Source organism: Callospermophilus lateralis, chromosome 10 (assembly GCF_048772815.1).
Source record: "Callospermophilus lateralis isolate mCalLat2 chromosome 10, mCalLat2.hap1, whole genome shotgun sequence".
Classification (NCBI taxonomy): domain Eukaryota; kingdom Metazoa; phylum Chordata; class Mammalia; order Rodentia; family Sciuridae; genus Callospermophilus; species Callospermophilus lateralis.
In genome coordinates, this window is record NC_135314.1 from 1783670 (window position 1) to 1846724 (window position 63055).

Below are 63055 nucleotides of genomic sequence, written 5' to 3' on the forward strand. Positions count from 1 at the left end.
CAAGATGGTGCTGGGCAGGGGGGAGCACAGACGAGGAGTCCTGCAGCACCCTGGCTCCGCCGGCCGCCTGGGGCCACGCTGTTCCCCGACACGGCCATACCTGTGGGGCAGACCCAGGGCAGCAAGCCCTGGCACAGTGGCCTCTCCCACTGTGGGTGCCCTGGATGGGGAAGTGGGGGCTGCTGCCTGCAGGCTGCCCAGCACTGCCACGCAGGCCCCCGCGGCAGAGAGCCGCGTTCACTGCCCAGCCCTGACGGCTTCACTCTGTACCCCACAGGTGGCAGCCACGACGCCCCACCCCTCACCCACCCTCCCTGGTGCTCTCCAGCCCTGTTTCCCGGGACAGAGGCTCCCAGGCCCAGGTCCCTCTGCCACAGAGCAGATGACAGGTCACACAGCTGGGCACACCGCGGCTCCAAAGCAAGGTGGCTGAGCTGCGTGGACACGGTGGCGCGAATCCCAGGCCACCTCAGAGGCTCATGCCCCACTGCGGGCCACAGGGTGCCTGCCAAATAGTCCCCCCAACTTCTAGTTGTTTCTAAACGTTTTCTTGATGAGACATCTACACTTCAAAGAACAATGAATTCACACTTATTTGCTCAACCCTGAAGTAGCTTAAAATTCAAACGTGAATACAAAAAGGCAATAAAAAGTAAAACTGTAATTAGAGTCATAGGTGGAGGAAACACGGACCCTGAACATGAAACAGGGTCAGTAAGAAAACTGAGCAATCATTGAGCTCTAAGACTCCTGGCAGCAAAGGTGAAAAGAGAAAGTTCCCATTACAGGGAAAAAGAAGTATCCCACCGACTGGCCTCCAACACGAAACATCCCTCTGCTGTCCCTGGAAAAGACTGTTTAGATATCAGTGACTAGAAAAGCAAGGCACAGTAGTGACCTGAGTTGACAGGCCCCTGCCAACCCGGCACAGGTGGAGAGGCAGGAAGCAGGGTAGGGCCGGATTGTTTGGCTGCCCCTTGAGAATCTAGGCTGGGCCTTTCTCAGGTTCCCTCTGAGTCTGCCCCTCTGGATGGATGGGAATTCTGGCACAAGAGTTCTCTGACCCTCTGAGAACAAGTTGGTGTGAGCTGTGCACCCCACTGACCTGCCTAGAACACTCTGGCCTCCAGGACGGGGCTCTGCTGGAATGTGCCCAGGGCCCTAGTTCAACAGAGGCAACTGGCCGGGCAGTGGGGACCTGGGTGCCCTGGTACCCTCGAGAGCTGAACTGCACCCCGTCCCAGCCAGAACCCGCCCTCCCCTGTGGACCCACGTGTGCATCCTGCAGCCCACGTGAGATAGGCTGGCGGAGTGGAAGGAATGTGGAATGTCACCTCTGGTAGGTGGGGCTCGGTCCCAAGGGAGCAAGCCTGGCCGTGTGGTCACAGGAAGTCATTCACCCCAAACCTCAGTGTCCTTGCCATCAAGTGGAAGGCTCTGCAATGACAGGCACACACAGACGCTCTCTCCAGACGGATGCACTGTACGCGAGTGCCGTGACACCACCTCACTGGGGACACCAGAAGCACACGTGGTCTCCACCTGCTACAAAAGCCACTGAGGGCGGGCCTGCCTAGGGTGGGCGCTAGGGGGCAGAGCTGACGGGGTCCTTGGAGACGGGGGCACTGGGCAGGGACTTGAGGTACTCGAGGTGCCTCCGGGCGTCCTCCTGGTTGTGACGCACGTAGTACACAATGTACGTGATCACCATGGCAAACCAGCCAAACATGGTGACCAGCATGGCCACGTCGGTGGTCTTGTGGTGGGTGCTGCAGAAGCTGACGCCCGAGTCCAGCACCTGGATCAGAGGCTTCCCCACGAACTCCTCCTGCGCGGAGGTGTGGCAGGCGATCTCATCCACGGAGTCGGGGTCCAGCTTCAGCTCCCACAGGGCCTCCTGCAGAGCACACTCACAGTGCAGTGGGTTGTGAGACAGGCGGATCTTGGCGCTCAGCTTGCCCAGGGCATCCTTCGGAATCCTCCGGATGCCATTGTGGGACAGGTCCAGCAGCCGCAGGCCCCCGGCCAGGCCAGAGAAGGCCGTGGGGCCGATGGTCTCGATGGCATTGTGGGACAGGTCCAGCTCTCTCAGCTGCTGCAAGTGCTGGAAGGCTCCGTTGGGGATTCGCGAGATTTTGTTGGCATCCAGCTTCAGGAGCACGGCCTCCGTTGGGATGTCCCTGGGGATCTCCTGCAGGCCCCTGGCACTGCAGTGGACAGCCACAGCCCCTGCATGGTCAGGGCACTGGCAGGCTTGTGGGCAGGAGGCACCCAAGCGCAGGCAGAAGAGGAGGAAGAGGCAGGACCCATGGGAGGGGGCCAGCAGACACCAGGGGCTCCATCTGCTTCTAGGGCCCATCCTGCCACGGCCTGGGACAAGTAGCTCCTCTGCTTTTGGCCTGAGGACCCCTGCCCTTTCCACTGTGCAAGAATCACCACATGTACAAACTCTTCTTCCTCACCAGGGAGAGCAGTGGCACCACGGATTCTGAAAAAGAACATGAGAAATGGGCGAGAGAAGGGACAGCAATCAGCCCTGTCCACTAGGTCCAGCTGGGAATGGGCCACACCCTGAGGGAGAGGCTGGCCCAGAAAAAGGAGGCATCTGGGGCCCGCCACACCCCCTTAAACACACCTGGTCTATAATTTTCTTCTGAAGTCTTCCAGTACCACCCAGAGGGGCTTCTCAGGTCAAGGAGGTGGCTAGTGCTGACCACTGGCTGACAGCAGACCCCAGGGCCAAGTGGTCAGAGAACCCAGCGGGCATGCAGCCCTGGCCACCCACCCACTGCTGGGACCCGAGGTGGGGCAGACACCCTGGAATCCACACCGCCTTCGGGCTGGTCACCTCGAGTTGGGCGAGCTGGGCGGAGGGCTCCTTCCGGATCAGCAGCACCAGGTCAGGCCCGGTAGATGGCGGCGGGTGAGCGCGCCTGGCAGAGGGGACCAGCCGCCTGTCGCCGACACCTGCGGTGACACCTTAAAGACGGCGATCACAGGGCTCTCGCCAGCCCTGAAGGGGCGGCTGCCCGCTCCCGCGCAGGGGAGAGGAGAGGGGAAGCCGGCCGGGCCGCGCGGCGGGAGTGGCGGGCAGCGGCGGGCGGCGGGCGGCGGCGGGAGTGGCGGGCAGCGGCGGGACCCGGCGGGACGCAGGACGGGGGCCGTGCGGGGCGGCGGGGCTTTACCTGGGGGCCGCGGCCAGCCGCGCTGTCACGCCGCTGCGGCCGCTCGAGCCGACCAGGCGCCACGCCCCGCGCCGCGGCGACCCCACTCGGGTGCCCACGCCCGCCCGCGGCTGGCAGGGGAGGCGGGGCCTGCGGCGGGGCGGGGCGGGGCCTGATGGCAGGGGCGGGGCCGGGGAGGGCCGGGTGACGGAAGGGCGGGGCTGGGGCGGGGTCTGGCGATGAGGGCGGGGCCTGCGGGGCGCTGCGTGGTGGGCGGGTGGGGGCGGGGCCTGGGCTGTGGGCGTGGCTCTGGGCTGTCCGGGGCGGGGCTTCCGACAAAGCGGGCCAAGCCTCTGCCGGTGGGGCGTGGCCTGCCCGTAGGGCGGGGCCTCAGAGGTTAGGCCCCGCCCCTAAGCAGGTCCACTAGGCTGGGCTCTGGTGGGTCTCCCCCGGCCTGACCCTGCTCCCGCTGCATCCGGGCGAGCCTCCCGCAGTGTCCCTGTCCTGCGTGGAGATCGGAGGGTTAGATCTCTGCCCATTTAGGTCCCGCAGACCCCAGGGCCCGGCTGCCTTCCCAGGGCTTAGGAGGAGGGCCTGGAGGGTGGAGTCGGGGGCTAGCTCAGGGCCTGGGCCACCGGGGTTTTAAGGCAGCTTCGTTGGGGCGTCGGTGACATTCAGCGAACAGCGTATGTGATTCGGCATCTTCTGCACACCGTGAACCACCACCCCGCCACGCAGACAACCCTAAAGTTTCCGTCACCCCTCGGCTGTGCCCCGCCACCAGGCAAGCACCCATCTGCTTTCCCTGCAGAGGAGCCTGCGTGCGCACGACTCACCTCAGTGCCATCAGGTGGCCTGCACCTCTGCCTGGCTTTCCTCCCTCGGCGTAATTGTGATCTGTGCCGTCGGGCTTACCAATCCACATTCCTCCCAGGGCCACGGTCCTACCCCCTTGGCCAACCCTTGGGGTGTGTCTGCTTTGGGGCTCTTAGAGAAAAGTGCTGTGAGCGTTGAGTAGGCGTCTTTGGACAACTGCTTGTGTTTCTCTTGGGTGAAGCCTCGGAGTGAGTGGCCTGGTCATGTGTGCACTCAACTGCCAAAGCCACCTGTGGTTTGCAGTCCCACAACAGCGTCTGTCCCCATCCTCCCCAACACTTGGTAGAGACGGTCTATTTTCTGCACTCTAACAGGGACGTGGGGAATTATCCAGTTGTGGTTTTGATTTGTACCCCCCCATGGCTAGCGATGTGCTTGGTTAAATCTGTGTTTGCTTTTTGTCCATCTTCTTTAGGGAATTGGGCTGCTCAAGTTGTTGACCCGCTTTTCACTGGGCTGTTTGGTTCCTTACTGTTGAGTTATCAGAGTTCTTGACACCTTCTAGGATAAAGGCATTTTCAATATAGTTTCTAAACATTTTTCCTAAGTCTATGCGTCATATTTTCATAATTTTAAAAGTTTTCCAAAGAGCACACTTTTTAATTTTGAGTAAGTCCAATTTAGCAATGCTTTTTCTTTTGTGGATTATGTTTTCAGTGTCATACATGAGAAACCTTTGCCTAACCCAAAGTCACAGGATTGTTTAGTTCTAGGGCTTGGCATCTGGTCTGTTACCCATATCCAGTCAACTTGGAGACATGGCGAGAGGGTGACTTAAGTCTATTTTTGTGTGCATGACTAACCAGTGTTTTATGACTGTTTTCTGGATCTTGGCTTTTTTCCCCCGTCAGTTAAGACTTTCCTTTTTCAGTCTGTTGACATGATGAATATATTGATTGATTTTCAAGTGTTGAATCAGCTGTGTTCTTGGGGCAGATCCTACCTAGTCACGACGTACTATCACTTTTGTTTGTGGTTGAATTGTTTAATAAAATGACAGCAGTCCATTTTTCTTGAACAAATGTTTACAGTTCGTGTTATTTGAGGAATTGCCTGTTTCCTCTAGGTTGTTGAATTCACCAGCATAGAGTGAAGGAAGTGCCTCTATGATCTTTCTGTGTCTATAGGCAAGGGTGAAGCCACTTCTTCTTCCTGACCTTGGCAGGTGCCAGTGGCCAGGCTGCTGCTTCTTCCCCCTCCCCCTCTGCCCCCTCCTCCTCCCCTCCCTCTCTGTAAGTCAGGATAGGAAATTATGAATGTTGTTAATTTTTTCAAAGAACCAATTTTTAAGTCATTGATTTCTCCTTTGTTTTACTCTTTCATTGATCTCCATTCTGATCTGTGTTCTTTTTTTGCTTACATCAGTTTAACTCTCTCTTCTTTCTCTGTTTCGGAAGCTAGGCTCCAAGGCCACCCATTTGCAACACTTTTCTTTTCTACTGAAGGCACCTAGTGCTATGAGTCTCCCTCTGAGTGCTGCCTTGGCTGCTCCCAGGAATTTGGACATGTTGTATTTTTGTTATCAGTAAGTTCACAACACTCTGTAATCACCTTTTGATTCCTTTATCTGCCCCTGAGTTTAGAAGTGTTTACTTCCCACATCTTTGGGGACTTCCCACATCTTTCTGTTACTGATTATTAATTTAAATCCATTGTTGTCAAAGAACGTCGTCTGGATGTTTGGGGTCCTTTTGATGTGGTTGAGGCTCATCTTGAGGCCCAGAGGAGGCTGGGCGTGCCCTGGGTACTTGTTCCCAGGCACAGGATGAGGTCGAGGCTGCTGGTCGCCTGCTGTTACCGACTTCTTGTCACTGAGGTGCTGGCATCAGTCCCATCAGTCTTGGGTGCCTTTGAAAGGCTGCTGTCCTTCAGCTCTTGGTTGTTGACCCCGTTGTCATTGTGAAATGCTGCTCTAGGCCCTTTCTTCCCGGTGAAGCCTGCTTGGCTTGTGTTGATGCCACCCAGCCTCCTTCCCGGTCCCACCCCTGCGCTCTGACCTAAGGGTCTTGAGGCCTAGGTAGCTTCCCTCAGGGTTTCCATGGTGCCAAGGGACCTCCCTCAAAATACTTATGACTCCAAAGGGAAAGTGTCACTTCTCAGTGGGAAAACGCTATATCTATGTGACAAGGGTGGGGTTGCCAGTGACCAGGCAGGTTGACGCAGGGACCCTCCATGGAAGGCACTGCCAAGGGTGCAGCCTCGCCCTGTGGCACCCGGCCTGTGCCCCTCATTCCAGCCAAAGCAGGCATCATATGCACCCCAACCGTGGGACAGCGCACAGCGGCCTGGTCCTTCAAAAGCGAAGGGGCCACTGAAGGCAGGAGACCAAGTGGCCGTTTCAGACTGGGAAGGCTGTGGGGATACCACCTCAGGGCCATGCAGGTCCTGGAACTGAGGAAGGACGCTACTGGGAAATCGGCAGGACCGAGTGCAGCCCGCAGTCCGGCTGTAGCCCGGGCACCTTGCGCTCCGAGGGGCGAGTGCTCACTGGCCTGTCCCCTTACTGTTCTTTCCTGCTCTCTCACCTGACCCCTGTCCTGTGTCCCTTCCCCCTTTGTTTGGACAGGTCTTTGTTGGGTGTATAATCTGAATGTCCCCCCAGGTTCCACTCAGCCTGAGGGTGATCTAGTGGAGGGAGTGGAACCTTCCGGAGCCGGCCTAGTGCAGGTCTGGAGGTCTTTGGAGGAGTGTCTGTGTGGGGACCGAGGGACGCCCTCCGTTAGAGGGGCGCTGGCCCCCACGCTCCCTGCCACTGGTGCCTCCCGTGAAGCGAGGCCGAGGGCCCCTCACCAAGCCTGCGCCCCCTGGACTCTGAAGCTCCGATGCTGCGAGCCCAGGGAGCCATTTCTCTGTGGCCTGGGTGGCCTCGGGGACATGGTGCCCCGCGGAAGCTGATACACTGTTCTGCACCCTTCCACCTCCCCCTCTGCCTCCTGCACATGTGACCTCGGTGGCTGCTGTGCAATTCAGGGTGCAGCAGAGGCCTGCCAGTCCTCCCTCAAGTCTTGCCAGAGCACTGCTGCCTGTCACATCGCCACCCACCTGCTTGCTGTTGTCACATGCTTTACTTCCACATTGCGACAAGCCTGCAATACGTGGTTAGTACTTTTTTTTTTTTTAATAGTTTTTAGTTGTCCTTAGATCTTTATTTTATTTATTTCTATGTGGTGCTGAGGATCGAAGCCAGTGCCTCACACATGCCAGGCAAGTGCTCCACCACTGAGCCCCGGCCCCGGCCCCATTGTTATTACTTTTAAAGAGACTAAAAGCATCCAAGCTGTGAGGCTGACGTATCAGATTTTGGAGACGTGGGATGAGCCAATACCATGGAGTACTTTTAATATTTAAATTCAGCAAGTTAATGCAGTTACCTCCCAGCCCTGCAAGGCAGAGCCGGATGAATCCACAGACATCACGGCGCGTCGGAGGCGCCAGACACACACAGCACACTCCGTGTGGCCCCATCTGGGAAGTCCTAGGACCCCTGCCTGTGGAGGGCGGGTGGCAGGGAGCTAGAGTCTTGACCAGGGTGCTATTGGTCAACACCCGCTGCTCACACTCAGTTCCTGGCTGCAGAACCGTGGTGGTCAGGACAAACCATGGTGGGCTGGTGGGCGCGGTGGCTGGGGAGTTGGGCAGGGCAGGGGCACACTCTCGGGGAACCTTTCCCCCTGGGTCCTCCTCCTCCGTGGGATGACATCCAGGCCCCAAAGACCTGTGGAGGCCTGTGCTTTCAGAACAGCAGGAACCCTCTAATGAGATCCTGGCCACATGGTCTGGCCGCTGGAACCTCCCTCCTATGGTGAGTGGGCTCAGGGCTGACGGTCTGCCCACTATCTGCCCGGAATCCAGGCCTTGTGGTCTCGGGGACGAAACGCAGCACCAGTTAATTGCTGTCCTCATCAGCAGGCGCCGGCTGAATGCCTCTCCCCCGGGATCAGTGCAGGAGCCGGGCTGCGGCGTCCAGAAGGGCTGCGATGGAGTCGGACAGCTGAATCAGACTCCATGAGGCCAGCACTGCCCTCCCGCACTGGGAAGACCGCACAGTGGCCTTGCATGGCCCCTTCCCAGGCCGCGGCCCTGCTGCCCGTGGGCTCCCTGTAGTTGCCCCTCCCCGGCTGCCGGCTGCCGGCTCCTTCCTCTCAGGGCCTATGCAGCAAGCCCTCTGCCGCCCAGCCCCTCCGCGCCCCGCAGAGCTGCCAGCAGAAGAGGCCGACAGACCCCACCCCCGCCCTGGCTCCAGCTCCTGACCCCCACCCAGGGACCCAGGCTGCCCTGCTGGCCCAGACTCTCCCTGGTGTCAGCACAGTGGTCTCTGGAGTTGTCCCACCACCACTTTCTTTTGCTCCAGCCAGGCCAAGGGGCGGGCTGGGTCTTCCAGGGCTGATTCTGAGAAGGTTCGCTCCCAGCTCTCGGTGCTGGCTGGGCCCCTGCCTCAGCCTCTGGTCATTCTGCAGCTCTGACCCTCCCGAGTCACAGGCTCAGCCTCTGTCTCCGCCTCTTGGTTTTCAGATGCCTGCCCTGAAGGTTCCAAATGCCCCTGGGGAGACTCCAGCCACCCCCGCAGTCAGGGCCTGCGCTCCTCCTGGTCTTCTCCTTCTAGCACATTCCACGGACAGGACGGTGCCTAGCTTGGTTGCTGGGGCTGCAGCCGGGGCCCTTCCAGAGGGAGCCCTGGTTCCCTGTGGGCAGCCACCCGTCCCACTCAGTGCCCTGGCTGCCTCCCCAGGGCGGTGGCTGAGTGCTGGGCAGGGTCCAGGGATGGTGTCTCCTCCCGACAGAGGCCCCGCCTCCCCATTGTCTCCCTGCCTGGGGAGCAGGAGGCCACACCTGTGCACAAGCCCCGTGGAGGGCAGAGAGCCGAGAGGGCAGCCCTGGAGCAGACCTCGCACAGCAGTGGACGCCATCGGCCAGGGCCAAGGCGACCAAGAGGACGTGGGGCCATGGCTCCCCGTGTGTCCCATCTTCTAGCTCCGTGTGCTAGTGTGGTGCTGTGGCAGAGTGGCCCGCAGGGCGGGGGTGCCCCAGGACACCCTGAGACCCCTCGATGGGGTGACGCTGTCGATGGCGAGGACAGTGTCCTCAGGAGGCCTGTGGCAGGGTCTCCAGGGGAGGCAGAGCCAACACCCGGCACGGAGCGACTGTCCTGCTGCTCACACGCGCACCAACGTGTGCTCACACGTGTCGGCATCTCTTTAGAAGACACGTAACTCGTGTGTGACGTGTGATGACCCGGTGAGCGTGGGATAGCGCCTGCAGGCACACTCATACCCGCCACTCGCTCACACCTGTGGCTTGCTCACACCCATCTCTCGCTCACACCCACGGCTCGCTCACACTCACGGCTCGCTCACACTCACGGCTCGCTCACACCCATGGCTCGCTCACACCCGTGGTTCATTCACACCCGTGGTTCATTCACACCCGCGGCTCGCTCACACGGCTCGCCCACACCCGTGCGCTCAGCCGCCTGCTCTGCTGTGCCGTGCAGGTTCTGCCAGGCTCTGCCCCTCTCCTGGCTCTCAGCCTCAGGGCCGGTGGGACCCAGAGCTCAGCTCAGCCCCCCTTGCACCCCCACCAGTCTCCTGTCACCCACTTGTAGGCTCTGGGTCCTGCCGGGTGGCCTCCAGGAAGGAGGCAGTGTCCCTCCACCCGGGCCACGTCCTCTGGCTCCACGGCTGAGCCTGGGGTCTCCTGTCTGTCACACCCTCTTCCGGAGAACGCTGCCTGGGTCACAGGTCACCACGTCACACCCTGCCTGTGCCTTGCAGTTCAGAGTCTCGTCCGTGCTCCCGGGGTGGCCTGGGCCCCCAGGAGGACAGCTCTGCTGGCCCCCCATCCTGCCCTGCAGGGGGCAAGGGCCACCGGGAGCCCCTTTGGTGGTTTTCTGTTTCACCTTTGAAGGTTTTCTGTGGCCTTGCCCTAACCCTCGTGAGGACGCGTCTGGTTCCACCTATCGACCCTCCCCAGGGAGTGCCCCCCCCCCTGGGGTCGCGGAGGGCTGTCCTCGACAGGAACCCGGGGCAGGCGGGTCCTCCGGTTTCTTCCCTCTCAGCAGCGCTCTTCTCCGTACCTAGGGAGGCCACGGGGACCGCTGGCCTCCTGTCTCGGGTCGCTCAGGTCTTTCTGCTATGCACAGAGAAAACCTTGGGGTTTCCAAATCCACCTACAAGGAGACAGAAAGCACCACCGCGCCGGGCCCTCCCTCCCGCAAGGCAGCGCTGCCTGGGCCTCTGGCGCCTGGGCTCTGGGCTCTGCCCCCCGCCTCCCACTGAGCGCGTCCCCACTTCCCTGTGTCTCCTGTGCCCGGCTATTCGGCCTCCTGACTGCGTCCTCTCCAGCACTGTGGCAGCTTCTCCAGAGAGAGCCGCCCACTCTGCTCCCTCCAGGCCAGTTCCTTTTTCTGACTTTGATGCTTCTTTGGGTTCATCTTGGTTTTCTTCAAGACCTTATGGTTCCAGATCAACAGTGATTCAGTTAGAATTGGTTGGCTGTGTGTTCAACTGATTTTCCGTTAAAATCAGTAGCTTTAACCCAGCCATGTTTTCCTTCCCAGAGGTGAGACTCAAGAGGGCCCTGGGACCATCCCTTGATGTCCCTCTTGCCTCACCCTTCACCACACCAGGCGTGTTCCTCATCTTTGTGGCTTCACATGGCTGCTGGGGCTCCAGCCATCTGGTCTGCATTCAGTCAGCTTCCTCCTGCCCTCTCATCAGCCCTCCCCCAGATTCAGCTTGCTGCGAGTTCTGCCCTGGAGGAAACTGTCCCTGCTCTGACACTCTCACTTCCCTTGATGCCACACAGTACCCTGGGTGCTACTCACTGCCCACAAGAGGTTTGTCCACGTCTGCCTGTCTCCTGTTGGCTATCTGCTGTGATCTTCAAGTCCCAAGCCTTGTGCCGCCTCATCCCGGGAGCCGCCTTGATCACTACACTCAAATGCCCTTTCATCTCCCAGCGCTGACCCTGCTCTGACCCTGCTCTCAGCTGGCCGACTGCTGTGGGTGTGCTTCTCTGTTCCCCTTCCTGGATCCAGGGAGACACAGCATTCAGCTGCTCCTCGCTGAGAATGAGTGAATAATCAGACTCATGCCCGGCTGTCAAGGACACGCCGTCCTTAAGGAACACCACGTCCCCGTGCGGCTCTGCGGCAGCTCACCTGGGTGCCCAGGGCAGCCCAGCAGAGAAGGATGGGCTCCAGGCTTGGCTCCTCCAGCTGCTGCCAAGGGGCCCAAGCCCCTGCCCCAGCAGGACCAGCTTCCTCGTCCAGAGGGGCAAAACCAGGGGGGCTGCTGCACACAGTGGGGCAGAGCAATGCCTGAGGTGGGCTCAGTCCTGCGGCCCAACCCAGCGCCCCGCCCACAGTCTCCCGCCCAGCGCCCAGCCTGGTCCAGAGCTGCGTCTGCAGGAGCGCAGGGTTGCCAGGGTGGACAGGGCGGCGGGCGGGCAGTGGCCTCCAGCTGTGCGTTTAAAGCCATCGCCGGGTAGTGGAGTGGGCAGAGTGGGCGTCTCTTGTCACCACCCTCTGGCTGAACTCTGGGCACGGCCCCTGCCGGTCCCTGGATGCCTCCGCCAGCATGGATGTCTCTAGGCCCCGCGGACTGGAGGGGTGCCCGCCCCTGGCCAGCAGGAGCCAGAGCGCAGGGTGCCTGGCACCCAGCAATGGCAGGGCTCAGACCCAGCAGCCGTGGATGGGGCAGCGCGACGAGGGAGTGGGCTGAGCAGGCCCATCCCACTGGCACACGAGGACCCTGGGCAGGGGACCTGGGGACAAGCTTGGGACCAAGGCACAGGCCTGTCTCAGTGCTGCTCAGAGCCCTGGGCTGATGGAAGACAAGTCCCCAGGCCCGTGCTGCCCCTGACCCGGGAGGCAGGCCTAGTGGAGTGTGTCAGAGCCTGTGACGGGTGTGGCAGGCGGGGATCCGCCGCGGCTCTGGGAGTGGGGATGGGAGGACGTGGCTGGAAAGTTCCGCCCAGGTGGAAGACAGAGGCCTGGCCCAGGGTGTCTGGGCATCACCTGCGGGCATGTGGGGTGACCAGGCCAGACCTAGGCTCTGAAGCCAGGGCGGGCGCTGCCCAGAGACCCTGCATGGGTCAGCCCCTGCAGGGGCCTAGGCACCAGGCGAGGGGAAGCCGGTGGGAGGCGTGTGGGTGCTGACCCCAGCTGGGGGCTCAGGGAGACGCTGCACCGGGGTTTGGAAATGAAAGAGGGAGGAGAGTCAGCAGAGAAAGCGAGGTGTGGGCCCGAGGGGCCTGTGGGCATCTATGGAGGGGCCCATGGGAGACCTGTGGACAGCAGGAAGCGCTCTGTGAGCCAGGAGAGAGGTTCCCCAGTCACGGTCCCACCACGGGAGGTGTCAGTGACTTTATTGGGAAAGGCGCTGGAGCGCTGGCAGGCCGGCCCGCGGCTCCACAGGACTGAACCCCGGGTTCCACACCGTTCCCCTCCGAGGGCGCCTGACGGTTCCTTTTTCAGTGACCAAACCAGAGCCCCACGGCCCCCACCCTCCCACAGCTCCTTCCTGCCAGAGCTGGTCCTCGGCTCCCAGGGGGGTGGATGCAGTTCTGGGTCTTCTGTGCTTCTGCGGGCCCCGGGCTCCACGTGTCCACCTCCCGGAGGACTCCTGGCTTGTCGGCTCACACGCCGTCCCTGCCTCTGTCCAGGTGGGGGTCTGGGTCAGGCCCATCTCAGCATGAGAGGCCATCTGGGGGCTGGCTGGCTGCCCTCCCTGAGTCTTCACAGGCATTGGCCGGAGGAGGCTCAGGGACCCCACATCTTCAGGAAGCTCAGCTGGGCTGATGCCCCTGCAGGGTGGACGTGCCCTCGTGGTGATGTGGCCAGGGAGGGGCTGGTCCCTGGCTGAGGGTTGAGCTGCAGGGCCTGTGTCCCGGCTGCCGGCAGCCCAGGAGAGGCAACCATGGCCGACAGGGTGCAGGGGCTCCACCTCGCTGCTCTCGGGCCTGGGCCTCCAGCTCAGGCGCTCCCCTGGCTGCCTCTCGAAGTGGCCTGGGGGGTCGACTCCACTGGAGCCCTGCTCCCCACCCTGAGGTCCAGGGCTGCGTGTGCCTCAGACAGCAGGTGTTAGCCCACACAGGCCACCAAGAGACGGGCCATCCATGGACCAGCCCCACCTGCGGCCAGTCAGTAGTGAGCTCCGAACAGAGCGGCTGCCTTCTGGAGGAGGGTCTTGTGGTTCGCGTACAGCGGGATGCGCCTGTCCACCACCTGCCAGCGGATGGACACCCCGGGGTCGCGGGCGTGCAGGTACTGGAAAGACAGACACGCCGTCAGTCCCTCCCCAGCCGGCCAGGGGCACCAGCACCCCACACCCGGCTGCAGGGGACTCTCGACCACCGCGTGGCCGCTCGCTTTGCAAAGTGGGAGTGAGAACACCTGCCACAGGTGGGTGGCCCCTGCCAAGCCTGGGGACTCTGCGTGAGGGGTCACCACGCCGCCCACGAGCAGGAGTCTCATCCTGCCAGGAAAGCCCTGGCTCTGGTCAGGAATATGCAGGACTAAGCCATCAGGGGACAGTGGCCCCACAGAAGGGCTCTATGCCAGCCTCACCCCAGACACGACCCTCAAGCGTCACTGGGCTCCTGCCACCAAAAGACTCAGGTCCCAAGATGGGACTCTGTGGCCACCTGTCCAGCCCCTCAGCTCTGGCCATCTGCTGAGGCTCTCTGGCCTCCCTGGTGCCCCTTGGTTCCTTTCAGACAAGACTCTGACCCCCGTAGCCTCCACTCTGGCCCTGGGCCTGGGCAGACCCCTCCCTGGAAGCCCTGGGGGCACTCCGGAGCACACCCTGGCCCGGACCCCCCACACTGCAGGAGCCCAGCCTCGTACAGAATTCAGCCTCTTCAGCTCTACGTCATTGTGGTCCTGGAAGTGGACGCTGATGGCCACCGTCTCGATCCAGGCGTTGTCCGTGTTCCTCGGGTCGTCCACGTACCCTTTGTACACCTGGGGCCCAGCAGAGAAGCTGGGTGAGTGGACCCCAGACACCCCAGCCCACCACTGTGGGGCTCAGATCTAGGGAGGGGGCCTCCCGGGACAGGCGCTGGGCACCGCCATCCGCCCTGAGCAACCCCCGCCTGGCTGGCCTGCCCGTGCTGCCTACTCAGGCCGCCCACAGGGTTGCCCAGCACAGGTGTCCTCCTTGACCACATCTTGGGGTTCACTGTTCCCCAGCCCACTCCCGCCTCGAGCACTGAGCCCCAGACATCAGTCCCCTGCCTGAGCTGGGCCTCCAGAGGCCGGGGAACCAGGAAAACGCCCTGCTCAGAGAGAGGCCAGACCCCAGGACCGCAGGCCGCAGCGCCCACCCATGACACATGTCCAGAGCAGGCAGCCAGAGGTGGTCCCAGTGGTCAGGGCTGGGCCCTGGGCCGCCAGCGAGAGGGCGTGGGGTTCCGTTTGGGGTGGTGGAATGTTGTGGAACTAGATGACGGTGAGCCTCCCAGCACTGAGTGTGCCAAGTGCCAGGGCACTGCATAGTTAGTGTTCCAATTGTCACGTGAATGTCACTTCAGTGACAATAAATTCTTTTTAAATAGTAAGAAAAAAAAAAGAAAGAAAAAAGGAGGCAGGCCCCGCATCCCAGGCACTGTGTGCAAGGCCACGCGGAGCTGCCGGTGTCACCTGCCCAGGAGCACTGCTCTAGCAAGTGGCAGACAGACGCGAGTCCAGAAAACGCTCCTGGGTGCTGGAGAGGGTGAGGTCAGGGCAAATCCTCACGTAAAAGCAGGACCATCGCGGTCATGGGGAACCCGAGCCTTAGAGGCCACAGGGCTGCGTTTTCAGAAGTGTGCACACGTCGGCACACGGGGAGAGCCGGAGGGTGAAGGGGGACCAAGGCTTCTGAGGAATGGACACAGCGGCCTGCCATGGGATGGGGGTGGAGCCGCCTGTCACCCGGCAGGGCTGGGCAGGTCCCCAGTGTCCCGTGTGCCTCTTCTGCACCCTTGAGACCACACGAGCGCAGGGGCCAGCATGCACACAGGCGGCGGGCAGCAGGGCCAGCCTGACCTCCACCCCCTGCTGCAGCAGGTCCTCAACAGCCGGCCAGGACTCTCGCAGGAGAATCTGCTTCAGCTTCTGCGGCAGCTTCTCCCCTGGCTCCCGGGACCCCTGGGAGGGAGGGAGGCGAAGACTGGTCAGCAGGACATCCAAGCAGGATGCCAGGCCCTAGGGCCCATCTCCACTGGCCACCTGCCCAGTATGGGCAGCCGGCCAGCCCCCCAGGAGCCAAAGCAGCCAAGTGCCTGGCGGTCTGGAGTCAGCTGTCTCCGGGATGAAGTGACACTGCCCAGAACCACCGTCCACGTCAGCACCGGAGCCCTGGTAGCCTGAGCAGGGCCGCGCTGGGTGGGGCCGCAACCCTTGGGAGCAGGGACAGGCCTTGGGATCCTGTGCGTGGGCCTCTGGCTCCCCGTGAGGGCAGCTGAATGCCATGGCCTCCCACATCCTGGCCACCAGAGCAGGGGCAGGCCAGCCGGTCCTTGGTATTCGCTAGAGTTCCCCAGTCCACCTCCCCCTGGGAGTGTATGTCCCAGCCTGAAGACCCGGGCAGCACTACTGCCCAGGGCATGCGCCTGGACATGCCCCCTGCAAACAGCTGGTGGGCGGGGGATAAGATCAGGCTCAGAGAAACTCAATGATTTCTTGCTGAGGTGGATCACAGCCTCTCCAGGAAACGGGGCAGGGGGGTCCTGCGGGACAGGGCTGCATCCCAGACACCATGTGCCTTGGCCAGGGCCTGAGCAGCTCAGTCCTCCCGGCAGTCCTCCCTCTGAGCCCTGCAATAACGAGGGACTTGGTGGGAGGGCCGGTGGCTGGTCTGGAGAGAACTGGAGCACTTTGGAGCCACTTGGACAGGAAAGTCCTGGCCTCTGTTGGCCGTCCTCACAAGGCCTCTGGGGTGCCCTCCAGCCTTCAGCCCTACAACCAAGAACCGCCCCTGAGTTGGGAGGTCATGTCCCTCCTGCCCCTGCGCCACAGCGTCCTGTCTCTAGGGCTCAGCTCAGGTGCTAGATGGTGAGGGCTGATCTTGCCTGTGACAAGCCGTCTCCCCCATGCCTTGAGCACTGGAAGGGGCCCCAAGCCAGCAAGGGACCTGGGCCTGGGACACCGTGGCACTCAGAGTCCAGCTGTCCCTGCTGGGGACTGCGGGAGACTGGTGCTCCGTCAGTGGGAGGATGGACGTGGACCAGTGACAAGACAGAAAGGCCACCGAGCCACCGCTGCTGTGACCTGTCCAGCTTACCCCTGGCAAGGCCCAGAGCTCTGGGAGCGGACGCTTCACCACCAGCACCTCCAGCATCTTCTTTATGCTCTTCCTGCAGATGGCTCCGTCCTGGCTCCTCCGCCACCTGCAAGGGAGCTGGCTGGCACCCGTGGACGTGGGCGGCACCCACCCTCCTGCTGCGGGGGCAGCCTTCAGGGCTGGGGCAGCGTGTGGCCCCCTCCTGTCTTCTTTCCTAAGCACCAGGTCCCAGAGGAAGCCCTGAGCCTGTAGCTACTGAGGGAATGTCCTCCCCCAGCTCCGTGAGCAATGGAGAGAGCCCGCCTTCTGAGAGAGCCTCTCCTGCCCAGCTCCCCAGCTCCACCACAGTCTGCAAATTCTGCCGTGAGCCCAGCGCAGCCTGGGCCAGGGTCCTGGGGGTCCTCGAGGTCACGGCCAGCCTGCACCTGCCCTGGAAGGTGGCCCAGGACCGGGGTCACAAGCAGCGGGCGGTTACAGGAGTCTGAGGCCATGAGCCATGCAGGGCGTGTGCCCTTGCAGCTGAGTGGGGTGGTCCTTCCAAGGTGTGGGCATCAGCAGGAGCCGGTCATCGTTTTCAGTCTTTCCCCCAGCTTCCGTAACCTTTGCTCTTTGGTGGGGTCCCTGCCCGTGGTTTCTGCCTGCCTCCCGGGGGGCTCTCTAAACAGGGGACTCCCAGGGTGAGGGCAGCCTCTAGGGGAGGAGGGGTCAGCTTGGACTCTTCCCAAGGAGGGTGGTGGCCTGGACGTTCCTGCCCCATTTCAGGGTGTCCATGTTGAACCACGACCCCTGCCACACGCCCCCAGGGCCTGGTCCCAGGCGTCCTCCGGGCTCTGGAGCCCTCAGGGAGTGTCGTGGCAGCCCCTCCCATGGGCACGTGGTGACCACGTCCCTGAGGTGCCGACATCTGGCCAGGCCTGGTACTCACCGGGTGACCACGGGGTGCAGCGCATGGTTGGGTCCAAAGCAGCTGAGGCTCCCGCGTCCACGCAGCCCTGTGCGGCCCATGGGGTTCCTGGGGTGGAGGGGGGGCTCAGCCTGCCACCCCTGCTGGGAGAGTCAGCTGAGGCAGGGGGCAACTTGTGGGGTGGGGGGGCAGCTTACAGTGGGTGGGGCCAGCAGGGACCACGTGCCAGCTCCTGCCCCCACCTGCCTGGCCCAGAGAGATCCCACAGGGACCTCCAAGGGGTGAGGCAGGGACTTCCCATTCACAGGTGGCCACTTGGCAAGGGGGGATCTGACCACAGAGAGTGGGTCTCCACACTGGGAGCCCGTCTAGAGGGACAAAGGCCACGGACACGGCTGGTCCTATGCTCTGAGCACAGGGCACCGACCTGGGCAGCAGAGGGCACCAGGCACTTCCCCATCTGGCCAGGGTCCCTCTGCTCTCACACACCAGTTCCTGTCCAGGTAACTCCCCAGAAGGGCCACCTACCAGGAGGGACACATGCACCAGAGCCGCCAAGCCATGGCACAACCTCACATCTGCCACCCAGCCCTTGTCCTGCTCTCAAGCAGCCCACTGACCCCACCCCTGGCTAGCCTCCCCCCATACAGCCTGGCGCTGCAGCTGCTCACCTGGCTAAACTGCCCAGGGCCCAGCCCAGCCTCCTCTGAACAGCGTCACCAGGAGCTCCCAGCAGCCCCCCTGCACTAGCCCCACCTCCCCCGACCCAGCCCTCAGCCGAGGCCCTGAGCTCCCACCGCACCCCCTGCTGGCCCCCCACGTGGCACTGGTGGAGCCCAAGGGGCTCTCAGGCCATGAGGTGAGCCCTGGACAGGGCAGAGGTCAGGCCCTTCCCCTTCCTCCTCCCCGTCACCGGAGAGCAGCTGAACTCACGCACACTGCCCCCTGGGCACTGCCTCGCACGGCCCACAGCCGAGCGCCAGCCGGCATGGTTGGACCCTCTGGCACCACCAGCCCAAACCAGCCTCCTCTTCCTAAGTGGACGGCCTCAGGTGCTGCTCATGGCGAAAGCTGATGGACACAGGGGACCCCCCCACTGCACCAAAGGTTCGGTGGAAGAAATTCATTTTAAAACTTATTAGAAGAAAATGGGCAGGTGTATCTTTATGGTTGGTACAATTTGAATGTTTCCTTCCCTCCAAACACGTCAAGATTTAGTCCCACGTGGGATTTCAGGACTGGGACAAGGCAGGGCCGCTAGGAGGTGACGAGCACACAGCCCTCCTGGTGGTTGGTGGGTGAGGGCTGACCGGCTGTCTTGAGAGTGGCCTGGCCTCTCTTGCCCCCTGCCTCTGGCCACCGGGTGTCCTGCACTGCCCCAGGAAGAAGCCCCAACAGTGCGGGCCTTGACCTTGGGCCAGAACCCCAAGCCGAAATGAACCTCTTTTCTTTATAACCTCGCCTAGTCTGCTGTGTCCCATTACCACCGACGCAAACGGACTGGAACACAACGTCACGGAGAGGACATCCCTGGGAAGGTATATGAACTACACTCCACAGTGAACCGTGAACCGTGAACCGTGAGCCTGGGGTACGAGTCTCATGGCCCGTGCTCTCCACATGGCCCTGTGCACAGCTGCCCGTTCCTGCTACCTCTGATGGCCACCTACCTGCTCTCTCCTGTCACCTCCCCACAACAGCACCTGCTCCTTCCTGTGCCCACTTTGCCCTGTCTCTGTGGCCTTTCTCCAGAGTGGAACACTGGTGTGGAAGCCCTGGCCACATCTCTGTTTTGTGCCCTCCTGTCCCCTGCCACCTCCCCTGGCTCCCGGTGCAAAAATCTGCCCTGTTTCAGAATGTCCCCCACGGTCTTGCCCTGCCTCCTCCTGTCCAGGGCCCCTGCTCCCCTGCTGCCCACCTCCCAGAGACCCCATTCCTCCAGGTCTGCTCGTCCCTCGGGGTCTGCCCGCCCTCCTGCCAGCCCCTGGCCAGGGCAGAAAGAGCTCCCCCGCCCCGGCCTGGCACATGGTGTGCACAGGCTGCCGGGTACCCTCTGCTGGGCCCCCTCTGCTGCACAAGGGGGACGTGCCAACCTCGGACACTGGGAAAGGTCACCCTCCTCACGTGAGTCCTCAGCCACCACCCTGTGGCACAGGCTGTCATCTCACATGTGACATTTGTCATCCCCACTTTACCACCATAAATCCAAGTCCCCAAAGGTCACATCAGGGGCCCAGGGACAAGCCGAGCTGGGCCCTCCCCATGGAACTTCCCCGGGAGGGCACCAAGGAGGTCTCCAGACTGCAGCTCAGGAGCTCTGAACGTCCGGGACTGTCTCCACCAGACGCGGACCCAAGGGCAGTGGACCGAGGGCAGCGGGGCAGGGCACACTCACAGGGGGAGCCCGTCCCGCACTGCGTAGGCCCCGTGGAAGCTGCGGCGGTCCCTGGGTCCATCCAGGGTGTTGAAACTGATCCTGGACAGAGGCTCCGGGGCACTGGGAGCAAAACAAGGGCACACGTCCCCGTGAGAGGAGGGTGGGGGCAGAGGGCCTGGGCTCAGCCTCCACCTGTGCCCGCAGGGAACCAGGCCCTGGGTGGCAGGGGGGCCTCTGGCCACAGGCCATGCCCCATGCCAGGAGGTGCTGGGGAGGGAGCAGGGAGACCCTCCAGGCTGGCCCCAGGTGGATTCTTGGGGTCCTCTGTGGAGGTCCTCTAGGGAGGATGAGCAGGGGCCACTCACTCTCCCATGGGATCCACGAGGGCTGTGTCCTTCCTCTCGGCCGTGTAAAAGGGAGGGTCATAGATGGCAAACTCCACCTGCACAGCACAGGGAGACTCTCGGGGTTTCGCCTGAAAGAAGTGGGTCCCAGGCACCAGGGCAGGCCTGGGGGCTCCCACAGCAAGAAGCAGGGTGGGCCTGGGGCGCCCACAGCAAGGCCCAGGGTGGGCCTGGGGGCACCCACAGCAAGGCCTAGGGCAGGCCTGGGGCGCCCACAGCAAGAACCAGGGCGGGCCTGGAGTGCCCACAGCAAGGCCCAGGGTGGGCCTGGGGCACCCACAGCAAGGCCCAGGGCGGGCCTGGAGCGCCCACAGCAAGGCCCAGGGCGGGCCTGGGGCGCCCACAGCAAGGCCCAGGGCGGGCCTGGGGCGCCCACAGCAAGGCCCAGGGCGGGCCTGGGGCGCCCACAGCAAGGCCCAGGGCGGGCCTGGGGCGCCCACAGCAAGGCCCAGGGCGGGCCTGGGGCGCCCACAGCAAGGCCCAGGGCGGGCCTGGGGCGCCCACAGCAAGGCCCAGGGCGGGCCTGGGGCGCCCACAGCAAGGCCCAGGGCGGGCCTGGGGCGCCCACAGCAAGGCCCAGGGCGGGCCTGGGGCACCCACAGCAAGGCCGTGCCCAGGCAGGACCAATACCGCCCTGGCGTGCCCAGCAGGTGTGATGCGTGAGGCTGGGGAGGGTCCCAGGGGACAGCCTCACCGGGGACCCCAGCACTGGCGCTGACATGCCAGCCCAGGGGGGTCTCCCAGGGTGAGGCGTGGGCCCATCAGGACCCTGGGGTGAGAGGGACTCCTCACGGCAGCATGGGGAGCGGGTAGCCACCTGGAATGTTCCAGAGGGCCAGGGCCTGTGGGAGAGGGCAGGGGTGGCTCTCCAGTGCCAGGGTCACCTGTCTCTGTGCGTGTCTCTCTCATGCCTGACTCTGAGGAGGGGGAGCTGCTGCTCACTGGGGAGAGCGGGGTCTGGGGGAAGGGGAGGCGGGGGTCATGGGGACAGGACAGCTGGGGATGATGACAAGCTGCAGCAGCCTGGCCACCGGCTCTGTGAGGGACCGGAGCACCCGTCAGGCCCTCTGTGCCCCACCTGACCAACACGCCTCAGTCAGGGCCACCAGGTGTCCAGAGCCCTGGGAGGCCGCCTGCGGGGAGCCTGACGAACACAGCAGGTGGCAGAGCAGGACCACCTCCCCTTCCAGAGCCTGGCCCCTCCGGCCTTGGGCTCGCAGGACGGCACTCACCTTCCAGGGCACCTTCTCGTTGGGCACAGGGAAGCGTGTGACGGGGGAGTTGGGGTAGAGGAGGTGCCGGGCATTCACGTGATAGCCATCTCCTGCTTCCTCTGCCTGCCTCCTGCTGCCCAGCTCAGCATCCGGCTCGTCGGTGGCCTTCTGGGGTGCTGGGGACAGCACACAGGTCACAACAGAAAGCCCAGCTCAGGCTCAGACACCAGCGCCAGTGGGCTCCCCTCCTGGGCCCTGTGCTGGGAGGGCAGCCTGCTCATGACCATGTCCCAGCTGACACCTGCCTCCCCGCAGCTGCACAGAGCTCTCAGTGGTGCGCTGACCTCACAGCCCGCTACAAAGGCCTGTCCGGTCAGTGGTGACAAACTCGCTCTCTGAGGGCCAGCCACATCCAAGGAAAACCACCCACTCATGTCCATTTTGGGATCAGCTGCAAATTTAGGGAAATGATTTTGCTTTCTGTTACTTGGGCCATGGGACAGTCTGACATCCAGATAACTTGCCTGCTCTCACCCCAACTTTGTAGCCAGGTGTTAGGAGATGGTCAGAATCAGCTGACCAGGCTGCCCCGTCCAGTCATGAGGACAGGCTGGGCCTGGGTGCTTGTGTGGTGGACGGGCTCTGCTCCCATGGGGGCTGGCCTTGCAGGGCTCAGAGGCAGACCCCTGCAGCTGCCCCTCCTCCTGACCGATCCCAGATCCAGATGTACCCAGGCTGGCGGAGACCAGCTGTGAGCGTGGCCACACACTCACACTCACCCAGAGTGGGCACACCTGCTTCTGAGCCAAAGCCGCTGTCCTTCAGGGTCGTCACAATCCACTGCAAGGCTCTGGTCGTCTGGGCCACCTGGAAGGCATGCCCCAAGCAAGTCTGGTTGGCATCTGCTGCCACCAGCAGCACCCTCCTGCCCTCCACCCACCTTGGTGGTGAGGCTGGCAGCTGGCTCCTGGTCTCACTCCCCAGGCGACTCCAGCACCCGCCAAAGCCCCGTCCCCTCAGCAGACTGAGCCTCTTAGCACCTTGAGCAGTTTGCAAGTTAAAAGCCCAAGGAGGTGTGCCAGGGTCCTGCTCCCCAGGCAGCCGGCCAACCTCGGTGTGCCAGGGCCTGGAGTCCCCGCTGCCCCGGGGGGTGCCTGCTGACCCCAGCTCAGACCACGCTGCTTGGCCAAGAGAGACAGTGACCACGGGACTGGACACACAGAGGCAAGGGGACCCACCTGCAGCCCCCAGGGGACAAATCGGAACTGCGGGGGTGGGGAGGGGATACCATGAACAGAAGCAAGAAGCAGACCCAGCGCTGCCCCCCAGGAACTTCTGTAGAGACCGGGCACAGGGGTCGCTGTGCGCTGTCTGTGAAACAGCAGTGACAGCTCACCCAGATCAGGAGTGTAGGCAAGGCCAGGACCCCTGGGGAGGCCTGGGAGCCGGCAGCCTGGTCAGGGCTGGCCAAAGTTGGACACCCCAGCAGCATGCCCCTGGCTGGAGGGGGGCAGCAGCCTGAACCTGGAGCAGGGCTCCAACTGACTGGCTGGGCAGCTGTGGCTGCAGGTCTCTGTCAGCAGCTCCAGCCTGGGGCCTGGCCTGCGGATGTTGACCAGGTGGAGGCTAAAGGACAGGAGGTGTCGGGGGACAACGTGGGCCATGACCCTCTATGGTAAGGCAAGAACACACACAAAACTCTGGTGACATCCATGCCAGGCGCCAAGTGGCTGTGGACCCCAGAACCGCCCTGCTGAGTCCCCTGGATCTCAGACAGAAATGAGGGAGCCAGGCCTCCCCACACAGCCTCCCTGCTCATGCCCTGGGTTCCAGCACTGCCCAGGACATCCCCTGCACTGCCTGTCAGCAGGACCCTCCCTCACCCCACTCCACTCTCCCCACACCCCCAGGCCAGGACCTCTGCAGTCCCAGGGGAGCAAGCACCCATCTCGTGGTGGAAGTGCCCCCAAACACTCATGTCCCCGCAGAACCCAGAGTACCATTTTGTGTAGAAAAAAATCTTTGCAGATGCGATTAGTTAAGCACCTAACCCACTGTGGATCAGGGTGGACCCTGCGTCCAGTGACTGGTGTCCCTGTAAGAACAGGAGCCCGGCATCCACCAGGAATGAGGCCGTGTGAGGCAGGATGCGGGGACTGGAGCGAGGGGACACAAGCCAAGGGACGCCTGGACCACCAGAAGCCAGAAGAGGCAGGGAGGACCCCTCTGGAGTCTCCAGAGGGGATGGAGCCAAGCCGAAGCCGCCCAGTGTGGGTCATCTGTCACAGCAGCCCCAGGAAGCTCGCACCACTAGACAGGAGCAGGCCAGCCATCCCCCATGGCCCTGCTGCTCTTCCACCCACCCTCCTGGGCACACCCTCCAAGGCCAGGGCCCCACCCCAGCTAAGGGCACCTGTTCCTTCTCGATGCTGCTTTGCACCAGCCCGGTGGTCCCCACGGAAGCTCACGGCCATCTCTGCACAGCCCCAAGGCTCTCCCTCCCTCCCCAGCTCGGCCTCCGTGGGCTGGAAAGCAGCACGGTCTGTCTTCAGGTCCTCCCTCTCAGGGAGCCTGCCGCGGCCGGAGCAGGGGACAAGCAGTCTGCTCCTGGGACCAGGCGGGAGCTGGAGGCCTCCAGGGGAGCACCTCGCCCACAGGCAGGGCTCGCCGCAGAGCGTCCGGGTAGGAGGGGGCTCTTCTGGCTGAACGGCTTCCCTCCGCTCCCGATCTTCCCTACCTTGTTTCCAGTCTTGATGACCCACCTGTTCCTCCAGGGAGGCCAGTCTCTGCTCCATGGAGCTCGATCTCTTCACACGGTCCATGTCCAGCAGCTCCACCATGGCGTCCACCCTGAAGGAAGACGCAGCTGAGCCACAGCCAAGCGCGGGGCCCTGGGACATGGGGGAGACACGCTGCCACTTGCTGGGCCCCACCAGAGCCAGCAGCCCAGGCCCTCGCTGACCTGCTTGGCCATCGTCCTCTCCTGATTAGAGAGCACTTCTAACAGGTGTTTCTGCTCTAGATGAACTGCCAGAGCCCCGGAGGAGACGGCCTCTGCGGAGGCATGGCCAGGGCCACAGGGCCAGTCTGACAGCCAGCAGGGAGCTGGGCAGATGCAGGTGAGAGGGTGCACACACCTGAGCTGGACACCTGGATCTGCCCCCGGCTGCCCCCCACTCCGAGCCCTGGGTCATGAGCGACTGGGAACAGCTGGGTTGGTTTTGGGGGCCAGGTAGTGCTGAGTTAGGGGATTGTTTGGTTTTGTCCTAACTTTGCTAAAACACAGGCCCCTCTGCCTACCGTGGCCTCCGTGTTCATAGTTAGAATGACCGTGGCCAGCCTATCCCCAGAGCTCTGGCTGTGCCTGGGGTGGCTTCTCCTGCCTGTGGTGCCAGCAGCAAGCAATGTGTTTTCTTAACATTTATTTTTTAGGTGTAGATGGACACTACACAAGGCCTTTATTTTTATGTGGTGCTGAGGATCGGACCCAGGTCCCACCCGTGCTAGGGGAGCGCTCTACCGCTGAGCCACAGTCCCAGCCCCAGGCAATGTATTTTTGTAATAAAATGAGTAGCCATTTCAACCAGGGACCAGTGACACTGAGGGTGTGACCCACTGCCAGGCGTCTGGGAAGGGAGGAGGCTCTCTGCCTCTGGGGTGAGTCTGCTTTTGCCCACACAGTTGCTCTGCCTTAAGTGGGTGGCACCTTATCCCCTCCCCCTTCACTTAATGAGAAACCTGGGGCCAGCCAGGAGCACGGGCCTGGGCCTGCCCAGGTGAGATGGCCCTTTGGTGCCTGTGGATGGCAGCGGCTCCCCTGGCCGCCGGGCCTCCGTACTTGCTGCTGATGTCCTGGATCCTCTGCTCCGGCTGCTGCTGGAGCTGGCACTGCCGGTTCTGCAGGTAGTTCTCCTTCAGGTACATCTCCCAGGACAGGAGGGCTGCCTCCTCGTTCTTCTCCAGCTTGTTCTCTGTCGGGACAGGGCTGGGTCACACAGAGGGGACTTGAGCCCACCTGAGGCCCGGCCCTGGGGCCCTGGGTCTGTCACCCCCTCTGCCCCCACTGCCCCCATGGGAGCCCAGCAGTCTGAGGGGTCAGTGTGCCTGCTGAGTCTTCGGTCTTCTTAGGAACCAAAAAATTGGAGCTGCCACCCCCACCCCCAGGTCCAGGCTGTGCCCAGGGTGGCTGCCCATGTGCCCGGCAGGAGGGCACTCACTGAGCTGCTTGTGCCTCTTGGCTGGGATCTTCAGCACCACCCTCTTGACCAGGAGCTGCAGGTGGCTGAGGAGGATGAAGGGGGGCGGCGCAGGTGGCCGGCCGTGGTACTCCTCTATCAGGTCATGGCGCTGGAACTTCCAGATCTGGTCGGTGTGCTCCTGGACCTGCTGGAACGTGTAGCTGGCAGGGAGGTGAGGGGGAGGGCAGGTCAGTATGTCTGCAGGAGACAGACGCAGGTGTCCTGTGGGTACCGTGGACAGCAGAAGCAGCCAGCACACGGGGACAGCGTGGGACATGACAAGAGGTGGACCAGCCTCCTGAGAGCCCGGTGAGAAAGCAGACAAGCCACGTGGCTCTCAGATGCCAAAGCCTTCTTACATGGCAGAAGTGGGGACAGACACCAATTGCCATCGACCTCTGGGAGGGATGATCTGTTGATCTGACACCAGCTGGTGTCACCCCGAGCTGTGTGCAGACACCACCATCCAGGTGTCTTGGGCTGGCCTGGAGGGATGTCCCAGACAGACGGCTGCCCTTCCTGCCAGCCTGGCCTCCAGTCCTCAGTTCAAGAGGGGAGGACTCTCGATGTCAACACGGGGGGCCATCCCAGGACTCAGCCAATGAAAGGGGAGATGGGCACCTGTCGCACTAGCAGGGGAAGGACTTCCAGAGGCCACGAGTCCCCGGAGCATGCCTGCAGAGGTGGGCAGGGCGGGGTGCCCAAAGGGTTTTCTGAATTTCGGGGAGTGCCACTGGCGGGCCGAGCTCTCCTTGGCGGGGCTGCTCACTGTCAGGCCAGCAGCGGATCAGGGAGCCCCAGGCGCCCTGGGGTTCTGGGACCTGGCCCCGGCACCAGGGTTTTCATTCTTAGTATCTCCTGCTTTCCGACTCCTCTTAAGCCATCTCAGCATTCCCTGTGCTCCAGGTTTAAGACCCGCAGAAGCCTAATGGCCCCCACACCCTGGCCCAGCAGCTGCTACACTAACCAGAGATCTACGGTAGAGGGAGGTCCTGAGGCCCAAGATGAGGGCGTCCACCCAGGTGGGCAGGACAGGTCACCTGTTTTGTATCTTTTGTTTCACCAACAAAATAGCAAAGTTCTAATAAGACGGAATGTTTCAAAATACCAAGTATTTTTTTTAACTCCTAGACATTTTCAAAGAGAAGGAATAGCTACTGTATCAGCTTCCTATAGCTGCTGTAATAAGTCGCCACAAACTTGGTGTCTGGAAACAATCCCATAGAGCTCCTGGGCTTCTGGAGGGCAGAGCTTCCCTAGCCCACCCCAGGCGTCACAGGGCTGTTCCTCCTGCAGGCTCCGGGAAGGTCTGTCCCTTGCCGTTCCCATGGTCCAGAGGCCCCTGGACCTGCTATGTTGGGACCACCCAGGTGACCCGGGGTCATCTCCCATCTCAGGACCCTGGACGTCATCCCGTCTGCGAAGGCCCCTCGCCACCTCATGGCCACAGCTTCTTCAGGTTACATGGGGACATCCTGGGGTGGGGGTTATTTAAGCCCCTCCCTAGGGAGCTGCAGGTCACCTCTGCCCTGCTGGGTCCCGGGGATGCTACCCACAAAGAGCTGACACATGACTGTGGGTGACACACAAAACCACTGTGAAATGGGGAGACGTGTGGGGGTCAGCTTGACAGGTGGACAGGCAGGCCGCACAGGGCCTCAGCACACACCATCAGAGGGGTCAGCAGGGGCCACAGGAGCACGCCCAGGAGGTGAGGACACAGCAGGACACTCAGGGGACAAGGGGCAGTCCTGAGCAGCCAGTGGCCACCACATGTTCCCAGGTGGAGCTATGAACTTGAAGTGGCACGGTCAGCATGGTCAGCGCCCCAGGATGAGCAGGACACATGTGTGCTCTGGGTGCCCCAGGAGCAGCGACATGGACAGGTCAGCATTGCTGTGACCAGGGAGCTGTGGCCATGCGTGTGGCCCCACAGGCTAGGTGGGGCCCAGGAGGCCCTGGCACCGCGCCCGCCCTCGGCACTCACTTGAACATGGCGATGAGGAGGTTGAGCAGCAGGATGTTGGTGAAGAGCAGGTAGAGGCACAGCAGGAGGACCGTCAGCCACTCGGGGAAGGCCGGCGCCTGCCCCGCTGCGTCGCTCTCGGGGCACTTGGGCTTGTAGGGGTCCGTGCCGTTGGGGCTGCACTGGTCCATGTTGAAGTTCACGCCTGGCATTGGGAGGGGGTGGGAAAGCCAGGGACAACACAGAGTCACAGGTGTGGCTGGAAGGCACCCAGCAGCCAGGCACCGCCAAGGGCCCCAAGGCCCGGGCACCCGCACATCCCAGTGAGCGCAGCGCCAGCTCAGACCTGGACAAGTCCAATGAGCGCATCTATCCACATTCAAGCACCCTCCTCGGGGAGGACACGTGAATGCCAAGGTTAGCCCAGGGCCAGAGATGCCCCAGGTTGGCATGCGTCAGGATCCAGCCCCCCACCTGGCACTTCTGGGGCCACAGTCGTGGTGAGACATGGGTCCCAGCCCTGGGGGAATTCAATTTGGTTGAAAAGGATTTTAGAAGAAAAAAATTAACAACAGCATGATAAAATCAAATACACAGAAATAAATTTAACAGAAGGAGCGTAAGACTTGTACACTGAAACTGCAGACTGTTGTTGCAATAAACTAAAAATCTTAATACGTGAAAAGACATCCTGTGTAACAATCCAAATTCCAGATTTTTTTTTTAGAGAAATGGATGAGCTGGTACAAAAATTCATGTGGACCCCAGGGGTCCAGAGGCCAAAGCAACCTGTAAAAGGAGGAACAAAGTTGGGGTACTGGCCCCCGAGGTCAAACTTACTACAAAGCTACAGTAAGCAGGACAGTGAGGGGCTGCGGAGGGACTGGCATGCTGACCAACAGGGCAGAGCCGAGCATCCAGAAGTCAGCTCTGACCTTCAGTCGACAGGCTCTCAACAAGGATGCAGACAATTCAGAGAGAAAGGACAGTCCTGTGAGCAGGCAATCCCTGACCGCTGAACACCCACACGCTAAAGAACGGCACCACGCCACCCACCAAGGTCATTTAAATGGTCAAAGGACAGAAGAAGGAGCCAAAGCTATAGAAGTCTTAGAAGAAAAGCAGACATAAAAATCTCCATGGCCGTGTGTCAGGCAAGGGTTTCATAGACGGGACAACAAGCACAAATGGTTAAAAAAAAAAGATTGCTCAGTTGATCTTCATCCAAATCAAAGATCTGCATGCTTCAAAGAGAGTGTTTTCCTAAAGAAAGTGAAAGACGTGGTGACAGAATGCAAATCCTCTATGTGCTGAGGGTCTGGTGTCACAATTCTCTCTTCTCAACAAGAGAAAAACAATAAAGAACCGAGGAAAAGTGGGCGAAGGGCAGGACTAGCCATTCTCCAAGGAAGGGGGCTCGGCACCGAGCCCAAGGGAAAGCCAGTCAAGACCTCCTAAGCTGCCACGGCCACCCACTGTGACGATGATGAGCAAGGTCAGTCCTGGGTGCTGGCGGGAGATGGGGGCCTGGCCCCCTCAGAGGAGTGCAGCCACAGGGACTCCCGCCAGTGTTCACGGCCACATGGTTCATGGGAGCCAGATGGCAGCAGCAACCCCGTGTTCACCAGGCTACGGGTGAGCAGCAACCGTGTAAAGCCATGCACAATACACTAGGATGAAAGGAGGCGCCACACCGCGTCCCGCGGAGGGAGCCAGACGCCACATCCAGACCCATTTCCCAATTTACAGAAACCTCAGGGAGGCAGACGCAGCGCCACAGGAAGCAGACCACACGCCCCACGCTGCAGGGAGGGGAAGGGAGGCCACTGGACGGGGAGGGGGCGCTCAGAATGGCCTCAGTAAAACGCTCAGAGCCCATGGAGCCGAGGTGCAGGTGGCTGGCACCATGGCTCACGTTAAGGACGCCACCTGCAGGCTCTGTCCCCGGCACCCCAGGCAGGAAGACAGGGCTCCCTGTCAGACGGGGGGACTTCTGCCTGGGGTGGGGGACAGAGCAGCAGGTGGCGTTTAACACTGGGGCTGGGACTGACACCCACACCCTGGCTCCCTGGTGACACCTGGTGCCTCTACTGGGCCATGGTGCTGCTGACGGAGCGGCCCCAGCCTTCCCCGTCCCCTGAGCGTCCCCGTCCCTCCCGCGTCCTAGCCCAGCCGCGCCCAGCGCCTACCATCAATGTAGGCCGGGATCTGGCCGAAGATGGTGAGGTAGGAGTGGTAGACGACCCCTCGGAAGATCCAGTCCACCCGGCTCTCGTTGTGGATGAGGATGGCCTGCTTGGCCACCCCGAAGGACACCACCCACACGGCCAGCAGGAAGAGGAAGAAGAAGACGTCCTTCATCTGCAGAGACAGGCACCGGCTGCCGTGCGCCCCTGCTCCTCGGCCTGCCCGGGGAGCTTCCCGCAGTGCCCAGCCATGGCGGGAGACCACCTCCACCACACGTGGACACGGGAGGCCAGGTTCCTCGGGCAGCAGCTCTGGGCCACCTTATCCCCATAGAGCTCACCAACCCCCCGGGGAGCCCCTGGGGCAAGGGGGGGTCAACAACCCCGAGTGGGGGGATGCACCGCAGGGGAAGAGGGTGGGAGCCAATGCAGGGCGGGAACAGCAGCCGAGACCCGGAGGGGGTGGCGCAGGGGCAGATACGAGGGGTTTGGGAGCCCAGGGCGCAAGGCCAGGCCGCGCGGCCCCTCCCTTACCATCCGCTTCACGATGATTATCTTGGGCCCCAGAGTCTTGCTGACAGTGAAAATGTGCATCAGGCGGAGGCAGAACATGATGAAGGCCAGAGAGAGGATGATGCGTCCCGGGTACAGTGTGGACGGGATGAGCCTGGCAGGCGGGTAGGGCAGGGACACTGGCCTCAGGCTCTGCTCCCCAGACCCCTGTGGCTCCAGAGCCTGCCCCTAGCCCCCGTCTAGCACTGGGGGCTCTGGGAGCCTCGAGGGCGAGGTCAAGACAGGCCTCTGGGACTCTCTTCAGAAGGGTCCAGACGCCCAGCCTCCGCAGGGCAGCCAGGCGGGGACGTCCTGGGAAGCAGGACGCTTGTCATGGAGAGAGGGTGCCGCAGCCTCCCAGACCAGGGCCACGGGGGCTAAGAGTGACCCAGCAGGAGGGGTGGGGAGCAGAGGGTCTGGGGAGGGGCACTCCTGGCTGCAGCTGGTGGCCCTGCACGTGGGTGCCATCCAAGGTGGCTCCTTCAACCCCTGGGCAGACAGAGCAGGACCGTCACATCACCCAGGGACGATGGCAGTCTGGGGCCCAGAGCAGAGCCAAGCCCTGGGCGGGAGGGGCAGAGGGCCTGGGGCGCTCACCGGCAGGTCAGCCCCGCTATGAAGAGCAGGATGGCAGCCACGTCCAGCTTGTTCCAGAAGTCGCTGAAGTACAAGGACGCCATCTTCCTCAGCCCGCACTCGTCGGGGTCGTAGAAGAGCTATGGGAGATGGCGGCCGGGGCCGAGAGGCCGTCACCACGTCACACGGGCACCTCACACGCCCTTCCTCAGTGGGCGGTGAGAGGGGCGGGGAGCGGGTCAGGCAGAGCGGGCAGCATGGGCAGCGGGTTCTCACAGGCTCTGCTGCCAGCTGGATCCCTCCCTCCAACCCGTGACCTGCCCGGCGAGACGCGTGCGTGCCTGTGCACACGTGTGTGCGTGTGTGCGTGTCGTGCCGGCAGCTCCCCGGGACCTGGAGCCCTGTGGCTGCCCAGGAGGAGCCCCACCCCCTGGTGGCAGATGTCCTCCTCGGGAGAAGAGCACGTTCCTTGTCCGAGGCTCCCCCTGCAAGGCTGGGCTGGGGGAGCCTGGAGACCTCCGGCCCCTCGTGGAGAGATGCCGACTGCAGAAGGAGGCACTTGGAGAAACCACTGGCCAAGCAGGACCCAGCACTCTCCCGACCTGCCCAGTCCAGCCCTGTGCTTCCTTTCTGGGGCTGGCACCTCCCCAGGGACCCCCAACAGGCAGGATGTTGACCCAGGGTAAGCAGGACTTCTCTCTGAGGCCTGCAAGGTCAGCAACCAGAGGTCACGCTGACTAGAACCTTCTCCCATAGGGCCTAGCCCAGCCCTGGGGGACACATCAGCCTAGCCCATCGACCTGCTGCCACTAGGAGCTGGCATCTTAGATCTGCAGTGGGGACTCTCCACGCTGACCGGGCCCAAAGGCACTCAGGAAGTCCTGGAAGGTGACCCCCGAGCGCAGAGCTGGGCACTGCTGCCAGGCAAGCTCGTCCTCGTTTACCTGGGCTTGGGCCACTCCAGGTGGCCCAACAGTGAGACGGGGGCGAGGGGCAGGTGGGCTGTGCAGGGTCACTTGACCTCTGGAGGGGCCAAGGTCAGCCAAAGGGTGCTCAACCAGTCTATGTGACAGACACCCAGTAAAAGCCCTGGGCACTGAGGCCGCAGGGAGTGTCCCTGGTGACACTGTCCCATGAGGGTTGTCACACATCCTTCCTGGGAGAATGAAGTGCTGCCCAGCCGCACAGGGAGGACACAGGAGGTCTGGGTGCAGGACTGTCCTGGGTGGCCCCTACCCTTCCCTCGGCGGGCTCAAATCTGCACTTATGCTGGGAAGAAGGGGAGCGGTGGGGACTCAGCAGCCCAGCTCCGCAAGTGATGCAGCCTGAGTGGCCCAGGACCCCACCCGGCCACGCCCTTCTCGGAGCGAGAGCCATACACCCACCCAAAGCCCCTCTGGTGCCAGGAGGGAGGATGTCTGTGGGGTGCCCCCTGCCAGGCCCCCCTGGGAGACCAGGGTGCCTCCTCTGCCCAGGGCCCCACTGGCTCCCAAGGGCCGGGTGAGGCTCCTCAGGGATGGGCCCAGGGTCCACTGTGAGAAAGCGACCAGGCTGGCTCCCCCAGGCAGGGAGTGCCCTGACGGACACCGTGCGCCACCGTGGGGAGGGGTCCAATGACTGAGGGTGCAGGGCAGGCACACCTGCCGCGTCTCCTCGCACACCAGGGAGAAGAGCCAGAGGTAGATGAGGCACTCGCACCAGGAGGGCGTGGGCTGGAAGTCCACCATGAGCACGTAGGCCAGGAGGCAGAGGAAGGCAAAGTAGGACAGGATGTTCAGGTGGAAGATGACCACAGGCGCATTGAAGAAGGCACGGGCGCGGGCCGGGCCACCCAGGGCCTGCAGCCTCTTCTCCCTGCAGGGGCAGCAGCAGACACCAGAGGGCGCACGTGAGGGGCCAAGGGTGCCACAGTCCCACCCGTCACCACCAGGGGGCCCCATTCCCCTGAGATGTGACCCAGAAGTGGAAGGTTTTGGGGAGTGTCACCTGGCACCAGAGGTCACACGGCGGTTCTGGAGAGACCCGCACAACCAGCCTTGGTCTTTCTGGCCCTCTGGACCCAGGACCCACCCCCACAGCCCAAAATAGTGAGGACCCAAGGTCAACCCCTCCACATCTGCCCAGGGCCACGGACACGGTGACTCCCACGGGGGCAGTATGAGCCCAGCCTGGTGCGCAGCCACCTGCAGTCTCCTGGTGCTGGGTGGACACTCAACCTCAGGTGCCCCCATAGGGGGGACCAGAGGGCCACCTGGGCTGGGACCCCACTCTGTCCCTGGGCTCCCATCCAGTTCCCAGGAAAATAGGCTGAGAGCTCCACTGGACGCCACTTGCTCCTGAGGAGGCCGCAGGGGTGCTGGGCCAGGCCCGAACCTGCAGCCACCACCAGCCACCACTGTCCCCTCCTGATTGGAGACTACTCCGCCCAAACAGGCTGTGCACCCACAGGACAGGAAGGCTCTCGACCTCGGGGCACGTGGCCCACCTGGACTGGCTCAGGTCGGTGCCAGGGGCCTTGATCTGCTCCACCTCCCCACCCCCAGGAAGCTAGGCTGTGGGACGGGCTGGCCAGCACTCCACCTCTGGCAGGTGGCAATCGGGGGTGTCGGAGCGTGGGGGTGGGGTCCGTGGGGGTGGAGGTCCATGGGTGTGGGGGCCTGTGGTGTGGGGCTCATGGGTGTGAGGGTCCGTGGGTACAGGGCTGTGGGTGTGGGGTCCAAGGGTGTGAGGGTCCATGGGTTTTGGAGGCGTGGGTGCAGGGGCCTGTGGGTGCGGGGGCCCATGAGTGTGGAGGTCCATGGATGTGGGGGGCCATGGGGGTAGGGGGCCATGGGGTGGGGGGCGTGGGGGTGTGGGTCCTCCCTCCACCTCCTGCCCACGCGCATCCCAACCACCCTAGGGCCCTGGCACAGCAGCAGGACACATGCCCTTGCTCCCAGGGCCCCCAGGACCACCCCCAGCCCCGAGGCCTGCGGCCCTACTGCACCTGAAGGAGACGAGGCCAGTGAAGAGCAGCGGGAAGGCCAGCATGCACAGGATCACCCGCCACAGCCCGTTGTCCACGCAGAGCTGGCCCCACCACACCTTGGTCAGGAAGGCCTGTGGACAGCGGGGGTCTTGGGATGGTGGGCACCCTAGCCTGCCCTGGCCCCACCTCACATCCCACCCAAGGGTGACACCACACCCTCAGTGACCACCAGAGGGCGCTCTGAGCCCCCGCTGCAGGTGGCCAGCACAGGACAGGCTCCAGAGGGCCAGAGCTGGGCGGTGGTCCACAGTGGTAAGGGGTGGACAGTGGGTCTCACACCAGTGGGCGTCCACCTGTGACTCCCGTCCCTCTGTCCTCCCTTCTTGAGCTGAGGGCGCCACCCCCGCAGGGTCCCCAGTCCCAGGCTCTCACTGGGACTCAGCTGGCCCTCTAAGCCCCGGGGGTGGAGCCAGGACTCCTCCTCCCTAGAACCCACGGGAGCCCCCAGAGTTGGGGATATGCCTTGTGCCAGGCTGTGGTGGCCCCTGCCCCGCTCTGCAGCAGCAGTGAGCTGCCCGGTCCCTCCCGATGCCTGGAGGCCCACAGGCTGACCGGCTGCTGGGCCACCTGGGGACCTCCTGCTGCTCCCAGGCAGGAGCCCCACTTTGGAGTGAACCCCGGCCTCCAGGGCCGACCACCAGCCACTGGCTCTTTTTTTCCTCTCATTCTTTGTGGGTCCTGGGGACGGGACCCAGAGGCACTTTACCCTTGAGTGACGTCTCCAGCCCTTTTGCTTGGGACAGGGTCTTGCTAAATTGCTGGAGGTCTCACTGAGTCCCCGGGGCCGGCCTTGAGTCTACCCTCCTGCCTCAGCCTCCAGCTGCTGGGGCCGCAGGGTGGCTGGGGCGCCTGGCCCCACCGCTGCTTGTTCTGGGCACCGGTTTCCTCATCTACGAGCTGGGAGGGGGGCGTCCTGGGAGGGGGGCATGTGGCCATGTCAGGTGTCCCTGTCACCAGGTGTGAATGCCTATGCCATCTGCATGAACTGGAGGCTGTGGCCGTCCCAGAGCGCCCAGGCACTGCCGGTGGCCCTCAGTGGTCACCTGGATGCCGCCGTGAGACACGAACTTCATGTCCTTGGCCTCCAGGGCCAGCTGCAGGCAGGTGGTCTTCCCCCAGGCCTCCGACACGCGGATGAGCAGCTTCTGGGCTCTCTCTTCATCCTTCCGGTAGCATTCGGTGAAGACCCCTGGGCAGAGGAAGATCTGAGTCAGAACAGCAGGGGACAGTCACCAAGCCTTGGGGACAGTCACAAAGCGAGCCCTCCAGAGGGCTCCCTGGACTGAGATTTTGCACCTGGGGCAAAACAGGCAGGTGGAGCTGATGCCCCCAAACACCCAGGCCAAGAGGCCAGGACCCCAGGGCGACAGCAGGTGGGTGAGCCAGGGTCTGGGCCCAGTGTCCCTCAGCGCTCACCGATGGCTCTGTGTTCAAACTCGTCCGCCAGGGCCAGCATCTCCTCCGAGCTGTCCGTGTCCTCCTCCTCTTTGGACAGCTCCTTGAGGATCTTGCTGCACGCCAGGGCTGCGGCAATGCAGTCCTGGCTCTGGGGACACCGGGGGAGCCGTGAGGCTGGGGCCAGCCAGGGCCACCCCCGCCCAGGACCAGGCACAGCCAGGCCCAGTGTGGGCTGTTACCATGGCCTGCAACCACTGCTGATGGCCACCTGCTGCACTGACCACGGAGACATCTGCTTGCCCTGCACTGCCCTAGTGGACAGATGACATGGCACGGACCCTGGCCTACGAGGACCCGGAGGGGCCACAAAGGACAGTGCTTCCCACAGGCCTTGGCCCTGGACGTGACAAGTTTGGCCCTGGACATGACAAGTTTGCTTGGCAGGCCTTTTTAAAATCATGTATTTATTCTAATTTGTTATATATGAGGGCAGAATGCAATTCACTTCACATTGCACACACGGAGCACGATTTTCCAAGTCACGGGCTGTACACAGAGTATTTTCACACCATTCGTGTCTTCATACGTGGACTTGGGGTAATGATGTCTGACTCATTCCACCGTCTTTCCTACCCCCACGCCCCCTCCCATCCCATCCGTTCCCTTTGCCCAATCTAGAGTCCCTCCATTCCTCCCATGCCCCCGCATCGCCATTATGAGTCAGCATCCTCATATCAAAGAAAACACTCGGCCTTTGGTTTTGGGGGTTTGGCTTCTTCACTTAGCCTGATACTCTCCAACTCACCCATTTACCTGCAAGTGCCATGATTTTATTCTCTTAACGCTGAGCCATGTTCCACTGTGTATATCCACCACAGTCTCCCTATCCACTCATCTACCAAAAGCTGTGTCCCTTAGTATTGGCAGGATTTAAAAAATAAAATAAAAAGATTTCCTTCCTAGAGCAAAGTTCTTATTTCTGCAACCAGGGCACTAAGTCCTGCTGTGACCAGACCCCACTGCCCTCCCTCCACAGCTGTGGGGGGCCCCACTTGCTGTGGACACTGGGCTTCCTTCCATTGGTCAATAGCCTATAGCTGTGTTCCAAGAAGCAAGTCTTATTACCTGTGCCCAGATGATGCCCGCTAGCTCCCGGCGGTTCTGGACGATGGCCCAAATGAGAAGGTCCCGAACTGGGTCCATGGTGAAGGTGACATGGCCCGATGAGCGCTTGTAGAGGGACCGGAGGCTCACTCCCTGCACCTGGGGGCAGCAGACAGCCCAGGTCCCACAGAGGCCCACTGGCTCAGAACCCAGGGCTGTCGGAACACCCGTCCTGCCCCCACCCCGGCCTCAGGGTCACTGTCCCAGGAGACTGAGACCATAGCCTGCATTTTCAGCAGCCCAGGTCATTCTTACACCCACCGCAGTTCGAGGACCACTGTTCCAGAGACATGGAGAAACTTCTGGAACGGGGGTACCCACCTGTCTCCTTACGGACACTCTGAGACCCTTGTGACATGCCATGCGCTCAAAGCCCATCTGATGGCCCCTAGCTCTTTCAGTGAGTGGATCCTGCAGTCCCCGAGCAGGCCTGTGGCCGTGAGCTCTGCGGGGGGACCCCACACGGTGTCCTCTGCAGAGAGGAGCTCAGGGACAGGCAGGGACAGGAGGGTCCCATCTGAGCAGCACGTGACAGCACAGACACTGAGCCCACTCAGCAGCACCAGAACCCACTCCCAGCCCACGGTCATGTTCTCAGATGGCCAGGAAGCAGTTCCCAGAGGTGGAGAGCAATCCCCACAACAAGAGGGGCAGAGCTGGGTCTGGGCGACCAAGCAGCCGCCCCGTCTCCCCAGGTCAGGCGTGACTCGCCCGGGCCAGCGGTGGGTTGCCAAGCCTGGAGGAGGCAGAAAGGCGCCTAGTGGACAGAAGACAAAGGCAGGTGCCATCTTAGAAGAGACAGAGCATCCAGACCAAGACCCAGCCACAGGGAAACCGAGAGTCGTGAGACCTGCTCACAAAGGACTCTGGGCCACACGCACTCGTGGGAGGCTTCCACACCAGAAGGAAGACCTCGCTCCAGCCACGTAGGCGCCTCTAGAGCCGAGAAAGAAAACCCGTGGCTTCCACAGAGCCACCAAGAGCCAATGTCGGGACACGGCAAACACAGCCCCAAGACAAAGCTGCAGCCCAGGGCTGGTGCCCTCTGTGGCAGGAGCCCGAGGACACGGGCACAGAGCACCACGTAGCACAGCTCGGCTGCAGCTGGGCCGAGGTTCAAAACAGGACTACATGATCCACCCGACTCAGGAGTCAAAGATCATCCTTCCAAAGGCACCTGGCAAAGCTCAGGGCAGTCAGGAGTGGACGCTGCCCCCGCACACGCACGTGCAGAGAATACATCCCAGCGCTGGACGAGACCACCCTCCCTGGTCCCCGTGCATGGCCACGTGTCACAGACGCAGGTGGGACGCTCCTGACCCAGCTGCAGGAAATCCAAGAGCACCTGGGGAGCAGGCCGGGCTCCGCAGAGTTGGCCTCTCTCCCTGACCAACCCTCTCTACCGCTTGGAACTGCGAGGAAGGCAGCGTTAGGAGCATTGCTGGGCCCCCTAAGATTCCTCTGTGGAAGCCCTAACCTGGGGTGCGACCCGACCTTGGGATTTGGACACAAGGCCTTTAAGAAGGTAACGACATAAAAGCGAGATGACCGAGTGGGCCCCACTCAACAGAACTGGTTCCCTTATAAGAGGAAGAGACCGGAGACGGGTGTCTCCCTCCCAACCCTCCCTGTCTCCACCTGAAGCCACCATGCCCAGCCCCGTGGGCACTGTGACCTGGCACTCCTGGCCTCAGGACCGTAAGAACATTAATTTCTGAGGTTCATGCACGCCCCACCCGGCCCCCCGCTGGCCACCTGTGTAGCCAACTGCAAACGCCCAGAGCTCTGGGGGCCAGCAGAGCCTGGCACAGCGTCACCGGTACGCACGTTGAGCTTGATGTGAGGCACGGGCAGCGAGAGCCGCGGCCGGTCGCTGTGCCGGGGCCTGGGGTACAGCGGCTGAGTGGAGTCCCCCAGGAGCTCCCGCAGCACCTGGGCCACGTGGTGCATGTGCAGCCGGGCGGCGGGCGCGCAGGCCAGGCGCTCCTCGGCCAGGACCTTGTGCAGCTTGCAGTGGAACAGACAGGAGGGCTCCAGGTTCTCGTACAGGTACAGCAGCGTGTCCCAGGTGACGAACTCCTTCAGCCGCACCCCGTTCTCCAGGAACAGCTTAACGAACTCGGGCTTGTTGGAGATGAGAGCGGCCGTCATCGTAGGGTGCAGATCTGAGGGCTGAGAGTGAGCCCGTGGGTGGCCGTCACACGGGTCGCTGCCTGGCGGAGCCAACCTCAGTGACCTGACGGCTGCCTGGCCTCCAGTCTGGAGGGGTCGGAGCTGGCCTAGGTCACCCGCCCCAGGGATTGGTCTGGCTTCCGAGGAGGACTCATGGGCCCAGCCGGTCCCTCCACGGGACTCACCTTCCATTGCCACTGGTCAGTGAAGATCTCACTGCGGGCGATGTCCACGCGGTTCCAGGCCACGGCCAGCTTCAGCTGATGGTCCCAGTTCTCATGGCCAAAATGGTCTTGGCTCCGAGAGGCTGCGGGTGAGGGGCAGGTGTCAGTCCTCCACCTGGGGCTCAAGGGGGAGCTGGGGACGGGGTGGTGGACTGCCTCTCAGTGACTCAGAGGTGAACTCAGCCGCCCGGACCCCCCCCCCCGCCCCGACACGCCCCGGGAACCTCTCTTCACTCCAGGCTGGAGCCAGAGACGTCGGCTCTGGGCATCGCACACCCACCTCACTCCAGCCACGCCCCTCACGACAGGTGGGAGGGACGGGAGGGAAGAGCTCACGGTGCACAGAGCGCGAGGGCCTGGGGGGGCGGGGGGCCCTTCACCTGAACGCCCAGACTCAGCGCTGCCAGCCCGGGACCACGCCCACCCAGCACTGTGCTCTGTCCTGCTTCACTCTTGAAGCGTGGGTCGCTATTCACAGGAGAAAGGGGAGCTAGCGCCTCGCCTCGCCCCACACGCAACCCCTGCGTCTGTCAGTAAAAACACTGTGACGACGGGTCCCTCTCCTGGCCCCTCTGCCCAGGGAAGCGAAAACCAACAGCCCCAAACTGGAGACCACCTGAATATCCACCCACCAATGAGTGGGAAAAGCGACCGTGGTGTAGTCACAACCCTCGGAAAAGCACTGTTCCTACGCCACAGGGAAAGGAGCCAGCCACGCACACGGCGGCCCGCAGGAGCGGCCCTCGGAGCAGAGCAGCGAGACAGGACAGAAGCGTCACCCGGCTGCCCGAGCTCTCCTTGTGGCTGAACACACAAGACAGCGCCTGGATCCTAGTGCTGCGAGTGTGCGGCTCAGTGGTGCCCAACTCACCCACGATGCCGGGCACCCACACACACCCACTTCAGACCCTCTGATCCTGGAAGCTGGAGCTCGGTCCCCTCCCTGCCCCCCTCTGCGTGGCACCCATTCCGCTGACTCTGGATTTGAGACTCCAGCTCCCTCATGGACCTGGCCGCACGTGGCATTTGTACTTTTATGACTGCCATCATTCGGTGGCCTGCCCTGAGGTCCCCGCGTGCTAGCAGGTGCCAGAAACGCCTTCGTTTTTGAGGCTGAATACTGTTCCATTGGGTGGATGGGCCACATTGTGAGTGGACACTGGGCTGTCTCTGCCCCCTAGCTACTGTGGACAGAGTCACTGTGATCGTGGGCACATGGGCTCCCTCCTGAAGGCCTCCTGTGGTTCTCTGAGTGTGCCCCCAGTTGCTAGAGGGCTTGGAATTGCACCTGGTACCTTTGGAGGACCTGCTGTACTGCTCTCCATGGTGGCTACATCCTCTGCACCCACCTGCAGGGCCCAGGGCTCCACCTCCACAGCCTCACCAATGCTGCTTTCTGCTTTGTTTTTTTTTTTAACTTTATTTTATTTATTTATTTAGTTTTATGTGGTGCAGGGCCTTGAACCCAGGGCCTCGCACGTGCAAGGCAAGCGCTCTACCACTGAGCCTCAACCCCAGCCCCTTCTGCTTTGCTTTTAACAGCAACCATCCTAAAGCATGCAAGATGGTCTCTTGCAGAAATTTGGAATGTGCACGTCCCTAGTGGCCCGAGAGGCCAAGCACCACGTCACATATTTATTACACACATGCCTTCTGTGGAGACAGTCTGCTCTAGTCCTGTGTCTTTATTTTTTTTATTTTTTTTATTTTTTGGTCCTAGGGATTGAACCCAAGTGTGCTCCACCACTGAGCCACACCCCAGCCCTCTGTATTTTTTATTTTGAGCTGGGTCAGTAACGTCCCACCTGCGTCTGTGATATGCAGCCATGCACATGGACGTGGTCTCGTCCAGTGCTGAGAACACGCCCTCTGTATGTGCATGTGCCTGGGCAGTGTCCACTCCTGGCTCAGCCCTGAGCTTTGCCGGGTGCCTTGGAAGGATGATCTTTGACTCCTGAATCAGGTGGATCATATAGTCATTTTCCTGAGAGTAAGAGTTGTTGAGGCTGGCTTTAGACTTGTGGTCCTCCTGCCTCAGCCTCCTAAGCTGCTGGGATTACAGGTGTGTGCCACTGTGCCCTGTTCTGGTGTCTCTTTTTTTAATTGTGGAGTTGTACAAGTTCTCTTTGTAACCTGCCATCAGTCCCTCATTGACGTAGGATGTGAGAATTTTCTCCTGATGTGTGGATCACCTTTCCGCGGTGGAGCGTGACCTTTGACGCACCAGGTTTCTCGTTTTCATGAGTTAGGTTTGTCTCTTCTTTTGTTTCCTAAGCCGTGGGGATCATTTCCGAGAAATCACTGCCAAATCTGATGTCATGACACTTTTGCTCTGACTTCCCCCAGGAGCCTCACAGTTGGGGTCTTACACGACAAGGTCTGTCCATGACAAGAGTGGACCCTAGCACCCTTGCTGAAGATCGTCGTTGTGTACTTTTCTTTCTTGTAGCATCTTCGTCTGGAGTCGGCTCAAGGTAACGCTGACCTCACAGAATTATGTTAGGATGTCTTCCCTCCTCTCATTTTTTGGAAAAGTTTAGGAGGGACTGGTGTCAGTTTTCCTTTAAATGTTTGGCTAACTCACCAGTGAGACCACCAAATCCAGGGATTTTCTTCCTGGGGAGGCCTCTGTCACTGGCTCCATCTCCTTTCTGGTGATAGGTCCACTCGGGTCTTCTATTTACTCGTGGTCTAGTGTTGAGAGTTTCGTGTTTTCGGGCATGTGTCCACTTCATCTAGGTCATCCCATCAGTTGGTGTGTGTCTGCTCATACCGCAGCCACCCTCCGTCTTAGTGGTCATGTCCTCACTAGTCCACCTAACCACAGGGGCATTGGTTTTGCTGTTCTTTTTGATCTCCTTGGTGTTCTCCGTTGTTTCTGTTCTCTGTGACGTTGATCTCTATTCTTGTTCTTACGATTGCCTGCCTTCTGCGAACCTTGGGTTGGTTTTAGTTTGTCCCATTTTTCCTAGTTGCTTAAGTTTTAAAGTTAGGTTGTTGGCTTGAGAGGTCTCTTATTTAAAGATGACTATTCGGTCCTGAGGATTGAGCCCAGGATTTTTGTACAGGCTAGGCAGGCGCTCTACCACTGAGCACATCCCCTTGATTTTTTATGTAACATTCATAGATGAAGATCTCCCCTTTAGCACTGTTTTTCCATGAATTTCAGTATGTTGTGTTTTCATTTCCAGTGGTCTCTAAGTATTTTGAATTGTCCCTTTGATTTCTCTTTCAATTCACTGGTTGTTTGAAAGTGAATTGATTAATCTCCACAGATCTGTGAATTTCCCAGTGTTACTTCTGCCACTGATTTCTAACTTTGTCCCTGCAGTTATGAGCCATTATTACAACAATGCTAGCTTTCATGACCGTCCATGTATCGACCTTTATTGGAATCTTTATTTCTTCAGATGGCTGAGAGGTCCTGTCCAGTGTCCTCTCATTCTGCGGGTCTCTCCGAGCATTTCTCACACCACAGATCTAGTGGTGACAAGCACCCTCAGCTTGTATTTATCTGGAAACATCTTAGTTTCTCCTTCACTTGTGAAGCACGGTTTTCTGGGTATAGGATTCTTGGTTGACACATTATCTTTAGTACTTTGACTATATCCCTCCACTTCCTTCTGGTTCTGTAGCTCCTGATAAGAAATCTGTGTTTGGTTTTGGTTTTGGTTTTGTGCTGGGGATAGAACCCAGGCCTTGTGCATGCACAGCAAGCACTCCACCAACCGAGCCACTCCCCAGCCCCTGATGAGAGACCAGACACTCCTGCTGAGGAGCCCTGTATGTGACAAGTTGCTGCTCTCTTGCTGACTTCCAGATTCTGTTTTGTCTTCTGGAAGTCTGACTGCGATGTGTCTCAGTATGTCTCTGGAGGCACCTCACCAGGAGTCTGCTGAGTCTCCCAATGGCAGGAGTGTGAGGCGGCGTGGCCCACGGCCAGCGGTTCTCTGGCCCATGCCTCTGACTGAGGAACAGCGTCATGGCACCTTGGGACCGGTCCCTCCCCCCAAGCACCTGCGATCTGGACTCTCCCCCATTTCCCACTTTCCCTGGCCCTCACCTTTCAGCAAAGCCTGCAGGATGGCCACATCCACATCCTGCTGACCATCCTTGCCTTCCCGGAAGATGGTCAGCAGCTGCCGCTTCCGGACAATGTCTTGGATCTGCAAAAAAAAAAAAGAAAAGAAAAAAAATTGTCCAAGTGAGATACAAAGTAATGAATGTCCTATCTCCTTTAAGGACACTTGGAATTGTGTCCCCAACAGGGAGCCTGAATCCTGAGCACAAGCCTGCCTGTCCTGTGTGAGCTGGGCCACCATTCGCCTCCCCTCACCTTAGATGGTGACGGTGAAGACGCATAAGGACCAAACACATTGTGGTGTGGTGGCCATTAGGTGGAAAACGTGGCTCAAGCGTGAAGCATCTTCATCTCAATGACACAGAGTCTTCCAGAAGGTAGTATGCTGTGCAAGGCTTCTCCTCCTGGTCCTGTCTGAGCCCCAGCCATTCCCCGCCCTGCCTCTTCAACCATCCATCCTACCTACTGCCCATCCACCTACCTGTTTATCTGTCCATCTATCCACACATCCACGGATCAATCCATCTATCCACGTCTGGCTCACTATCTAGCTCTCCAGCCATGTGTCTGTCCACCGACTTGTGTGCCTATCTGTGTGGCCAACCATCTATGTAATGTCTGTCTGTCCATGTGTCCATCCATCCATCCAGCATCTTTATCTTTCGTCTGTCACAACATCTCCTAGACGCCGCACCTGCTACCAGTCGCTCCTCAGAACCCCTCCACCCTGCAGCCAGGTGGGCACTCCCCTCCACTCCACATCTGGCTGCAGGCCCCAGGGCCCTGAGGCCCCTGCTTCCTCTCCCCAGGACTGCCACACTGGCCGTGCCTGCCTGCCCTCCCCTCTCAGCCTGGCCACACTGCCCACCTGTGCCCAGACTCTGTCCACTCCAGGTCCCCCTCACACGCCCAACCTCCGTCTCTGAGGCCCCACTGTGTCCCCATCCTTCACCGTCCAGGCTTCGTGCAGATTCAAAACCCTCCTGGCCTCCTGCCCAGCACACTCCCCCTCCATCAGCCCCAGCAATGTTCCCTGAATAAAACCAGCCTTGCTGCCCTGTCCTGTGGGCCGGCCCGGCACTCAGCACCGCACAGGGGCGAGCCCCACCGTCCCTCTGTCACAAGGAGACAAGCAGGGCAGAAGGCAAGCCCTCCTGGCCCCCAGCTGTGATGGGTGCTCCCCCTGCAGAGAGAGCCCCAGGTGCAGGCCATCGGTGCCACGTCCCCTCGTCCTGTCAGCCACCCGCAGTGCAGACCCCCACGCCGAGGCCCTGAACTGAGTCTGACGACGGGGACCCCGTGGCCAGGCCTGAGGCAGGTTTGTGCGAAACACCACTCTCAGGCTTGAGTCAGCGATGGAAAGGGGATTTAAAGAATAGGCACTTCTGGCCGCAGCAAATTTGGTTCAGTTCCGAGAGGTGCCTGAATAATTTATGGTCCAGCTGGGAAGAGGCTCCGGGTCCTGCCCGACAGTTCCCAGTGGCCGTAGGGAGAGAAGCGGAGGAGCCCGAGGTCGGGAGCCTGCGGCTTCGCCACTCCCTGACCTCATGACTTTCTCCTGTGGGACAGACAGTCCCACAGGACACCGCGCGGAACCAGGTCACTGTGAGCTAAAGCTAAAGCCAGGTCACCGTGCCACCCCGTCACCCAGCCAGAGCTTCCCCACCACCAGCCCAGAGCCCAAGTGCTGGACGTGTCCTCTCTGACCCCCCTCAACAGGTCAGGGCCCGGCATGGTCAACTCAGTGTGTCCCGTGGTCTGCGGCCTGTGGGCCCTGGCTGCCCACAGAACCCAAAGGAAGCATGGTGCAGCCGAGGTGCCCACGGAAGGCCCTGGAGAGCAACCTGTCCCCGAGTGGCCCAGCACCCTCCCAGCCCGGCTCACTAGGGTACAGGAGGGTGTGCATGGCTTGGCCCTCACGGTACTGGGGGGAACTGAGACGCACCCTCCACCCCCTACCAAGAATCCCACCAGGAAGCAGAGGACAGGTGACCGTAGATCACCTGAGGCCCCGGCCCTGGCGTTCTAATGTGGGACACAGCTGCTCAGGGGCTTCCTGGGTAGGGAGGGTGACCAGCCAGATCTGTCTCACCTACCCCCTGTGGAGGACAGAGCGTGGCCATGGACCAAGGCACACCTAGAGCTCATCAGGGTCCACCCAAGCCCAGCTGCTGGCCTGGGGATGTGGATGCTTCTGAGACTCACTCCATTCACTCACCTACGTGGCCAAGAGACTGGACCCCTCAGCCACCCAGTCCTGTCACCCGGGAGGCTCCTCTGCTGCCTGAATCTCAGCGGAGGCCCACCCTGTGCCTTGCAGCCCTCTGTCTCCCTCTCCAGTCTTCCCGGCAGCCAGCACAGCGCGGCAGGCTCATGGGCCGCAAGGGTGCTCTGGAGCCCTGCGGAGACCTGCCCGCCCACACTCTCTCTGCAAAGGGCAGACTCGGCCCGTCCTCCTTCGGCCCGGCGTCCCACGGTCTGATCTCCCTCTCTACCCTTCACCCACCGGACCCTCTGCACTCTGTTCTGGGTCCCTTGCCGCCTGGTCCCTCCAGGCCAACAGCCTCTCGGGGTGGGCCTGGTGACTGCAGGCCTGCCGCCCCACCTTTTTGGTCCACTCGACGACTCTGCTCTCCGTGAAGGTCTCAAACATCTCCTGGAAGAACAGGCTGAGCTTCTGCTGGATCAGGCAGATGGTGATCTCGGAGACCGGCAGGCTGGCCACCTGGGCGATGACGTCGGCCACGCGGCCCGAGCCCTCCACGATCACGCAGGGCGTGCCGTTGGTGATGGCGTTGTAGATGGTCTGCAAGGCCCAGGCCCACACCAGGTGGGCAAAGTCCTTGTCAGCCCCGGTGCCTTCTGATGGGCCCTCGCTGAGGCTGGGCTTGCCTGCTGCTGGTTTGGGCTACGGGGCTGGAATTTACTGGAAGCATTTAGTACCTGGAGTGTCCCAAGGCTCGAGGGACAGGCTCCTCCTGAGCACTGTGGGTGCACCCCTCCCCAGGGAGGCCTCTGGCTCCACATCTTAATTAGAGGGCTTCACAACTTTCCCAAGGACACTCAGACATGAAGCCACAGAGGAAGCTGCATGTGCCCTGGTTACGAAAGCCCAGGGGAGGCCAGGACCCCATGGAGACCCTGAGGCCCAGGGTGAGCTCAGCTGCAGGCAGGGCCTGGCGCAGGCTGCCCCAGAAGGATGCCTTCTGCACACGGGGCCTGCCCTGGGTGAAGAAGCACAGAGTGGCCCTGACGACAAAGAGCCGGAAAGGGACTCAGCCTGGGCAGGGCTGGGGACCGTCCAGCCAGGAGCCCAGGGTTCTGCTCTCACCTGGGGGTCCTAAATGAAAACTGGCATCTTCCATGATGCCATGAACAGACTCCCATGGTCTTGCCCAAATCCAGATGGAGTGGGCTAGCGTCCATGGAGGAGGCCAAGCACACACCATGGAGTGGCTCTGGAAGGAAGGCCCAGGGGCAGCTGTTAAGGCCACCTGACAATGTGCTTTACCCTGCTGCTGCCCAGGATCTGGGGTGGGAGCGAGAACCTTGAAAACACTCCAGGGAGTCTGGGCGCAGCTGGCGGACCCCCGGCCTCCTAGAGGAGTCCGGGGAGCAGAGAGCCAGCAGGCCGCCTCCTTGCTCCAGGCCCCTTTGGAGCATCTGTTACTGCCCAGGCCACCAAGTCACACTCCCACCCAGGATTCTCCCTGGGTGCCCCCTGTTCCACCTGGAAATGGCCCTGCCCATGGTGAACTCCCCCTTTCTGTCTCCCAGGGACAGCTCATCGCCCTGAACCACCAATGATCCCACCAGGAGGCAGCGAGGACTCCTCCAGCCAGTCCTCCCAGGCAGCAGGACTTGGCCCCGCAGCCTGCCCTGCGGCCAGTACTCACATGCAGCGTGCCGGGGCCGCCCTCTAGCACCACGCAGACGATGGGGATCTTGATGGCCACACCTAGGCAGAGCAGGGAGCCCACATGAGGGAACCTGTGGGCACGGCCCTCTGTTGAGGTCACTCTTCCCCACCAGCTCATGTCACCCAGCCAACCCCTGCTGGCTTTCTCAGGTGGGCAGGCAGGGCCAGGCTGGAGGCCACCAGAGCTGGTGCCTTGGGCTGCCCTGTCCTCTCTACCCAGCAGGCCACTGTGACTGCCTGCTTTCCTCTGCAGCCCAGCCATGTGCCTGGAAGTCCAGGCCCACCCTGCAGAGGGCGCACCCCACAGGCCCCCCGTCCTCCTGCACGGGCAGGGCCAAGGCAGGGAGCTCTGTCCACAGCCCTCATCCAGTCCCTGTGCTCTCCAGCACCCGCAGCCAGGGGATTGGGGCAACGACAGGGATCCCTTTCCCTGGCAGCAAGTCCTATCCATCCACCTGCCACCACATGCCCACCCGGGCTTCTCTTAGTAAAGCGGGGTTCTCAATGGGTGCCCCCAGACCAGCAGCATCAGAATCACCTGGGAAATCGTGAGGAGCACGTTCTCTTCCCACCTGGGGAGTCAGAGACCCTGCGCGGGGCCAGCACACTGGGTGCACCAGGAAGCTGGAAAGCCACTGCTCCAAGCACCCCACACACCTGGGCACCCGCCCGAGACCTCCCCATTACCTTCGGCACCTCCTCTCACGAAACCCTACACTACGTCCCCAGGTCCTGGAGCCCACCTATCCCACCCTCGAGAGCTCCGAGTCAAGCTCTGATTCTTGACCGTTGCCCCTCCTGAACTCTGAACCTGAGATTGCTGTGGTGTAAGAGGGTCGTAGGGTGGACATTCTGCCCAAGCTGCAGGCCCACGCGGATCCCCGCCCGGGGGGAGGGGGCAGGAGAAGAGCAGGCAGCCTGCTGGAGCAGGGAAGGAGCTGGGGAAGGAATGCAGGTCACGTGATCACACCTCCACGCACCCTGCAGGCCCACGGCCAGTGGGGCCAGCTGCCTCCCTGACATGGTCCAGCCGGCTGCTCTCTGCCCGGGGAGCCCTGGAAGCCCACTCCACTCACCTCCTCTCTCCTTGGTCTGCTCCGATATGAACTTCTCCAGCTTGGTCCTCAGGGGGATCTCCACCCCGTACTGGCCGTGGGTCCCGTCATCCACAAGGATGAAGTGGGAGTGGTTGCTGTCCAGGCAGGTCAGGTTCCCTTGACCTTCCTCGTCCAGTACGTACTCAGCCGGGAAGCCACCCTGCAGTTGGCCAGGGAAGCATCAGGTGGACTGGCGGAAGTCCCACGCCGTGATAGCTGGGGTGGGGGCAGCAGGCTGGATGACGCACCCCCAGGGAAATCAAGCCCCCATCCCAGGAGCCTGTGGACGCTGCCTAATTTGGAGAAAGGGCCTGGCAGATGCGGCTCAGGACGTAACCTGGAAGACGGACTGTGTTGCTGGGTGCACCCAGGGTGCCATCTCCAGCACTCCTCAAAGGCAGAGGGAGACCCTCAGGGACCAGGAGGGAGCCGCGTGGCCACAGAGGCCAAGGGCAGAGGTGCGGCCACAAGCTAGAGAAGGCCTGGCGCTGCCAGAGATAAGAAACCAGTTCTCCCTGAGCCTGGGGGGTCAGCACCGGCAGAAAGGTGGCCGAAGTCCTCCAGCCAGGAGCCCAAGTCCAGTGACTTGGGTCTGGGTTTTCCCCCTGGAGAGGTGGCGCAGGCAGAGCAGGACGTCACCAGGTCAACACCCGAGAGTCTGCACGGGGTCTGGGCGGCCTCCTGCCTCCCGTCCCGTCCCGTCTCTGCCCTCCCGCCACGCTGTCCCTGCTGCCCAGCTTGTGGCCTGCTCCCTGCAGGGTCTGGGGAGATCTCGCACAGCCCCTCCCTCCCACCGAGCCGGCCACCTCAGGAGCAGGTGCTCACCGTGGGATGGACCAGCCCCTCCCGGTTGTGGATGGTGCCCCACGTGGCCACTCCGATGGTGATCACTTCTCCCTCCTTGTAGCTGCTGCTCAGGCTGAAGTCCCGCACCGCCTCGCCCACCTGCTTCATCACGCCAGTGTGCGAGCCCCCCGTGATAATCCAGGCTCCTGTGGAAAGGAGACAGCGTGGGCAGGCCCCGGAAGTCCTGATGCATACCCCACCATCCACAAACTGACCCCCCGGGGTGCTCTGGGCTGGCAAGGCTGGCTCCCAGCACTCAGGGGCGCCCCCCACATCAGCAGACCAAGTCTCCAGGCAGGGACAGGAGCGAGGTTGCTCCTGATGCCCCCACCCGGTTCCCTTGGAGGACCACACATGCTGCCTACTGCCATGTGGCTCACGGTGGCACCTACGGGGGACATTCTTCCTGTCCACTGTCCATCTGACCAGGTGGCTGCCTGGTCACTGCATGCAGGCAGATAGAAGGATAACCAGGATGAGCATCCCGAGCACACACTGGCTGTGCCTCAAAAGCTGCAGTTCCCAGGCGGGGTCTGCTGGCCCAGCCTGTGACGGAATAGAGACAGCTGGGGTGGACCCAGTGCTGACCGTGAGCAAGGACCCATCTGCTGCTGGCTGGACGAAGTGCTGACCAGAGCCTCAGAAGTCAGCTGAGAAGCCAGGTGTGGTGTTGCCGCACACCACCCACCCAGACACACCCACACACCCACACACACACACATACACACCCAGACACACCCACACCCCCCACACACACACATACACACCCAGACATACACACACCCACACACTCACACACACAGACACACACACACCTCCACACACCCACGCAGACACACACACTCACACACACAGACACACACACTCACAATCACACACACACAGACACACACACACTCACACACACAGACACACCCACACCCCCCACACACGCACATACACACCCAGACATACCCACACACACACACACACACACACACCCACACACACTTACACACATACCCAGACACACACACAAACACAAACCCACACACACCCAGACACACAGTCACACTCACACACACACAATCCCACACACCCACCCACATACACACACACACACACCTATCCCCCACACACACCCCCCCACACACACACCCAGACACACACCCACACATACACCCACATACTCACACACCCCCACACACAAACCCAAACCCCCCACACACACACCCAGACATACACACACACAGATACACACAAACCCACACAACACACACACACAGTCACACACACACCTCCCCACACACACTCACACACACACACACACACACTCACACACACACCCACACACACCCATCCCCCCCACTCACACACCCACACCGCCACACACACTTACACACACACACACTCACACACACCCAGACACACACACCCACACCCACAGACACACACAGACACACACACACTCAGACACACACACAGACACCCATATACACACATACCCAAACACACACACTCATACACACACAAACACACCCACACACCCACACACACCCATCCCCACACATACACACACCCATCCCCCACACACATACCCACATACACCCACACCCACCCACCCATACACACACATACACACACACCCCCATACACTCATCCCCACACACACCCACACACCCACACACACACACCCATCCACACACCCACACACACCCATCCCTTCCACACACACACCCATCTCCCCACACACATACCCACATACACCCACACCCACCCACACACACCCACACACATACACACACACCCCCATACACTCATCCCCACACACACCCACACACCCACACAAACACACCCATCCACACACCCACACACACCCATCCCTTCAATACACACACCCATCCCCTCACACACATACCCACATACACCCACACCCACCCACCCACCCACACACACACACCCATACACTCATCCCCACACACACCCACACACACACACCCATCCACACACCCACACACACCCATCCCTTCCACACACACACCCATCCCCCCACACACATACCCACATACACCCACACCCACCCACACACAAACACACACACATACACACACCCACATACACTCCTCCCCACACCCACACACACCCATCCACACAGACAGACACACACACCCCTAAAATGTGTCTGTGGGGCTGGGGCTGTGCCCAGTGGTAGAGCACTTGCCTCACATGTGTGAGGCCCTGGGTTCCATCCCCAGCACCACATAAAAATAAACAAATAAACATAAAGATACCGAGTCCATCTACAACTAAAAAAGATATTTTTAAAACGTGGCTGTGGCTTTGGGGCCTGGAAGCCGGCGTCAAGGAAGCCGTGGTGAGAGCTAAAGAGCAGGCATGGCGACGAGGCGAGCCGTGCAGCCAGCTGGGAGGTGCCCGCAGGGGCTGGAGAGGCTGGTGCCCTGAACACCCCACCCCCTGGCCAGACGGGCTCCGGGGAGCTAAGCAGCGGTGGGCGGGGGGCAGAAAACGCGGGCTTATCGGGGAGGGACTTGGCCCCTGAGCACCCGCAGCGTAGACCACGCAGTCCCCCGTGAACACTGCCGTGGCCAAGACGGGGCCAGGCCTGGCCCTCCCGCCCTCCACTAAAGCAGAGCCAGGGAGAGCCATGGCCCCCAGCTCTGGAGGCACAGCTGTGTCCGCTCACCCAGGGCACCAGGGAGCCTCGAGGACATGTGGCCCGCCTGCCCATGAACTCTGGGTGTGGCAGGGCACCCTGCGTCTCGCACCATCCCAGTGGTGCTGGCCCTGCTCAGCTGACACTCAGGTGCACTCTTGGGAGGTGATGGGCTCCAGGAGGAAAGGCAGGGCAAGGCCCTGGTCCCCGACACTGCAGGGAGCCTGGGTGGCAGCCCAGCTAACACGGGTCTCGCCCACACTCCCACGTCAGCCCACGGCTCTGCCTCCTCCGGCCCCTCCCGGTCACTGAGGGTACTCATGACTCCAAGGCCTTGATGGCTGGCAGCTGATGACCTGGAGCCAGCCCTGGCCCCCAGGCAAGCCCAGAGGCAGCTGGACACGAGGGAGAGATATGGACAACTGAGGGTTGGGGGAGTCTGACCTGACCTGGGACGGGTCTCAGCCACCTGGAGCTCTTCTGTCCCGGGGTGCCGGCCCTCCAGCACAGCCCTGTCAACCTGCCCACGCCCAGTGCCTGCAGACAGGGCCTCAGTGCCCACCTGTGGTCTGCGCCACCTTGACCAGGCCTCTCCGGAAGATGCTCTTCAGCCTCAGCTTCATGTTGAAGTTCTTGGCTCCGCCAGTCACCGAGATGAGAAGGTTGGGGACATCCAGGCCCCAGTGCTGGGTCATGAGATGGTAGATCACGCTTGATGGTGTGTCCTGGGAGACCCGGACGTACTGCAGGGGAGCAGAGGACAGGAGGGGCGCCTGCTGCAGTGGTGGCAGCCTTGCACTGGACACAGCATGGGGCTGCCATGGCCCGCCCGACCACGCCCCAGGGCCCAACGGCACAGCGAGAGGGGCAGGAGCACCCGTTGGCACAGGCAGTGCCTGAGAGACCCCACTGGGCAGGGGACACTGTGCACCTTGGTCCAGACCCAGCAAGAAAAGTGTCGGTGGGGCGGGGGCTGGGACTCAGTGGTTGGGGACTCAGACAGATGCCAAGGGTGTCCCCAAAGCAAACAGGTCACACATTGCAACTGAAGCTCAAACAGACACCACAGTGGTCGCTGCTTGCCACCCCTCAGAACAGCTGGCCCACAGAGTAGAGCAGGCCCAGGGCAGGCCCATGGCCACTCACTCCTGGAACTTGAACCACACGGCCCCAGAGGACTGTGGAGCCACTCTCTGGACACTCAGAGCTGGAGACAGGGCCTCACCCAGTCCCCTGTACCTCCAGGCTTCTCACTCACTGCCACAAGCAGCATTTCCTATCACTGACTGTCCCTGGCTGGTGACTGTCCCTGTTAGAGGCTGCAAGGAGGAGCCGGAGCCAGCAGGGTGTTGAGTTAGGACACTGGCTCAGGCTCAGCTGAGCTCAGATCCACCCCTGTCGCTGCTGCCCTCCATGGCTGTGAGTGAGAGGTGGGCCTCTCCATGCCTCTTGTCCTCATAGAAGCCAGACATCAGGACTGCCTTCCCCGTGACGTAAGGACAGACGAGCAGGGGACTGGGAATACCCACATGTGACACTGGGACGCAGGGTGGCTAAGGAGCTGGCGGCTGCCCAGGAAGCCCAGGTTGCACGGTCCCTGGCCTGGAACTCCCTGCTCAACATCTTCAGCCAAGAGGACATCACCATGAGGGACACTCGGGGTACTCAAGGGGAAAGACCACACCCAACCATGAAGAAACCCAGGGGTTCCAGAACCCCAGCAAAAAAATAAATGGCACCAGCATCCATCCCAGCAGGGCAGGGGGGTGACTGCTACATCAGAAGCTTCCGGAAGCCTTGCTGGAATGCAAATGGCTGAGCCTGGATTCAGTGGGCACCACACTGAGGTGGAGGTCTTGCAGAACCTGGCCTGGGCAGGGCTGCCCCCAGCAGTCCTTCCTGGCCTGTGCAGGCCCCAAGGCTCAGCTGGACTCCGCTCTGCCCTGCCCAGGGTCTCTGCTTCCAACGTGGGGCCTTCCGAGTCCCCAGCCTCCCCTGCCCTCCCACGCCCTCACCACCATTCACTAGCACACCCCAAGTTTGCCCGCATCCTGGGTTCCTCTCCGTACTCGGCACAGCCTCCAAACCCTGACGAAAACACCATTCAGGGTCACCGAGCCGTAACTCCGCCACACTACTCCAGCTGTGCCTCCTTGCCCGTCCCGTCCCCCGGAGTGTGGTGGGCTCCCACCCTCATCCACGTGTCACCACTGGGCCACCCTGCTCCGTCCAGTGAGGTGCACCAGAGTGGCATAACCAACCTTCCCCACTTTCTGGCCCAGGCCCGTGAAGACGATGTCACCAAAGGCGTCTGTTGGCATCTCCTGCACGTGCTTCTTTGGGTCCCACTCCTTGCCCTGGAAGATGTGGGGCTTGGTGGCCTCCTCCACGTGCTGCTCCCGCGTGTAGCCACACTCACACACCACCTTCCTGCAAAGACAGCCACCAGCAGGAGTGAGGCGCCTGCTCGCTGGGGATAGAGGGCCCAGGAGGGCCAGGACTTATGGGGCCAGCAGCAAGGAGGCTCCCTGCCTCCAGCCAGACAGCATCAGCAGGCCCGGTGGGGAGGGAACCGCACCCCTCCTGCCAGCAGCCAGGAGCCGGGACCCCCGAGGCCAGGATCCTCCCTCAGGAGAGCTTCAGGTTAAGACGGAATCTTTTACTCTTTTCCTGCTATTCGTTAGGGTTTCCGGAGCAAGAAGAGATCGACTCACTGCTCTTTATATCTCATTAAATTGAGAATCAACATATATTTTAGATTTCTGCTTTTGCTGCTAACAAATGACCTAGTTAACTAAATACAGAGTTCAAAGAAAAAAACCTAACCCAGATGAAACCGGACCCACGTAGCGCAGGGCGAGCCGACTAAACCGACTAAACCGGGAGAAACAGAACCAGGTCCTGCCCCTTGTCCACTATGGGGTCCTGGGCGCTTCCGACTCTCAATTTCCCCATCATCACAATTAAAATTAATACACTCCTGGCCCCCACCCTGCAAAATGTAGATGGGGTAGACGGGGCAGGTTCAGGCTTGTGAGGATCTTGGCCAACACCCACATGACCTCATTCTAGGGATGGTGTCCTGGTCAAGGCAGGAACAAGTCCTTGGCCTCTGAGGAGGTCAGAGCTCATCCCTGGTGTTCCCCAGGGGGCTAGAGCAGGGAGCTGCACCTGGACTGTCGACCAAATTGAGTGGTCAGAGACCCTCCAGAGCCCCACCTCAGCCTCTGTGTTTGCTGGTGTCAGGAGGCATGACCAAGGTCAGAGGCAACCGTGACAAAACAGGAGGGAGAGATGCATACAAGGGTCAGAGGTGCAGAAGGACAGGAGACACACAGTGCCCAGCTGAGGGCCGTCAGGAGGGGGTGGAAACATTCCAGGCACATCAATAGACGCGTCCCCCAGCTGTGTGCTGGGAAGGACGGGCACAACTCCTCCGCTCCTGTCTGTCTGCAGAACAGAGGGAGCTCTGATCCACTCCTAGGGCAGGGCAGTGCAGAGCACCTGGCCCCCTGACCGAGAGGGCAGAGAGACTCTGCAGGAAAGAGCTCAGGCAGCAGGCCTTTGGCCATCTCTAGGGGCCTGCCCCCCAGGCTGGCTCTGGGAACTGACCCAGCCCCCGTGTTCATGGGGCCCAGCCTGCTCCCACACCACGTGGTTCGTGCGGAACACTTATTTCCTTCTGGGAGTCGGCAATTTGGGTGGTTGCTGGCATGAGCCTACATGACCAGCCCAGTGCCCACCTGGGCTGCGGCCAACTGTCCACAAGTTGCTCCCACTCACCTCTGGAGCAGGGAGCTTTGCTGATACGAACCTCAGCCCTGACCACAACCACAGAGGCCCTCGAGTCTCAGTGGGTCACTGAACATGTGGTATGGCCTAGGGGACCCAGACCCACCTTCCTTGGCCCCAGTCCACAGCCCCTTCCTCTCTGGGACCCACCTGCCCCGAGGGATGGGGGCTTCTCTTGCTCCACCTCTGAACGAAGCCAGCTTTTGGGAGCAGCCGTGCATCCTCCCTGGGTTTGTCGGGACCCTGCCTGTGGGACCCCTTACCCTCTCCTACAGAGTGGCCCCCGTATCCATCGGGGGTGGGTTCCCCGACTCCCAGTCCCTTTGACAAAATGGGCAGCATTTGCATAGAACCCCGCCCACCCCGCTGTGTGCTCTAAGTCACCTGGGTTATTCAAGACGCCTGATACAGTGTAAACGCTGTGTAAAGAGTCGTCACACTGTACGGCTAAGACATGAAGACAAGAACAAATCTGCAGTGTTCAGGACAGGTGGAATGTCTTTTTTCAAATGTTTTCAGTCTGAGGTTGGTTGAATGGATGAGCGACCTGGGACCGTGGAAAGCCCACCCTGCACCATCAGACCCAGCGGCAGTGAACTGGACACGCCTGTGAAGCGCCAGGAGTACTCAGAGAACTGGCCACAAAGCTATGAGGTGAGCTTGGTGGCAAATTTCTCACCCTCAAGGACCTGTCCCTGTCGCCACCTGGGAAGAACTGAGGCCTCATCTGGAGAGGAGCCAGGCTGGAGCCAGGTTGGTGTACAGGCACTCGCAGTGACCACACCTGGGCGAACCTCAGGGCCTGGGGTGACATTATTGGGTCACGTTTGATTCTGCACCCTGCTCCTCCCCTTTCCCACCACAGGACATGGCTCCTTCTGTGTCCGCTTGTAAGTGGCAGCCAGATGCCTGGCATAGAAAGTGACACTGCTTTGGTCCCAGCCTCAACAGAGCTTGTGACTAGCAGGACCGACACCTGCTGAGCCCCAGCCGCAGGGCAGGGGCCACGGAGATAAGAGCAGAGGACACATGTGCAGGGGCTACTACTTCCCCGCTGGTGGTCTAGGGGACCACATGGCAGAACTGGCATGCAACCAGCCCCCGAGGACTAGTGGGACTCCCCAGGGAGGACGGAGCACAGAGATAGCCCCGTGGACACACAGCAGGGCAGGGCTGGAGGGAGGCACCCCAGGGGGCAGTGCTGCCGGGTGCTCTGCAGTCCTGGGCACAGGAATGGACCTGCTGTTTGCCTCACAGTGCCCTTTGCTCACCATGGGCAGCCCCTGCTGGGGAGTTGTCCACCCAGCAGTGCACTGGACAAGGGGTGGCGGCCCCACCCAAGCAGTGGGCCGCAGCAGGGAGAGGGGGAGGTAGCAGGGGCCCGTGTGGCAGCTGGGACTCTCTAGACTTTGGCCCCTCGACCTCCAAGGGGGACTTGGACTGTGGACGTCCCCCAAGACCCTTTCCCATTCCTGGACGCCACAGCTCTCTCTTCCAAGGAAACAAGATGCTCTGGGGCAAGAGCTGGAGCCCCAACCTGGGCCTCAGTCCAGGGCAGCCACATCACCACCCTGGACAAGTCACCCAAACCCTCTGCCCTGGGGTCTCCCCATCTGCCAAGCAGGATGAGGCTCAGCCTGTTCCCCCAAAAGGCTCCGGGGGTGAAATGGAGATGCTTCAGGGTCTCTCAGCCTGGCCTGGACACAGGGCCCTTCCACGGGACCAGAGGAAGGAGAGGGAGGCCTCAGTCACAGAACACAGCACTCACCCGGCATCGGACAGTTTGGCGCTTTCCACGAAATACAGGCATTCTTTCTTCTTGATGTTTTCAGGGATCCATGAACTGAGATTTTCTTGCTGGGGGCAAAGAGGACCCTTTGAGACCCAGAGCCCACCGTCCACTCACCCCCACGGGTGCACAACCTCGACCATGGCTCTGCTGCCTGAGGACTCGTGAGGACTTGGTGCCACACTGAAGGTTAGGAGTGCCCTTGCCAAGGGCTTCTGGGCGTGGGTTCAGGAGAGAGGAATGAACATCCAAGTAGGCACAGCACTGCCCAGTGCACAGGCCAGCGTCACCTGGGAACCCCGCATGGGGGAGGCGCGAGGGTGAGAGCCTGGGCACCTGACTTGGGCCCCGACATGGAGAAACTGGCAGACCCCATGCTGCCTGCCTGACGTGGCAACTGCCCAACTCCAGCAGTGCTTTCCACACAGTGCATGTATGGAGCTGCCCGGGACCCAAGGGCCTGCCTAGGCCACCTGGTGAGGGATATGAAATCACTGGGTGGGTAAGGACAGGCAGGGGCTCTCCACGGTGCTAGTCGGGAGCTCAGCCTTCGCACGCAGGCCGGTCACACAGGCTGGCTGCAGGTGGCCGGGCAGAAGCCTACCTTTTCCCTGCTGCTGAGGTGACACTGCAGTCTTCTGCTCTTGCAAAGGCTGCTGTGGCTTCGCCGGAGATGGGGGAGCAGACCCAGATCAGCAGCCCTCCTGGACGGCACCCCGAAGCCCTCCTCCTGCTCAGAGCCAGCTCTCCTTGGGGCCAAAGGCTCCATCCTGGTCCCCGACTCTGGCTTAACCCCTGCCTCCTCCCTCAGGAGGTTTGAAGGCTGGTTTCTGGAAACACGCCACGGGAGGCTGTTGAAATAGATCAGAAAGAGGAAGAGGAGACGGGTGTTCTGAAAGGACCCAGCCACATGTTTCTTCACAGGGAGGCCTCATCCGCTTCTCCCTCAGTGGGTCACACGTCTCCAGCCGGTTCTGTGGCCCCGCCAGGCCCCTGGGAGGCCTGGAAGGGCACACACAATGGGACTCCCCAGGCCATTCACAGGGGCCTTCGTGATGACTGCAACCTCAGATCCCTGTCCAGCTCCATGCCCCTGCTCCCTGTGTGAACTCGGGGGCACAGAAGGTGGCGGGGGGAAGTCGGAGCCTCTGCCCTGGGGTGCACCCTGCGTCTCGTGTTTCCAGACATCCCTCTTTCGTTTTCTAAAAGGAAAGCCCCTGCTGCCCAGGTCAGATTCGGGAAGCACTGCAGAGGCCACGCTGGGGACAGGGGCACTGGCTAGCAGTCTCACTTTCTTGAGGCCTTTCTCCCTGGCTGGGTCTCCATCGCTAAAGCTCCAGAAGGCCGCCAGGTAATCGTCCCCATTTCCCACAACAGATGTGCCCACACCTGGGCCAGCTGTCCCCAGGCGTCCTCTCAGTGCCACCTGTGAAGACAACCCTACCCTCAGGAGGGAGGGCTGGCTACAAGTCTTGTCCCCCCTGTCCTGGAACCCTTCTGGCCACATCTCTTTCACCACACATGGTGACCTGGGCAGGCTGACCCCTACTTGTCCCTACTCCCTGAGTCCCTCACTCTCCAGGCCCACAGTTCAGGGTCAGGTCTTGGGGTTCAGCCATTGGTTGCTGACCATGGCAGAGGCTCCTGGGCCATGGCTCTGCCTCCTCCTCCCCATGTACCCCTGGGCCACTGCACTCCCAACCCTGGACCTGGGAAGGCAGCCAGCCACCAGGTGCCCTGTGCAGCTCTGAGATCAAGGAGCTACCTATTCCCTGGGTGGCCTTTTCAGAGCCCCCTGCTCCCCTGCAGAGCAGCCACCTGCCTCCCAACCCACTGCTGAGGGAGGCAGACACACAGGAGGTGTCCCCTCATGACAAAGAGGGAAAGCAGCCCATCCGCGCTAGCCCCTAGGGGCCTGGACTAGAGGTGAGATGGAGTGGGACCGAGCGCAGGACGGAGGACCCTGCCTGTGAGGACCCTGGAGGGCCTGCGTTCACTGTCCCACTTTTCAGACAGCTGGCCATCCCCGCACATCTGTGGGGTCTCAAGCCCATTTCCTCCAACCCCAGCTGCAATCAGCCCTGGAGCACGTCCAGCCTCAGTGCCCCGACAGCAGTCCAGGTCAGAAGCCACACTGTAACCACCAGCAGCGCACTGGCTCGCCCCTGCTGCCCACCTCTCCCACTGCCCAACAGGAACCAGGGCAGCAGGGTGGGGTGGGAGAGCCCTGGGTGCAGGGCTGGTAACAACCATGTGAAGGCCCTTCTCCTTTCTCTGGGTTCTTCTGTCCTCGGGGTCACAGGCTTTCTTCGTGGACCACCTGAAAGCAGCCCCCGCCACCCTGGTTGATAGCTAACTTCTCCACAGGCACCTGGACAGGTGTCTGTGTGGAGAGCACCAGGGGCAAACGTGTAGACCGGGGATTCAACAGCACGCATGCTTGGTCTCAGGACATTCCACACACAGCCGTAAATGCACCCGGCCAGGGCCTGACAGGAGCTGGAAGCTGCTATACTAGAGTAGGGAGGCATGGGTCACCGCCTGGGCTCTGCACAACAGTGCTGGTGGAGCCCCCAGGAAAGAGTCCAGCTGCTTGGGGGCAGGGCACTGCCACATCCTCCCCTAGTAGCCACAGAGCAGCAGCTCCCCAGCCCAGCCTGGCCTGCGAGACCACCCCTCCATCAGGGACCACAGACCTCATACAAACCCAGGGCTTCCTACCCCACCCCCAAAACAGAGTCACCAGGACATAGAAGGGGCACTGACTGGCCCCTTCACTGTAAACTCTGTGGCCTCTTGCCCTCTCTGGGAGGTCCCTGGGCATCCTCAACACCTGGCTGTAGAAGCACTTGGGGGACAGGGAATAGCTGAGCACAGGTGGAGGGCACAGCACGGGTCCTGTGGTTTTGCACGAGGATCCAGAGCAGGAATCCAGATTAACTGTGCCCTTCATCCTCCCCACCAAACCCTGCCAGGGCTGCACAGGGTCAGCAGACAGATGGCCTTGGAGAGCACTGAGACCTCGCGCGGGGTCCACACTGCAGCGGGTGCCTCGGACCCCGCCCGCCAGCCCCTGAACTCACCGGCCCTGTGTCTCTGAAGGGTGCACCCTCCCCCACCCAGGCCCGCGCCCCTGCACTAGCGCCCAAACTGCGCCGCGCCCGAGCATCATTCCCGGCACCCTGCGCCCTACCCCCGCCTCCCGCTCCCTTGCACCCTGACAACCCCTCCCCGGCCCGTGCCTCCACCCGCCCCACACTCCCGACCCCTGGCTCGCGCCCCTGCACCTGCCGCGCTCGAGCCCCAGGGCACACGCACACCTGCCGGGAGGCTCCGCGTCCCTGCCTCACTCGCACTGCGGCGCAGGACCGCTGCCCCGGCCCTGCCGCGCCACCCGCATCTCCCCGCCGAGCGTGCGTGCGCCCTGTATCCGGCGCAGTCGGAGTCACCCGCAGCGCACTCTGCGTCACTCAGCCGGCAAGAGTCAGTCGTGAACAGTTCTCCCCAACCGCCCCACTTGCGGTTGGTCTCCCGTTCACCCTGGGACCTGGCACTCAAGCCTTCCCGGGGTCAGTGGAAGTGTCTCTGGAAGGATACATGTGGACTGCAATGATTGCCTCCAAACCCTGAACCACTCGGGGGAGGGGAGAGACAGGGCCGTCCCAGGAGCACCCGGGCAAGGGTGAGTGGCCCCCCTGTGGCCTCAGGAAGCCCTGCCCAAAGACCTTTGCAGCAGCCTCACACAGGTGGTGACCTGAAGCCAGAGCCCATTCCCAGGGATTGAGACTGGGACCCCAAGCGTGGGGCTGCCTCCGGTCCTGCTTTCCAGGTGTGTCATCCCGGGGATGGGCAGAAAGAGCCAGCAAGATCACGCTCACACAACCATCAGCCTCTGGCCATTGGGCTGCACTGCTGGGCTCCTGTGCCTAGCTGGGGGAATGTCAGGGACTGCGTGGTCACAGTGGCTTTCCAAAGCAGCCAGGCCACCCAGACACCAATGTTTCACCCCACAGACCCATTCTGCCTTCTTCCGCAACATCAGCGGGAAATGCCCTAGTGGTCTCACAGTTAGGGAATGTAGAGGGTTCTGGAGTGCCTGATCCAGTGGTGGGGGCGCGGGTCTGTCCACAGACTTCTGCCTGACTAGCCCCTCCTCTCCTTCCCTGGGAACACTGCCCACCTTCCAGACTCCTGCCCATAACCTACTCCTTGGCCTGTTCCTGCCCTCTGCGGGGGGCCAGTCAGCAGTGCCAGGCACCCGTGGCTCAGGGAGGTCCCCAACCTTGCCAGTTTCTATGACGCTGGGGAAAGGTGTCACCCCTTGCATAGTGCAGCACTTTATTGTGTTTTCAGGACACTGTGACACACTCGCAAATGTAACTGGGGCCTCTCCTCCAGAGCAGCTGGCACTGTGGACCTCAGAACAGGTAGTTGCATAAGTGAGTCTCCATGCCGTGGCTTTTCCTGAGGGCTGCACACTGCGAGGGCTCAGACCTCCAGCCCCTGCACCACTGTCTTCCCAGAGCCTGGCCAGTAGGAAGTGCTCCACGAGAGCCAGCTGCCACAGAGAGTCCTGACACCCGCCATGCCCCAGAGGGGAGTCTTAGACAGGAAGAAGATGGAGTCCGCCATGTCAGTAAGCTCCATCCAGTGCTCCTTCCCCGGGTACCTGCTGGCCCAAGAGCCATCCACTAACTGAAACTCTGTGGGCAGTTAATATTTCATAAGGCAGTCATAACTACAGAGCCATCGGATGGACAACCTGGACTTTGGTTTCCAAGTATCCCAGGGCCTCTACGGGAGAGTCATTTAAGGTGAAGTGGTTAATCAACTGAGCATCTCTGATGAAACATCTGTGCCTGTGTTGCCCCAGAGAGTCTCCTTCATTTCTAGAGAAAAATCACATGCTTTACAAGAAGGCTACACAGTCTTCCAGAAGCCACTGCAATGGCAATTATGAAACATTCTTCCCATAAAAACAAAAGGGGCACCAACCATAAAGCAGGAAGGCAGCATGTTCTGATCTGCGTGGAGAGCTGCCTCAGGTTCTGATGCAGGAAATGTCCAGCACAAGGAGTTTTTCATGGCATGGACATTATGCCCAAGATAAAAAGCCCCCTGCTCTGGCAGCAAGGAGAAAACCACAATTGGTGGGGGGAAAAAATGTGATCTAACACACTCTGGTCACGTGGATGCACAGGAGCAAGGAAAAGCAGGCTGCTGGGTCCTGGGACCAGAGCAGAGGGAAAAGGGGGTGGGGTCTGAGGGCAAAGGAGCACCCAGCAAACTTTTCCTGTGTCGGGATAGGTAATAACTACTGCAAACTTTGCAAGCAGATCTTATGATCTCTGTGCAGCTGCACCCCTCTGCCTCTGTAGCAGTAAAGCAACCATAGGCACTGCAAAAAACGGATTGGTGCCTCTGTGTGTCAATAAAACTTTATTTACAAATACAGAAGGAGAACCACATTGAGGTTTGATCCATGGTCTAAAGAAGTGGACTTCAGTCTGGAACATCTTTATTTTCCTTCATCTCTGTGATCAGCAAGTCAATTTCATTCCAGAAACATCTCAGCAAAGAGAACTGCTCTTGCAATGTGTAGTGGCAAAGAAGAGCACCCCACAAGGGTTCAAAGTCAGCTCACGGCTTGTTTTCTGGACTTCAATAACAGGTGGCACCTCTTTATAACTACAGTGACAGCAGATCTGGGAGTGACCCAAGGCCAGAAAGATCTCTGAGGACACTCTGAATATAAATCAACAAATCTGAGCTGCTCTTCTCTCCCACAACTAGGATTTGCCCTGGAGGTCAAAATCGCTGCTGTTCCTTCCTGACCCTGTGGCCACCGGTGCAGGTCATCTGGCAGCAGAGGGCAGGAAGGCCCACAGCTGGTTGAGCATACCCTCCCTGCAGGGCTCTCCAGGTGCACTTGTGGTTCTCACCACCACGCATGGCCAGAAGGAACCTCATCCCTCGTGATGAATGATGGTGTGTGTGTGCCTCCCCATTCCCCAGTCCCCATGTGATGGCATTGAGTCCCTTTTGGAAGATATTAGGTCATGAGAGTGGGGCCCTCAACGTGGGATTAGCATCCTGATAAGAGCAGACACAGATGGCCTGCTAGTCTTTCTCCCCTCCCCAGGAGGACAGAGATAGCAGGTGGACCAGA

The 63055-nt window shown here is 61.2% G+C and overlaps 2 protein-coding genes and 2 non-coding genes across 7 annotated transcripts; all 4 read right to left on the minus strand.

Annotated features, from left to right (window-relative positions):
- Positions 1-1585: 1585 nt before the first annotated feature.
- On the minus strand, positions 1586-2359 carry Lrrc3 (leucine rich repeat containing 3). Its single transcript, XM_076868969.1, has one exon. It carries the CDS (start codon positions 2357-2359, stop codon positions 1586-1588), a length of 774 nt encoding a protein of 257 aa, XP_076725084.1.
- A 10047-nt stretch (positions 2360-12406) lies between these two features.
- Positions 12407-57655, minus strand: Trpm2 (transient receptor potential cation channel subfamily M member 2). 4 transcript variants are annotated; one of them, XM_076867814.2, is made up of 32 exons: positions 57491-57655; positions 56866-56954; positions 53567-53735; positions 51868-52048; positions 48632-48798; positions 47786-47966; positions 46687-46748; positions 45396-45596; positions 42773-42875; positions 38671-38792; positions 38141-38485; positions 36275-36412; positions 35168-35297; positions 34795-34940; positions 33710-33822; positions 32364-32577; positions 30745-30863; positions 30130-30262; positions 29599-29770; positions 27431-27614; positions 25423-25604; positions 25044-25176; positions 23968-24055; positions 21985-22072; positions 21224-21381; positions 19953-20029; positions 19606-19707; positions 17232-17318; positions 16307-16412; positions 15070-15171; positions 13888-14004; positions 12407-13308 (listed from the first exon to the last, which is right to left on the minus strand). In XM_076867814.2, exons 1-32 carry the CDS (start codon positions 57653-57655, stop codon positions 13183-13185), a joined length of 4500 nt encoding a protein of 1499 aa, XP_076723929.2. In that variant the 3' UTR covers positions 12407-13182. The 4 variants fall into 4 exon arrangements, with proteins under 4 accessions (XP_076723929.2, XP_076723927.2, XP_076723926.2 ...); XM_076867812.2 differs by lacking the exon at positions 57491-57655 and having other exon boundaries at positions 56866-56987; XM_076867811.2 differs by lacking the exons at positions 56866-56954; positions 57491-57655 and having other exon boundaries at positions 38312-38485; positions 53567-53714.
- On the minus strand, positions 15128-15203 carry LOC143409048 (Z6 small nucleolar RNA). The gene has a single exon (XR_013092562.1). It is a non-coding gene; the product is annotated as a Z6 small nucleolar RNA (small nucleolar RNA).
- Positions 16285-16353, minus strand: LOC143409047 (Z6 small nucleolar RNA). Its single transcript, XR_013092561.1, has one exon. It is a non-coding gene; the product is annotated as a Z6 small nucleolar RNA (small nucleolar RNA).
- Positions 57656-63055: the final 5400 nt, after the last annotated feature.

Bases quoted from the DNA above. Each gene is read 5' to 3' on its own strand.
- Lrrc3 (XM_076868969.1), bottom strand. From the start codon at position 2,359: ATGGGCCCTAGAAGCAGATGGAGCCCCTGGTGTCTGCTGGCCCCCTCC.
- Trpm2 (XM_076867814.2), bottom strand. From the start codon at position 57,655: ATGGAGCCTTTGGCCCCAAGGAGAGCTGGCTCTGAGCAGGAGGAGGGC. The intron at 45,597-46,686 runs GTGAGTACTGGC...TGGGCCTTGCAG, and splicing joins GCGGCCCCGGCACGCTGCAT to ACCATCTACAACGCCATCAC. The intron at 25,605-27,430 runs GTGAGTGCCGAG...CCTCCCTGCCAG, and splicing joins CTCCTCATCGCCATGTTCAA to CTACACGTTCCAGCAGGTCC.